The sequence below is a fragment of the Camellia sinensis genome, chromosome 7, assembly GCF_055761805.1.
Source record: "Camellia sinensis isolate YWXY chromosome 7, ASM5576180v1, whole genome shotgun sequence".
Lineage (NCBI taxonomy): Eukaryota > Viridiplantae > Streptophyta > Magnoliopsida > Ericales > Theaceae > Camellia > Camellia sinensis.
The window spans coordinates 69,182,474-69,254,562 of record NC_138967.1 but is presented as its reverse complement, the minus strand read 5'-3'; the positions used below and the strand labels follow the sequence as shown (position 1 = coordinate 69,254,562).

Sequence of the window (72,089 nt, the reverse complement as noted above, 5' to 3'; positions counted from 1 at the left end):
AGCTTTGTTACCATGAGTCCTCTGGCTTGTCCTACCACATGGCTCAATCTTCTTTGTGATATCAAATAGGTCTCAAAGTGGGACATAGTTCGTTCCAAGGTTGTCTTTTCTTGCTTCTTGGAATTTAAGAAGGCTCTCATGTCTTGGATTGAGAAATCAGAAACCTGGGATGGTTTTGACCCCTTTAGACTCTTTCCTCACGCAACTTCTCTCCTGTATAGAAAGGACTTTACATCATCCAAGCAAGCGTAATCCTCTAATTGATGCCCCTTTTGTTTAGAAGCTGCAGAGACATGCTCCTTAGAGCAGGGTAAACTACTAGCAACATGGCTAGTTTCTCATGCCCTCTACGTCAGCATAGGTCTTTGGATTGCTTCAATGCGATGCTTCTTTCTGTGTTGGTAAGAAAGTTTTTTCCTATGGAGGCATAAGCCTCCCTTAGTTTGTTGTTCATGCGCTGATGGTTGGTTTTGTTCCTCTTTAAGGATCCTAACCTAATCAGCCAGCTCCTTAAGCTGTTGGTTCATAATGTTGATGACTTGATCACGCTGAGCCAACTCTTGCATCCAGTTACTTCCATCAGAGCACTCAGTCGTCGGTAGGTCATGCATATCCCTATCACATTGTGCTTGTGACATTTCAACGTCGACTGAGCACTTACATTAAGTCAGGGAGTGTGGACCTTCTTGTTCCTCATCAATTGGGAGATTAACATTTTCTGCTGCCATAGATGAACTGAACTCTTTCACAGGTAGAGCTAGGCTTTTCGTTATAGAATTCCTGTAGACAACGCTAAATTGTGGTGGACAAATATTGTACCACCAAGTTGCGGTGGCGTTCTGGTGGCTATTGGACACTTCAGACCTGAAATACTCTCATAAAAGAATGAAGGAGATGATGGGAAGCAGTCGGGGGACTCTCCGTTGCCTAAGTTAGTAAACAGGTAGACAAAGGAGTAGAATACGTGAGTATAAGTTCAGGTTAGAGTGTTGGGATGCGTGTACCTTAGTTTTGAATGTTACCTCTATTTATACTCTGCTCTTACTAGCCGTTATGGGTGGTTGCATTTCCTTCCACTCCTCACATCAACCCCTTTTCTCTAGGGATCGTGTACTAGATTGGCGCGATTATCTAAGAGTTTGTTGGGCCACGATTTTAGGAACACACCTTTGACCTAGTTTGCCTTTTGTGGACATGCGCCTCCGTCCTGCTTTCCTAGCTTTTATATGTCTAGACCCTTGGTCCTCAGGACTTGTTGTTTAATTAGTTTGTACCTATTTTTCTGGTCTTTCCCTTCCATATCTCATTTTAACCTCCCACAAGTTTCATTTCATAGCCACCACCAAATTAGATTTAATGTAATGAATTATTACAAATGATAATAATAATAATAATTAAGAATTATTATTCTCATTATTCTTATTCTCGTCGGAATGGTATGAATATTTTTCTCATAATTTAACCATATTCTCATTATTCTTATTTATCAAACTATAGTGTTGAGAGAACTTTCATTGGATCGAGTTGGGTTGAAAAAAAAATTAAGAAATGAATATTTTAGTTCCATAATAATTATATGGAAAATCAAATTTAATGAATGATGCATAATTTAAGAAAAGAATATTGATTTCATTTCATTTTTAGGGACATAATTTAAGGGAGTATCCAAATTTGAAATTTTATTTTGAAAATATAAAATTAATTTATAGACCAATCAGATTTTGACACATATTAATAGAAATTAATAAAAATCAAAAAAATGAAAATAAAATTAATTTATATGGAAGAGTCAAAATTTACAATTATATGGAAGAATAAGATTTAATAAAAATGGAAAAATATAAGGAATTAATATTGATTTCATTTAAATTATAATATAAAATTATATTTTATTCAAACGAAAATGGTATATAGATAGGGAAGAATTAAAATTTATAATAATATGAAAAAATCAGATTCAAATGAGAAATAATTTAATGAATTAATAATGAAGAAAGCATCATTTTAGTAGCATAATTTAAAAGAGTATCTAAATTTATAATTTTATTTTAAAAATATAAAATTAATTTATAAGCCAATCAAATTTCGACACGTAGTAACGAAAATTAATAAAAAAAAATGAGAAAAAAGGTTGGGTGTGTTTAGTTTATGTTTTGAGATAAATTTTTTAAAAAAAATTTAGGGAGAGAATTTTGAAATTTTTTTAGTTTGTTTGGTTGTATATTTTAAAAATTGTTTTAGAGTTTGGGAGTTTGGAATGATTTGATATTTTATTGTAGTTAAGTTGATGTGTGTGAGAGAAAAAATGATTGAGAAAAAGAGATGAAAAAGAAAAAATGATTAATTGATGTGTAAAAGAGAAAAAAGTAAATTTGAATTTTTTTCTTTAAAAATTTAAACCAAATAAAATTGGGAAAATTGGTTTAAGATCTCTCCCCAACTTTTGATAAGAGGAGAGGTCCACAATAATATGTTTTGATGGCTAAGGTCTCTCAACCTTATTTTAGGTTATAAAATACATAGTTCACCCTTCTTTAACATAAGTTTGTTTGGGTTTTGGCAAATTGAATATTCTATTGCTAACTTCACGGTGGAGATTTCATCGGAGATTTCGTAGAGATTTTGCAAGTGTTGCAGTGGACTTGACTTTAAAGATTGTTACAATCGTGTAGGTGTTACAGTGTGTTGATCGTGTAGGTTTTTCAATGGAGTTAAATTAGGTATGTTTTCAATGGAGATTCCACATGGATTTTGATTTTTGTTTTGAATTTTATGTAAGGATTCCGATTTCATATTAGTTTTTCGAGTGTATTTTTGCATTAGGTTTTTGTTTTTAGTTTTGATCAATTTAAAAGAGAGGCTAGCTCAGTAAAGTTGTTTATAACTTTTGGAGTTAATTTTTCATTCTCTGTTATTAGTCAATTTTAGAGAAATGCCAGCTTGATAAAGTTGATTTTTATTTTTGGAATTCATTTTTAATTCTCTGTTTTTTGATCAATTTCAAAGAGTATTGACAGTGTAGTTGATTTTGATGTTTAAAGTTCATTTTTCGTGCTCTGTTTTTCATCAACATGCTGATCAATGATAAGTTTTGTTCTTTATTTTTTCAAAGCAGAGAAATTTTTTTAAACCAGAGAAATTTCATTCTCTACACTTTCGTTGGTATAGTCTAGAGAAAATTGTAAGTTTGTTATTATAATCCAACGAAAATTACAGAGAAAATTATAAGTTCATATGGACATATTATTAGAAGTTTCTAATACAGATAGAATCTTAGAAAGTGAATGTTAGTTCTTAAATTTCTCTGGAATTTTATTTGTAGTTCAGAGAAAATTATAAGTTTGTTATTCACTTTCAGTTTGTAGTTCAAAGAAAATTATAAGTTTGTAGAAAGTGAATATAAGTTTTTATTTTTCTGAGCAAAAGTTATTTTTTGTGGTTTTTCTTTCAGTTTAGATGGACAATGCAGTGTTTTTTGTTATCTTGAAGGTGTATATAAGTTTGTAAATTTCACTAGATTTTGATATGAGTACAATATTGCAGAATGACGCAGAGAAAATTGTAAGCTTGTAGTTCAGTGAAAATCACAGAGAAACTTATAATTTCATAACAGATCTTCTGTGTGATTTTTGTCTATGATTGTGTTTAATAGTTAGTAGTAAATTTTTCTGTGATTCTCTTTGTATTCATTACGTTTTCTGTGATTTTGTTTTTATTATCTTGAAGGTGAATATAAGTTTGTAAATGTCTCTGGACTTTTATTTGAGTCTAGAGAAAATTATAAGCTTGCTATTATAATCCAGAGAAAATTATAATTATTATAAATTTCTTTGGACTTTTATGTTGTTCTTGTGAAGTGTTTTTATGTTGAACAAATTATTTTTCTTGTTTTTTCTTTCAGTTTCGATGGATAGTCCAATGTTGTTGCAGTGCAAATATGGAAATGATACTATTATCATTAATGTTTTATGCGAATTGAATTTTGAGGAATTGGTTGGCATTTTGTGTAAAATATGGAAGAATTTGAAACCTGAGACGATGTGTATTTCATATTCTATTGTAGGTCATCCGAATTGTATGATTCGAAATGATATTGATTTTCTAAATATGTTGAGGGTTATTTGTGCACGTGGTGTTGATATAGTTGATGTTTCAATTACTAGGTGTAGTACTTTTAATCAAGTGGATAAAGTAGGGTCTAATTGGGTAGATGTTGTGCATGGTGAATATGGTAGGCTAGTGGATATTGAAAGGAATTCACCCTCTAAGTTTTGTTCTCACCAAGAAAATGTTTTATTGTCAGCTGGTTGGCGAAATAATATTACGAGTGTTGGACAAAAGTTTGAGGGTGGTGTGGTTGAGTTCCGTACTGTTTTATGCAAGTATGCTATTGAGATTGGTTTTCAGTTTATATATGTTAAAAATGACAAGCTGAGGGTTACGGCAGAATATGCATATAAGAAATCAAGGGGATGTATGTGGCGTGTACATGCTTCCGTTGAAAAAACAAATAGGTTCTTTTACATAAGAACTTTAAACAATGAACATATATGTGGTGTGGCGGTTCGTACTAGTAAACATGCTAGGATGACTTCCAGCGTAGTTTTTGGACTGATACTTGAAGAGGTAAGTGCAAAACCTTTAACTCGTCCAGTGGATGTTGTCAAAGAAATGAAAGACAAGTATGGGGTTTCAATCAGTTATAACTGTGGTTAGTTGGGGCTTGAAAAAGCAAAATGTAGTACATATAAGGATTCTTGTTTGTCATTCGATCAATTACGGTGGTATTTTGATCAGGCATTGAAGAACAATCCAAGTAGTCGTTTTGAGTTAGATTATGAAGATAACAAGCATTTCAAAAGAGTGTTTGTGGCTTTTCATGCATGCATTACTGGTTTTAAATATTGTCGGTCATTGTTGTTTCGTGATAGAACATTTTTTAAAGGACAATACAAAGGAATTATGCTTGCTGCAACGGGGAAAGATAGAAATGAAGGTAATTGTAAATATATCTAATTTTATCTAAGTATGCGAATTTTCTATACCTGTAGGAATTGAGTGAATGTGATTTTTCTCTGACACTTTGAATTTTCTCTGGTTTTGGCCACTGTGTGAATTTTCTCTGGATTTTGGTCAGTGTGTGAATTTTCTTTAGATGTTGTCATTGTGTGAATTTTATCTGTAGTTGGTCACTAAGTGAATTTTCTCTAGATATTGTCACTAAGTGAATTTTCTCTGGATGTTGCCAATGTGTGAATTTTATCTGTAGTTGGTCACTAAGTGAATTTTCTCTGGATATTGTCATTGTGTGAATTTTCTCTGTAGTTGGTCACTAAGTCAATTTTCTCTGGATGTTGCCAATGTGTGAATTTTCTCTAGATGTTGGTAGTGTAAAATTTCTCTGGTTGTTTATTGTTTAAATTTTCTCTGCATGTGTATATCTAATATGTGTGTTCCTATTTGTTTTGTAGGTTTTTTTCCTATAGCTTTTGTTGTTGTTGATGCTGAGAATAAAGACAATTGGTGTTGGTTCTTTGAATATTTATATGAAGTATTGGGATCGGAGAGGGTGGTAAGTTTCATATCAGATCGACATTGTGGTATTGTGAAAGGAATTGCTAGATTTTTCTCTAATTGCTTTCATGGATTTTGTCTTGAACATCTAAAAAGAAATTTGAGGGATAAGTTGTCATGTGGAAACACAAATTTTGTTAGAAAGACGATTGTGTCCAAGTTTTCAGAATGTGCATATGCGCCAATAAAAGGCATCATTTCATTTTAAGTTAAATGAATAAAAAGTGAGGGAGAAGACATTGTGAGTGTTTTCTTGAGAAGTTTACCATATGAAAATTGGAGTGATGCATATTTTGAGGGAAAACGTTATGGTGAGATGTATTCAAATGTTGCTGAGTCATTCAATTCATGGATACGAGAAGCTCATCACTTGCTAATAACAAATTTGGTGGACATGATACGGCTGCAAATCATGAATCATGAATATGAGGTCTGATAGAAGACTGCTCTCTAGTAAATGGAATAAAGTTCTCTGTCCTCGTATAGATAGTGTATTGGAAAAGGCTTTCTTGGATGTAAGGACATAGAATGTGAGTTTATCATCTGATAATGTCTTTGAAGTGCATTATTTTCCTTCGGTTATGGTTGATTTTGGGTTGAGAACTTGTTCATGTCAAAAATGGGAAATAAATGGATATCCATGTCAACATGCTATTGCTGCAATTTTTAGGAGTGGAAAGAATTTGAATTCATTTGTTGAATCATTTTTTCATGCTAATATGTATCGTCAAACATACTCGTTTTCGATCGGCCCATTCCAACTGTTGAAAAACCTCTGTGTAGCATTGATGATGTTATGATTTTACCTCCATTGAGTAAGAGACTAGCTGGAAGGCCAAAGAGGAACAAAATTACTTCTATTGGAGAGTTTAAAAGAGTGATTAAGTGTAGTCGTTGTGAGAGTATTGGTCGCCATAATAAGAGGACATGCAAGAAACCTTTGTTAAATAGTTGAGGATAATACATTTTATTGATTGAATAATATATTTGATGATTACTTTGTGTATTTTGTTTTGTGAAATGTATTTTTTTGATAGTGTATATAATAATACCAATCAAATTCATCCAGAGAAATTTTTCAATTGCTGTGAAAGTGTGCATTGTGTTTGTTAATACATATTATAAGCAGTGTGTTTATAATATCAGTCAAATTCATCTAGAGAAATTTGCCTATAGCATATAAAATTCTTTGTGCATTGTGTTTTGAAACTTCAAATTCATCTAGAGAAATTTGTCAATAGCACAGAAAATTACTGCATGCATTGTGTTTTTTGAATTTGATGATTGTTTTGTACCAACACAGTGCATTACAGATTGCATGATCATATAGGCACCCTCTTTGGCACGATATGAGTTAAATTTCTCTATGAATTTTTGGTAACTTCATACCAGTCAAATTCATCCATAGAAATTTGCCAATAGAAAAGAACTTTACTATGAGCATTGTGTTTGTTGATTTGTGTATTGTGTTTTGTGAGGTCCAATTCATCCAGAGAAATTTGCCAATAGCATTGAAAATTACAGTGTGCATTGTGTTTGTTGAAACATATTATGGGCAGTGTGTTTATAATACCAGTCAATTTCATCTAGAGAAATTTGCCACTAGCAAAGAAAATTATCTGTGTATTGTGTTTTGAAGCTTCAAATTCATCTAGTGAAATTTGCCAATAGCAGAGAAAATTACTATGCGCTTTGTGTTTTTTGAATTTAATGATTGTTTTGTACCAACACATAGCATTACAGATTACATGATCATATAGACATCCCCTTGGCACGATACGAATTAAATTTCTTTGTGAATTTCTGGCAACATCGTATCAGAGAAATTTCTGCAGACAATTTTCTCTGTGTGGATTGTGTTGACAGTCATAATAAAAAAAATATATTTAACCATTGATAGCTATGAAATTTACATTAGTAAAAAATATATATATATATACATATATGTCAAACATCGTCATTCCTTCAATGTATGAAAAAACAAATTGAATGGTTAATCCTAATTACATTATGTACATTGTCTTCCTTTCACTAGTGTGCTTTCACTATTATACTTTTGGTTATTCTTCTGGTGGCATTTGAATTGGTTATGTTCTTGACTGGCCAACTTCGGTCACAAATCTCTCTATGATTTCTGTCTTCATCAACATTACGTCTTGTGTGGACAATTTCGAGCTGATAGGTTTATGGTTACTATATTGTCTCATTATGTACTATACAATGAGGCCACAATCCACGCTGCATACAAATTATAGGTGTAGTTAGCTTTCAGAAACATTCAAATTAGATTATCTTATTTGTAGATGTTGTATGAAACTTACGAATCACTGTCTTGTTGTGGAGCATTGTTGACATATTCAAAGTTGTAATTTGTGTTTTGTGAGTCTATCAATTTGAAAGAGGGTTGTGATTGTGCCTCTCTTTCAAGGCAAGCTTTCAAAAAATTCTCTACATAATCTTGCTGCAAAAAAATAATTTTTAAATAACAGAAAAATTTACATACAAATCAATGGGATTCTATGAAAATTATCATCACATAAATATTATCATGGATCATAGAAATTTGTACTCGTTACTAATTGTTTTACATCTTTGACATATTTGTCTTGTGCATTATCCTTCCTTGGCCTTAGTGAGTTGTAGAACCTCCATAAATTGTCTTGTTTGTCCAAGACTAGCAAGGTCCAGTGATTTCTATCTGTTGACTTCTCATTACCCACAGTATTTATTTGGAAATGAAGGAACCTGTAGTTCCTCCATGCTATTTCAAGATGCTTGTCAAATAATGAGACTCGGAAAGTTTGATTTTTCGTCATCTTGATGAAGTTCTGCGATCAGAGAAAATCAAAAAATAGTTATGTTATGAGAAAGTTGAAATGACAGGAATTTAAGAAATATACACACAGAGAAATTTTAAATGCACACAACTAGCTAGAGAAAATTAGACTAGTAACATAACTGGCTTCAAGAAGTATCTTAACAAGAAAAAGTAGTAAGTAAATTCCAAATAAAATCAAATAAAATAGTAGTAACATATTAAGCTCATGCATGTGAAAAAAAATGAAGTTAGTTGTTGTCCTTTTTTCCTTTGGTCAGCAAATAGAATCTCTCCATAGCCATCAATGACCTGAAAAATATCATTTATAATTGTAACATTGGTTTATAAAGGCTAATGGAATATTGCAGAGAAATTTTGATGAAAGACTTACATTGTTGGCAATTTCTTTTTCCTTTTTTAGGTTTCCAATATCTTCAAAGGTAATGAAATTCAACTCACTTGTCCAGATTAAAACCCTACAAGATGACAAAGAATGGATTTAATAGTTATTAATGCAATATAAGTTAGTAAATTATTGTTTGTTATCTTCTATTTTATTTGTTGTACTTACTCGAGTCCAGACATATTTGATATGTGTTGCAAGATGTCTTTTACATGCTTTTTTATCAATTTTGAAACCGGTAGAGTTTGGGGAAAAACCCAAGATTTTCTGATGCTTGTTGGTTGAGGCAAGACGTATGCATCGGCATCAAGTACTTCTTTGTCTTTGGTGGTTTGCTTTGTTTGCTTTGCAGCTTGCTTTGAACCTGTAGTCACCTTCGCAACTTTAGGATATTGAAATTCTGGATCTTGCTGCTTTTCTTTCATTTCTTTTGCCTTTAAATTCTTTATCATTGATGTAGGATCTTTTTTCACTATAGACAGTGAAAATATCAGTAAAAGTGAAATTTCTCTAAAGTAATAGATGATATTTCAATATGTAAATTTATTTGATTCAATATTTTTCAGTTACCATAGACTTTTGTCTTTTGTTTTGGTTGTTCTTTGTGTGCCACTTGTTCTTGCTGGGTTGTTACTTGTTCTTGCTTGGTTGTTGATTGTTGTTCCACTTCTATTCTAACTATACACAATGAAAATCAAACAAGCCCCAAAAATCAAATGAGCAAATAGATAGAGAAAATTAAATAACCAGTTGAAATCAATATAAATAAGCAGCAGAAACTAATGTGGTCAGAGAAATTTAACTTATAGAGAAAATTACCATTGACAGAGAAAATTATAATAAATAGAAATTTCTCTGAGTTATGTTGACACAAGGACATAACTTTTAGTGGCTCAAGATTTTCACTGATCTTGTGGTTTAACTTGTGTTGGTGTTCGGTAAGGTTATGTTGCTAGTTGGACGGATAGTTCTTGAATTTGTTCATGCAATCTAGCATTTTTAGTTTCAAACTCTGAAATTAAATACCTCAACTGTTGAATTGTTTTTGTATCATCTTCTTTTTGAACCTCCAACATTCATAGTTTCATTTGGCTTGTGCTGTCTCTTTATTAAAGTTCTGAGTTATGTGATGTCAAGGTTTTTATTGCAATCTCCTCTTCTGCAAGTAATTCATTCTAATTTCTCTGTTCTTCTATTTTGGATTTAGAAAGTGCCTTTAGTTTTTGATGTAAATCAACAATTTGAGCATCCTTTGATTCCTCAGATTCTTGAGACTGATGCATTGTTGAGCCACAAATGCTATCATGATGTTGGTCAATCGGCTTATTATGTTCTTCTTCATCACTTTTCTCATTGTTTTCTTCTTGCTCTTTAGACTGAGTGCCTTCATCTTCTTCTTCATTGTCTTCTTCTTTCTGTTCATTTTCTTCTTTGTCTTCTACTTCTATTTCTTCACTTTCTTCTCTGGCTTCCGCTTTTCCACTGCATACTTGATCTTCTTCTCCATTGCTGGCTTCTTGTTCTTCTATGTTGCATTCTCCTTCTTCAGATGAATCTTCTAATGTCTCATTGAATTTGACAATTGCATTTTTTTATTCTTTTTTATTCTTTTTACCAAGACAAAACTCCTCTGATGGGTTTTTAACTAGCTCCTTGTTATCAATCTGTAATAGGAGGCTTTTTTATTAGAGAAATGTTACAAAATTCACTGAGAGAAAAAATTCAAATAAGGAAGATAAAATTCATCTAAATGACACTAATGGGAAACAAACTTCAAAGAAAATTGTATCGGCCAGAGAAAATTACAGACAAGGAGATAATTTTATGAGGCAGAGAAAATTATGAAACAAGCAACATAATTTAGATATCAGAGAAAATCGATCAGGGTATATAAGGTAATGTTACTATAATTGTATCAGAAAAATTTATATTTAAGAGAAAATTCATTACAATGACAGAAATAATCATTACTAATCAAAGAAGCAAGGCACATAAGTTATGGGCTAAAGAAAATTACACACAAGGAGAAACAATTTTATGGGCCAGAGAAAATTATGAAACAACCAACATAATTTAGATATCAGAGAAAATCAATCAGGGCATATAAGTTAATGTGTTACAATTGTGGTCAGAGAAATTTGGATTGCAGAGAAAATTGATTAAATGGCAGAAATAAACCAGTGGTAATCAAAAAAGAAATATAAATTGATAGTTCAGAGAAAATTGATCTCAACCAATCAAGGCACAAGTAGGGAAACAAACCAGTGGTCAGAGAAATTTTAGAATTTCACTAAGATTTCAGTGGCGATAGAAATCTAATCTGTCAAGGTGCAAAAGGGTGGACTGGTGTCTTCTGCAGCTGTTTAGTCAAGCTTTGCAGGTTCCACTTGGCACATCTTGGGAAGTCAGTTGTGTTACTGTCTTCCGAGTCAATGATATTTGCATGTTTACATAGCCAATACTGTGATGGAAATTAAAGTAATTAAATTTTGCTAAACACATAAATTTGTAAGTATGATAACTGCAAATTTGAATGGAAATTATACTTACCAGCAATGCAATGACATACTTGAAGGTGTCGGCTGCTCGCCTTGCCTTAGGATCTCTCAACTTGTTTGTTTTGTGCTTGGTTGTGGACCAAGGACTTGTGGTTTTTGTTTCTGAAGGAAGAGGGTGGCTTGTTGGCCATCCCTACAACCCATCGGCTAAGACATTGTGCCATCGGCCTTGTTTTCTTGCCATTAGCCACAAATGGTGGTCGATCGACACTTTTTTTGGTCGCTCGACCATATTTCTTGGCCGAGACCTTTCCACCTTCTTTTGCAGATATTTTTGTGTTAACTGTGACAGCTGGTGAGCACAAATCTCATCCTCCATACACGTGTATGGAAGGATTGAATCAAGACTCAAGCTTGTTCAACAAGCTTGAGAATTGAATTTCTATAAGAAGGGAGACCTCTCTCCCTTTCCAGGGGTTCTGAAAAGTTGATATACAAAACATATATCACTCTCTCTCTATATTTTACCTCTCTCTCCATATTTACCCTAGTTTGTGCTCAAAAGTGTATTTTCTTCATACTTTTGCACTAAAGCACCTACTAGAACACCATCCTTTTGTTGCTGAGATAATTAAGAACTGGTGTTAGTGTTGTTAGACTGGTTTTGGTCAGAAAAGTGTGCTGGATTTGTGTTCTCGAAGGTGTTCTTCAAGGGTGAGTCAACTAGCCTTTAAACCCTTGTTTTGGTTTAAGCTTTTGGACCTATTTGCGTGTTGATTTAAGCTTAACTTTTTACTATAAAAAGTTCTGACTTTTTATGCTTGTAATGTTTGTTTAAGGTCACTTTTGTATTGGGGGCTGTCTACCCCATCTTAGGCCTTGTTTGGTCTTGTTCTTGTGCCTTCCTTTTAAGCTATTGGGACCACCTTGTTTTGGCCTTCTCACCACTGAAATCCAGAGGATTTTCAGTGGTGGAAATGGTGTTTTGAGGTCCCATATAGGAGAGGGTCATCCCCTCTCTTTATGTCTCATATGCTTGTATTGATGACTCATAAAAGTAACATGTTTATTAAGCTTGTTTTGGCTCCATCCTAGCATGTATTAGACCTTATTTTAGCATGATATACCTCTGTCTAAGGTTGGTTTGACAGCCTTTTCATACACCATGCACTTGTAGTGCAATCCTCTTTATTGCCTTAACATGCATCTTATGTTTGGATCATCATTCTTGCATGTTTTGGCTCAACTCAAAGAAGCTTTCCCTCATGTTTTACCATGCTTGAGCTTTTTTTGATGTTGTTTTAGTCATGCATGCATTGCTTTGTATAGCCATAGTGCATTCTAGCTTGTTAGCTTTGAGTATCCAAGTCACTAGCATGCATTGCTTAGACCATTTTCATAATTTGGTATCATTTCATATGTGATTTCAGTCCATATAGTGTGGTCATGCACTCACATTTGTCTCCTTTTCCATGCATTGGGAGGTTTGTGTTTCAAGTCTTGAATGCGAGCCATTATGCATGTCTTATTGCTTAAGCTTTTGGGATGCCATCTCAGTGGGTTTTTGGGCCTATTTTGACATGCCATAACTCTGATTTTTATTGGTTAAGTCATGCCATGCTTGGTCTTGGTAGGTGTAGTGTAACCCTCTTTATTGGCCTTGCATGCATCATGCCTTATGCCCTTCATGTTGGCTTGTTTTAGCTTTGGCTCATGCATGTTTTAGACTCATTTTGTCATGATCTATGACTTTTTTGGTTGTCCTTGGCCCTTTGGGGTTTGATTCATGTGGCTTTGGTACAAGTTCCTATGCTAGTTTCAAGTTTTGAGCTTTCTTGCATGCCGTACTTGTCTTGCTTTGTTGATTTGGCATCATTCCATACTTAATTTCAGAGCTTATAGTGTTGTTACACTTCCACTTTTGTCACCCTTTGAGTGCCTCTAAGGGTTGTGTTCTTGTTGCCTAGCTTGTGGACCAATATGTGTGCATGCATGTTTTGTCTTTTGGTGCCTTAGTTTTGGTGTTTTGGCCACTGATTTGGGCATGATTGAGGTCTGTCCATTTTAGTTTAAGTCCATTTTTCATGTTGTTGCATGCTTGTCGCATTGCATATTGTTGCATCGCTTGGTACATTGCATGTTTTTGCATGCTTGGTACATTGCATGTTGTTGCATGCTAGTTGCATTACATAACATTGTTACATACTTGTTGCATGCCATGTTGTTTACATTTTTAGGTTGCATTGCATTGTTTGCATGCCATTAGCTTTGTTAAGTTGTGCATGCATTGCATTGTGTTTGGTTTGAGTGTTAAACCAAGCACGAGGAACGAGGGACGTTTCATACTTGAAGTGATGAAACGTGCCTCAATTCTCGGTCACCGACCCTCTTGATCATGCATGATAGAGGTTAAGGCATTTATGTGTATTTTTGTGCATTTTATCCATATTGATTTGTATAACTCGGCCTCTTTGGCCATCATGCATCGAAATGCATAATTAATGGCTTGAGAGTCGAGCACTACACTCATTTGAGCTTCAAACCTGATAAGGAGTGTGGTTGTACAAACATTTTCTTGCAAATGTATTGCCATGTCTCTGTTTGTACTCTGCTGCAGCAAAAGGAGGAGTTTGCAGGAAGAGATGGACGATCGACTATCTAGTGTGCCGATCGGCTGCAAATATTTGGCCGATAGTCTCAAAATTGGTCGATGACCATTATCCACTGGCCGATGGCCACCCCTCTTGGCCGATGACCTCTCAGAATGTCCATAAGGTAGGTCCAAAGCATCACAGAAGTTGGCATAATTTTCAGAAGTGCAAAACAATGCAAACAGAGGCAACATGAGGCATGACAACGGATTTCCGAGCAAAGTCGATCGAGCATGCATATGGCCCTCTTCTCGAGGCTGTTTTAACTGCTTTGTATAGTTAGTTAATTTGTAATTAATTAGTTAATGTGTTAGCTAATTTAATTAATCGTTGTAAATTCTTAATTAGCTTAGCTTAGCTAATATTCAATTTGATTATGTAATAATTAGTCTAATTAGATTATTAGATTAGTTAGAATAGCTTAGCGTAGCTAGCTTGTATTATTCATTCGGACCCTTCGTTGAGAGGGCGAATTTTGTAATAAGTGTGCATGAGTGTGTGAATGTCTTCCAACCCCACGTCTTTCTCCCTTTTACTTAACCACTTACGATGGTTAGTTTTAGGTCATATTTTGATTAGCATCCTTATGCTTGCATGTTTGCATTCATTTATCTGTCTTGCATGCACCGGGCTCGGCGCATCATACAAACTGCATTGTATTTTAATACATTTACTTGAATATGTGTTCAACAGCATGTTATCAAGTTGCATTTCATATGCCATCTTAGAATAGCCGAGCCTATTTTAGTTGCATTTTTGCATGTGTTGCATTAGGCATCTTAACATAGCTAGAATCATGTATTGATTACTAACTAGTTGTTGTTTTGGCTCAGAGTACACAGTAAGTATTTATGCTTTAGCATCCCTGCATGTGTGTTATTGATTGCCATGACAGCATGCTTGCCATGAGGCTATTTGCTTAAATGATATAACTGCCTGAATGCCTATGAGTGAAGGTTGGATTGCTTGAATTAGAACAATTCATTGAAATGCGAGTTTTAAGCCCACTTAAGAGTGGCAAAATCATATTTTCTAAGCCCACTTGAGGGTGGCAAATCCACGTTTTAGTCTACTTGCGAGTAGCACCTTCAAACCATTTTCAAACAAACATGAGATGTTATGTTCCAACTTAGGCGATCTAGTCTATACTTGTATGTTGTGTGCATCACGTAGTAAGCTAAATTAATAAACCGGAATAAGAACACATGTATTTTCAAAAACAAAATATCATGTTAGTAAAGGCCGATCTTTAGATCGGGCGAGCGGGGGTGCTCATTGTATGACCTTCCCCTCTCGTACCCAAGTTCCCGAGCCGAGGAAACTTTGGCGATGACGGACACGTGGCCTTAGGCACGAGTCAGGGTTTCCTAAATTTCCCAAAATAAAACATTTAGGTGGCGACTCTGTATCTAGCAAAGCAGTCTATGTTTGACACTTCTTTATTAAAATCAGTTTTCCAAAACGGTTTGCCAGATTTGGACTCTTTAGTGATTTATCGGCCTTGCATTGCACTTTGCGAGATTAGATTTAGAACCGTGACATTGAGTCCGAACTGTAGTAGCTAATGAACAAAACGGATTTCGCGCTATTCGCGCGCGGAGCCGGGACGTTCAGGCACGTCTACAGCTATGATTGAATCAATAAATGTTGATGTGATTGTTTTTGGCCAATTATACTGTTTCATTGATTCAGGAGGTTCCACATACTTTATAAAAACCCACCCTATTGAATTCCCACTTGTTGCAAAAAATAGGGTGAGACACAAGTACAATGTAACAATGATTACTACATCTTTCAAGTCAGTTGGTTGCTTGCCTTTATTGCTTTGATTGAGGCATTTTTAAGAACAGGATCAGTGAACCTTGTGTCCTTTGGGACTTTTCTCCTTAGGAATGCAGATTTTGGCTTTTTAGAGTATCTTAATGACATGGCTCCTTTACTCCTTGCAAACCAAAAATCAAGGTCATGTCATTGGTTGTAAATGTCAAGTTTTTTTTACCAACTGTGAATGCTTTTATTTTTTCATTGTAACATTGGATTATTGCAACTACATCATCATCAGATTTCCTAGATCTCCTTTGATCCATCATTCCAATGGTTAGAGCTTGGATCAAATACCAGAATGGGGTCTTTTGAAGCTCTACATGTTGGTTTGAATTGAATTTAAGTGTTTGAAAAAAGAAGACAACAGATGGGCGGTTGGATCGGTATTGAATGCTGTAATGAGCTCTCTTTCTTTGGAGTTTGATAGGTTTTTTTTCCCCTTGAGCTTGAGTCTTTTGAAGTTGGGGTATTCATCTTGATGCTAGTTGCTTCATCACCTTGTACTTGTGTGTTTTGGCAAGGAGTTTGTGGTGTTTTGCTACTTTTTTATCTTAGATTATAAGAAGACTGAGAGAGTTTCTGTTTTTTACTCTGTGTTTTTCGGTGTTTTGCTGCTTTTACGTTTTGCCATTTCTAGACAATGATAAAAACATAAAGATGTTAACATTAAATCCCAGAGAAAATTGAACATGCTAGGGAAAATTGGACATATCAGGGCAAATTACACATAAGGAAGAAAACTAAGGTGGCTAGGGAAAAATATAAATTTCAGGGAAAATTAGACACTAAAACTTAAATGTCAGAGTACTAATTGTTTTCCTGTGGAATACATCTAGTCACAGAAAATTTCCATTCCTAGAGAAAATCAACAAAGCAACATCAACATGCCAGATAAATTTTCAATAATTGTTAAAATTATATATAGAAGTAAAATATAGCTAGAGAAAATTCAAAAAAGAAACATATATCTAGCAAGCACAAAAAATTAATGACAGAGAAAAGTAAACATGGCAAGCCAAATAAAATTTCCATTCCATAATTAGCAAAATAAAATAAACAAAGCAACGTAAATATGCTACTGAAAATTACACAACATTGAAACCAAGAACTGAACCAAAAAAACATACTAGAGAAAATTACACATTCTTGAGAAAATTACAAATTCTTGAGAAAATTTCTATTTCATAGAAAATTTCCAGTCCATAATATTCAAATGCCAGAGAAATTTACATACACAACCAGAGAAAATTAAACATGATAAAGACACACAAGGGAGAAAAGTGATATGGCTAGAAAAAATTATAAATGCCAGAGAAACTTAGACACAGACAAGAGCGTAATAGACATTCTAGAGAAAAATAGACATTTCAGAGAAAAATACATATTTTAGAGAAATTTACAAAGTAGAGAAATTCATAGACAAAATCACAGAAACATGTTCAAGAATAAGATCAAAACACAGAAAATTAACTTTTTTCAAAATAAACATGCTAGAGAAAATTCAAAGAAGAAACATACATCAAGCAAAAACCAGAGAAATTCAAATGCCAGAGAAATTTACAGAGCAGAGAAATTTATAGACAAAATCACAGAAACATATTAAAGAATAAAATCAAAACACAGAGAAATAACTTTTTCCAAAATAAACATGCCAGAGAAAATTTAAAGAAGAAACATACATTCCAGTCTATAATATTAAAATGCCAGAGAAATTTACATACACAATCAGAGAAAATTAAACATGATAGAAACACACAAGGGAGAAAAGTGATGTAGCCAGAGAAAGTTATAAAGGCCAGAGAAACTTAGACACAGACAAGAGAGAGTAATAGACATTTCAGAGAAAGATAGACATTCCAGAGAAAAATACATATTCTAGAGAAATTTACAGAGCAAAGAAATTTATAAATAAAATCACAGAAACATGTTCAAGAATAAGATCAAAACACAGAGAAATAACTTTTTTCAAAATAAACATGTCAGAGAAAATTCAAAGAATAAACATACATCAAGCAAAAATCAGAGAATTCAAATGCCATAGAAATTTACAGATAAAATCACACAAACAGGCCCAAGAATAAGTTCAAAACACAGAGAAATAATTTTTTTCAAATTCATATAGTTTTTAATTACGAAATTGAAACCCTAATTAATGGAAGGTTAATATAAAATGCAATTAACTGTGTTTTCAGAGAAAATCTAGTTGGATTGTAGAAAAACTTACCAAAGTTAGGATGAAACTTTAATTACGAATTGATATGCCCTGAGATGAAGATGCGACGTGATAAAAAATGAACTGAGATGACGATAAACAGTGAAAACGGGGTCAAAGAAATTTGTGAGGAACGAATGGGAATGATTTTTGCAGAAAATAATAAAACTCTAATATCGATGGTGAAAAAGATATTAAAATCCTAATTTTGCTGTTCTCTTGCTCGTGAAAATGGTTGGATATTTGGAATAGAACTCAGTCGTCAGAATCCAATTTTGTTTTTGTGTTGATTTGTGAAGGATATTGGGGGTGTTTGTTTCAGCTTTTCAGAGCCAATTTATGGCTTTTAGTTTTAAAAAAGTTATTTTGGACTGTTTGGTTAAACTTATTTCAAACAGCTTCTGATTCTAACCGCTTATTTTAACTCAAAAAAGCTAATTCTGAGAAGACTGATTCTGAGAAGCTGCTCACCCCTTGCTTCTGATTATCAGTTTCTGCTGTGGACATGTTAATTTATGGTTGTACTCTTAAATTTTTTTATTTTTTATTTTTTTAAAAATAGAAAAAGACTCAAATGGACTATAGATTATTATTATTATTTTTTATGAGAAATGTAGACAAACAAAAAATAAAAATTAATTGAAAAAGCTATTTCACAACTTATTTAATAAACACTACTCAGCAACTTAAATTTATAATCCAACAGCTACACCAAACAAATTAACAACTTCTGATTAAAGTCATAATCTATAATCTGTTAAGTTATAATCTATAACCTATTTTAACAATTACACCAAACGAGGCTATTTTGATATACAAAATAATTAAAAATGCACACCCTATAATTGAGAGACATGCTACATCACTCCTTTTTTTTCATTTATCTTCTAAATTACTATGATCAGAGTTCTTAAAAAAAATTTCCCAATGAAATTATAATTTAATTTTTTTCAAAAAATATATAGATCAAAAAGAATTTGTAGCATAAATTCCAATTCCTGCGTAGAAGAAGAATTCCTCTGTATTTGCTCTCTCTCCCTCGCTCCGGAATTCTAGAGAGAGAAACACCAAGCCCTCCCAAACGCCTCTTCTCTCTCACATTGCCATTATTTGAACAACACAAATACAGTTTGATTCGATTTTAGGAGCTCTTCGCAATTTTCGTTCCTCTCTCTCTACCAGAAAGCATCAACGGATCTGGACTTGGGTACCTTCTTGGGTCCAATTCGATCAGGTTTGATATCTTCTTCTCTCTTTTAGATCTGGGTTTGCTTCAATTCCGAATTGTGGTGATTGATCGATTGTTTCAGATCTGGGTTTGATTCTTTCTCGGGTTTTTGGATCTCAATTTTGTTGTTTTAACACAGATTGAGCTCAGAATCTATCCTAAATAGGGTTTTATGTTGTTAGATTGGCTATACTAACCATTTCTGTGATCATTTTCATTCATTGATCGTCTCATTTTTTTGCTTGATATGTTAATATGGGAATTAGATTTGTTAATTACTTGAATACAATCTTTTGTAGTTGTGAAATTCTGATATGGTTCCTAGATCTTGGTTTTGCCTTTGTAGATTTCTAAATGCAATACATTCCTTTATGCCATTTCATTGGATTTTGATGGGCTGGAATAGGTTGCTTTATACTGGAAAGATTGAATTTTTGCATATCATTTTTGAAAGTTTGCTAGTGTCTACTGGTTGTGTGAATGTAGCTGCAAATTGGGAATTTTTGTAGTGATTTTCATTTTTACTGGAAAAGAGATTCTTATGATGATGTTTGCCAGTTTGTATGGTGTAGAATTCAAGTATTATATAATTTCAATGTTGCAATGGCAATAGAATTAGGTGCCCCAAATCCCAGTTTGAAATCCTCAATTCTGTTACATAGTTCTCAATATATTATATTATTGCACTTGTTCTGTGCTGTTACACCATAATGTGATTGCTACCAGATGTCCTTTGTTTTTGGTTGTTCACCGGAAGTGCCTCATAATTGTTATGGATGGTCATTTCTTTCAGCAGGACGCAAAGAAAATTTGAAGTCTCCCTGTTGAAGTGAATTTTTGCATAGTAGAATAAAGCTGCAATGAAGAAGGCCTTTGATCAAACAGTTCGGGACATGTAGGTTTTCTTGGTTTTTGGAAGCTTTTTGCGGAAGTAATCATTATGGATTGCTTAGGAAAGTTTATTATTATTTTGTGATCGATTTTATGATTGTATACATAGTAAATACATGATTGTTTGGGTTTATTGCTTTAAGGATTATCTCATGTTTCGGTCAGTCTGTAACAACCTCCCCAACTCATGGTGTTCTATTATTTCTGTTTTCTTGCAGTAAGAGGGAGGTGAATAAGAAAGTTCTTAAAGTTCCTGGAGTAGAACAGAAGGTAACTTTCTGTATTTATGGTTTTGTTTTTTTTTTATTGGGATGCTTAGCAGTATAGGTGCATGCACACACACACACTAAAACATTATTCAGTAATAATCTAGTAGATGTAAAAAGGGGACTCCAGTGTTGGTACTTGTGAGTCATGGGTGCTGGGATGAGATGAGTAATACCGAATAATCTAGGAATTATGAAGCACGGGTGCGGGTACGGATATTGGTACGGGTATGTTACCGATACGCCGATACGGCAAGACATAAAAAAATAGGATACAGGTATGACTGGGGTACGCCAATAATTTTTTTAATTTTTTAATTTTTAGTTTGAGATTCAATCTACAAATTAAAGTTTAATACCAAAACTAAAAGAAAAAATCACAAAACCAAAAGAGAAATCATAATTCAACAATACCAATACTAAAGCAAAGTTTATAAGCTGTTTTAATGTCATAGGAGAAATTACAAAATAAAGTTTCATTCCAAAAGTAAGCTAAGTAAAGCAAAGCAAATTTGAAAACTTAAAATTTTAATTTTCACTTACATCAACTTCATCATTAAATAATACATCTTTCATCTCTGACACATTAAGTGAAGGATTTGTAATTTCAAGTAAATTAAAATTCTCTAATAAATTAAAAGTATCTCCACCAATGTCTCATAGCTTGGTGTACCCTCAATGTACCCATCTCATATCCATGAAGTATCCAACTGCCAAAGAATGCATAAGAAGTACTTGGTATGCATTTCGAGTATCCGGTATGCATGCAGCCCTATCGGTACGAGTACCATACCTGGTAAGTATTCGGTACGAGTACGGCAAAATTTTTGGAGTACCCGTGCTTAATAGTCTAGGAAAGACATGCATCTTTGCAAAACATTTCCCCAGAGGGATAACTTTGGGGTAGACGAAAAACATTACTGGACTTGAGCTCTTTAATTTTTTTCCCCAAATACAATTGAAGACGGGGCACTGGTTTATATGTGTCGGATTCGAATCATGTGTTACTGTGGCTTTGTGCTTGGTGCATAACTATCTTTTGTGGATAATAGTCATTTATAAACCTATTAGCTGCACATAGTGTAATGCACAATATGATAACTTTGAGAAAAGCTAGTAGGTGTACCATTCAGCTTTCATAGTATGCACTATCTAGACAAGATGCTCTGATTCTAACTGCAGTTATCTGGTTTGTAGCTATAGAAATCAAGCATCACCGGTTATTTTATGTGGAATTATGGCTTTTATCTAACCCCAGCTGTGATATTGTGCTTCAATAATTAATAGGAGTGAATAAAAATTGGAAGACACCAAATGAGTTTTATGTGCTGTCATGCATTGAACCCTACTCTGGACTTGAGCTGTAGCCACTGGCCGTCAATGTTAATGGTGAGCGGTGCATTGCAATGCCATTGAGGAACAAAATTTTGTTTTGTTTTCTCTGAAATGGCAGAAATGTTATGTTTAGCTGGGAATTTCACCTTTTTAATTGAAACACACCAAAACCATTGAAATATACATAAACACACATATATCCCAAGTGTCTTATGAATATTGTTTTCGTTGTCGTAAAATATTTTGTTATCAAGCAAAGAAAAACATATGAAAGTAAAGAGAACATCTTGGATTTTTTAGAAATTTGAGAAAGTAGAATGAGAAGATGAGAGAAATAGAGGAGTATGATTCACTCAGTAGTCGAGAGGATGACTAAAAATTAGATTCTTTTGCATTAAATGCTTTTCTTTTTCTTCCTTGTTTCTCTTAAAAACTAGATTTATTGTTTGGTATCTCGAGTTTCATTCTCTAATCCTAACAAATTATTCACTTTGCTTGGTTAACATTTTCTAAAAACACTTTTCAGAAATTCTTCTTTTTTATTTTCTGTGTTTTTTTGTTTTTACTGAATTTTTTTTAATATTTTAAGCATTTTTTTTTTAAAATTTTTAGACACACCTAACATAAATATACCTAAAAAGTAAAAAAATTGTGAAAAAAACCTTTTAAAAATTCACTAAATACCAAAAATACAAAAAAATACGAGAATTCAATACATTTTTTGTATTTTTATGTATTTATTAATTTTTTAAAATATTTTTTCACAAATTTTTTACTTTATAGATACATGTAAGTAAGGTGCATCTAAAAAGTAATTTTTTTTTAAAAATGTTCACTAAAAACAAAAAAATACGAAAAACCGAAAAACCAAAAAACTCAGTTTTCAAAAAACTTAATCCAAAAAACCCAAACCAAACACTGATTATTTTTTTTTTGTTTATTGGTAATTTTATCATTTTTTATGTTCCACTTTTTGAAAATGGTTTAATACTTATTTTGCCTTTGACTAACCTTCCAGCTTTTGTTTAATAAAGGTGACTCTCTTCCACCTTAAATCCTATTTGAAGTTGTTAGTTATTTTGTTGATCAATAGAAAGATATTTATTAAAACAAAAAAGGGACCAAGGGCTGCCCAACCTGTATACAAAAAAGATCAAACCACACTATATAGAAACTCTTACACCAGCATCTCTACAAAATCCAAAAATTGATTCGATGATGGATTAACCCTCCTGGAAAATTGACTATACATTAAAGAAAAAAAGAGGCTCTTAATTTTCAAAATTCATAGCATCTCTCGCAAAAGCTCTTCTGTTGTGTGCACCCTAAATCAACCACATAATCGCTAGATGGATAATCCTTCAAGCCTTTTTTTGTCCTTTGACCACACTAGCTCCTCCCCATGCCTCGAAAGCTCTCGTTATGAAAAGGCCTAGACAAACATCAAACAAAGAAAGGGCCAAAGATCGAAGCTCCCAAACTACCTCACAATGAATGAGCAAATCGTTCATAGTCTCCTTATCATGCATGCACATACAAAAACAATTACATGCATCTTTTTATTACTTTTATTATTATTACTTTTGATTAGTTTCCATAGCTAGTTTGGTTATGATATTATGCACTTTTAGATCATCAACACTTGTATTAGATAACAACTATGAAGCATAGATATGGATATTGATTTGGTACGAGTCTGTTGATGGAATCTCAATACAACAAATAAAAAAAATTTGGGTATGGCCAGGGTATGTCCATGAAAATATATTTTATAATTTGTTGTAATGCATGATATCTAATAGTTAGAAAATCAAATGCAAAAAGTAGTTAAAGAAGGTACAAATTAGAGAAGAAGAGGCCTGTTAGATGGAGTTGGAAAGGAGAGGAGGCTTATCGAAAGGCGTCGAAGATTTGTGAGACTCTGAGGGGAGTGAGAAAAGAGATGAGATTTGATTCCGATCGAAAGAGAGATGGCTGCTGAAAAAATGAAACCATAGAAGAAGATGAAGATAGGGCGAGTTGGAGTAGGGCGCAGTGATATGCTCCAAGCAGGTCGAGGCGAGACACAGAACAGAAGGTGCACGATAGGCACTGAGGTGCGCGCCTGGGGATGAGGCGCAAGGCAAGGGCCTTATGGGCTTTATGTTGCTTTTTACTCCAGCACTTGATTTAAGTGATTTATTGTGTGCATACCCATAGGGGATTACAACCTTTTAATATAAAATGAACCAATGCGTGAAAAGAGATCAGAAAAGTGATAAAAAAACATAGCAATTAAAATAAGAGATTGACAAACGTGGAAGAGGGAACAATGTGGTCTTCTTCATCAATGATTAACGTCATCTTCTTCTGGTTCTTCTCTTCTCTTCTCTGCTCTTCTCTTCTCTCTTATCTTTTTTCTTCTTTTCCTTCTTCTTTGTTGGTTCTCTGTTTCTTTTTTTTCTCTCTTGCTTTCTTTTGCTGGTCCAACCATAGTTTTTCTTCTTCTTCTTCTTCTTCTTTCTTCTTCTTTTCTACTCCAACCCTTCTTCTTCTTTTTAGAAGTTTGAATGTCACGTTTAAGGATTATTTGAAATGTTGAATGTTTATCTTTCGATTTTTTAGTTGGTGAAACTTGCTTTGTGATTTTCAGAATTCTATATATATTTGTTTATGTTGAAAACTTTGCCTATGTTAAAATTTTGCTTATCTTTTACAACTTGCTCCTCGCTTTGGTGAGGCGCACGCCTCTCCTCGCGCCTTGTGCTTGGGCTATAAGAGACCTTATATCCTCAGTGCGACTAGAGCTTTTTAAAACACTGTATCAAAAGGCAAAGGCGATTGTGGAGGCATCAACATTGAAGTCGACAGGATTTGTGAGTGTGAGACAGAGAGAGGCATATGGCTTTTCTATGAACCAAGAGAGATTTAGAGAGAGAGAAGAGTGAACCCTAAACTTAAATTTTGATTTGGGACATTTGCAAAGACCATTTATTTTTGGAGTTTATAAAAATAGACAATATACTTATTCCGATACCCATACATTTTTTCAAAAATTACATTTTAGCCTTGATATAAAATTACCCTATGAGAAACCCATGTTGTAACCGAGTCATACCCAAAAATAAAAAAATTAACAAAATGAATATGTATTTTGGTACGCGTGTAGTCTTATTGGATATGTACTTGGTACTTGTAGGACATTATTTGTGAAGTATCTATGCTTTATAGGATAACAATGATTTCATGTACGACTTGAGTAACTTTTGGTTTTCATTATCTTAGTTTGATAGTTGTGCCCTTTATTTGAATGGTTATACACCATGTTTTATTGACAGTTAATGTGTTGTAGGTGCAAGTATATGTCCAAGTGTCTAATTCATCTATGTCTCAATTCTAATGGCACGTGGAGAGAGTTCACGTTTCTTAACGTTCTTTTTTTATTTTCTTGGGTAAATTGGTATGCTCATGTCATGTAGAGTATTAAGCTTGACACCACACTCATTTGAAGTAGGATATTACAAATTAACATATTCAAGGGATCTTGAGTGCATTTTATAGTATATGTGAATTTTCAGACGTGCATGTCCAATTAGACATGTATTTCATATTCTTGTCCGAGAAAAGTTCGTCCGACAAGGTTACGCCACCCATTTAGAGTAGTCAATGTTGCATGGGATGGGACATGTAGACGTCAATCATCTTCCGTCTGTCAATTATTTAGCTTATTTGTACATTCACACAGGTTTTAGTATGGGGATTCAAATGTTTCCATTGTGCTTTAAAATGTTCTTTTGCCATCCCTGTGCGATTCCTAGAATTTCCAAAATATTCAGTTTTTGAATGGTCGAAAATACAAGGCCAAGGGGTTGGCTTAGTGGATGAGGAGCTCCCTTATTGTGTGTGATGCTTGGGTTCAAGTCTTGCAAAAAAAAAAAAAATACAAAAAGAAAAGAAAAAGCAAAAGAAAATGAAATCTGCATGTTTTAAATGACTACTTTGGTCTGCAGGCTGATTATATTTTGAAATATTTGACGATTAGAGGGATGGTCTCAAAATGCAATGACAGATTATCTATTAAGATCTTCTAGTATGTAATTATTTTTTACTGATGAAAAACTAAGTACCTTTGCTTCTATTCTATTTCAGGTTCTTGATGCTACTAGCAATGAGCCTTGGGGTCCTCATGGATCTCTTCTTGCTGATATTGCGCAGGCTACTAGAAACTAGTAAGATTAAGTAATTCTTTTGTGAAGTACCTTATGATTTTTATTTTGCTCCGAAGGGATTTATTCTTGTTCATCCATGCAGTAATGAGTACCAGATTATCATGGTGGTAATCTGGAAGCGTATAAATGATACTGGCAAGAATTGGCGGCATGTCTACAAGGTCTGCAATTTTTTGTTATTGTCAGTTGCCTTTTTTTCCTTCTTTCCTTTTCATTTCTTTCTTTTTGAATTATTTTGTTATTCCTGCAAGTTTCCAGTGGTTTTTTGAAGCTGTTATTGTACTCTCTCTGTCTCTCACACACACACACTCAGACACCCACAGCTACACCCCCACCCACCCAACCCATGTACACATTCAGAGCCCTTTGTTCCAGGTGATACAAAATTTTGAAATCATCTTCTTAATGGATATCCTTCTAAATTATATTGCTTTGTCCTACACTTCGTGCCAAGCCTTTATTTTCATTTCAAGTGTATATCTATCTCATGTCCTGTTTTCTTTTTGTAATTCTGCTGAAGCAATGTAGCTGACAAATGCGTTATCTTGTTTCAGGCTTTGACTGTTTTGGAATATTTGGTTGCCCATGGGTCAGATCGTGTCATAGATGAAATCAAGGAACATTCATATCAAATATCGGTAACTGTCAGTTCCTTAAAGCTATTTGGCACCTACACTTTTAATGATTTTTTTCCCCTGCTAATGAGAATGTTGTTATCATGTGATAGACATTGTCCGATTTTCAATATATTGATTCCGGTGGAAGGGACCAGGGAAGCAACGTTAGAAAGAAATCTCAGAGTCTTGTGGTTCTTGCGAATGATAAAGAGAGAATACAAGAAGTGCGACAGAAGGCTGCTGCTAACAGGGACAAGTGAGTCGGCTCCCCAGGGTTGTTAGCTAAAATATTTTCAGGATTATAAATTGTAACTTCGATGGTTTTGCAAATATGCTCAAATTATTGCTGGATCCTTCCAATTTTCATCATCAAGCATCAACAATGCATTTCTTATCTCAGATTCACAACCAGTTGGACTTCAATTGTGAATTTGTGATTCTTGTTTAGCCTTCAGTTTACCAAGAAGCTACTTTGCCATGATGTATGATCATCTCAGAGCCTGATGTGATGCTTCTTTTTCTGTTTCATAGTTTCAAGACACAGTACATCACACTTAAATTGTTGCCTTTGGTTTCTTTCTGCTTGTTGAAAGTGATATCATCCCATAAAGGACGGAAATACTATTTTCTATCTATAGGTTATGAAAATTTTCCAGAAAGTTCCTAATCTTGGCAACATTCTAATTTTGCTACATTTCCGTGTGTCAAATGTTCTCCTTATGGCTGTGTATATCTAAATATGATTCACAGTTTTACAAATATTAACTGTTGCTGGTGCTATCTATTGATGGCATCCTGAAGTTATCATCCTTGTTTATGAGAAGGAAGTGGTAGTCCCCCCCCTCCTAAACAAGGAAAAAAAAAAAATATGAAGAAAACCGTTTGTCTTTCTTTTTTAGGAGGATAGCAACATTGTTTTCTGTGCTTTCTTGAACATCTAGTAAGTTGTAGTTTTTTTTTCATGGCATGTTTTTCTGCTGCTTCTTTTAGATATGAGAAAACTATTAATTGAACAATTTTTTGCCTTCGCATGAAATCTTTCATGGAAGATGTTTTTGACCAGGCTTTGTGACTCAGGTTTCACAACGCATCAATGGGTGGTATGCATAGGCATGGATCATATTCGAGTACAGGAGGATATGATGATGACCACTGCGGAAGCAGAGATGATGACCGCTACGGAAGCAGAGATGATGACCGGAATGGTCATGGGAGAGAAAGAGAATATAGGGATGATGATCGTTATGGTAGGTATGGGGACTCATATGGTCGTGATGGAGAACGCCATAGTAGAGATTCTGATGAACGCTATGGCAGAGATGGTTATAGGGATGATGATTCCCGGGGAAGAAGTCGAAGCATTGATGACTCTCAGTATGGCTCGAGAAGTAGGAGTGCTAACAGAGAGAGGGACTGTACTTATGGAGATGATGGTCAATATTCAGCTAGGTATGGGAATTTTTATATCTTGCTATGGTTTTATTTATTTTACTGGTTAAATTTAGTTATTTATTTGTCATCAAGAATCTAAAGCATGTTCTCCGATTTGTTTAATATTTTGAGAGAGAATTTATTAAAATAGAAATGGAATTAAAAGTATGCAGTAGGTTGCTCATGAAAGACAGGGCTGTAAAAACAAGGAACCAAATATAATGTAGTTTGGCACTTTGTTGAACTCTGCATATCAGAAAGACTGTTTAAACTAGTACAATGCTTGTCCAGAAAGTTTATATCCTTTTTTTGTGTGAAGCATGTTGGTGATGCCATAAATAGGACCTCGATTCTAGAAACCATTTTAACTTGAGCCGTTTCTTATAGCAGAGGCAGTGGTGCTAAGGCTGATGATCATTCTCAAGAAGGAAGGTATTATAGTGAGCCTGTCTTAAAACATTGGCGTTTGTAGATAATTTAGGCCAATGTTTTTAACAAATTTGAGAACTATCTATCTATTCACAATTGTTTGTCTTCATTGTACCAGTTTTTCAGGCAGGCCGCTTGAACGGAAATATTCTGAACAAAATCTTGGTGCCCCTCCTAGTTATGAAGAGGCTGTGAGTGAGGCTCGTAGCCCTGTTCAGGGTGAAAGGTAATAATTTTGCAGCATGGATGTGCGTTGAACCTTGCTTAGTATATTTTGAAGTAGAATTAACCTTACTTTATTATCATCTAAGGGTCGGAGAAACTCCAGCTGCATCTGCTCCCAAAACATCTGTTCCTCCTGTAACCGCTAGTCCCCAAGCAATCCCTGTACCCGACATGTCTGCTTCTTCGGCTCATGCTCTGGATCCTGCTTCCCCTCCTGCTCCTGCTCCTGCTCCTGCTCCTGCTTCTCCTCCTGCTCCTGCTCCTGTAAACCAGCAAGTTAATGGCTTTGACGAATTTGATCCACGCGGTTCATTTTCAGGTACATAACTTTTTGTATAGTGATGCTAATTGTCCCATCTTGCTGTCTCTATTAACAACCCTACCTCATTAGTTTTGCATAATTCAGAGTTTGTTCTACTAGTTGGATTTCAGATTCTATCAATTTTGTTTTGAGTTTACTCTTCTGCATACTCTAATTATCGTTGAAATATGTTAAATCTTTTTTTCTGTATGTCTCTAGTTGCTTCCATTGATTTTATTTGCTGATACCTGCTGCCACATCAGAATGAGGAGTGTATGCAAATGCATATATTATGGATATGCTTCACGGTGTCTATCCATTATATCACTATCATGTTCTGGGCTCTCTTGGTGTTCATACATATGCCTAGCCTAGGCAACTTGTAATTGGTGTGGATATGGTGAGATTCACTAAGGTGTCTAACAAACATCTTAATGGACATAGGCACAATCTGTTGGTGACCTGGATGCTGTCCTAATGTGCTTGTGTTGATATCACTTTTATCTAATATAGATAGATTAGAAAAATGATGAAATGGAAAATGCATCTTTTATTGTTGTCAAGTAGCTTGCACGCTGCAAAAGATGTTTAAGGTCAGTTTTTGTAAATGCATGCATATTTGCATGCGTGTGTGACTATAACGAGTATCTTATTTTTATAAGAAAATTTGTATCAACAAAAATCCCTGTGAAAAATCCAGGGCCAAAAAGTTGTATATTCAATGGCATGTACAAATCTCTTATAAACTGCACAAAAGACAACTGAGAAAGGACTGTCCTCTCTCAATCAAAAAATAGAGAAAGGAGCAGAAACTGTTTCAGAACACAAATAGGTAACTCAACCTCTTTGAACATGTCCTATTGCATTCCCTCCAAATTGTTTGCAAAATACCCAATGTTGCAGTCTGCCACGCCTTTCTTTCAGCCTTAATAGGACAACAAGAACTCTAACTAGTCAGCAGCTTGCTTACTGAAGATGGCATCAGCATTCAGCCACACCACACCACACCACATCAAAAACTGCACATATGAAGCTCTATAGATCACCAGCCATTGGGGAATGCAAAGGAAGGTGGTGGACACCCTCCTACACCTGTTTGCATATACAAAACCTGTAAATAATCACCTTATGCTTCTTCCCAAGGCTGTCAATAGTCAAGATGACTTTGTTAGCAGTTGTCCAAAATGGGAACCACAAGAGGGGGGAGGGGGGGGGGGGGGGGAGGGTACCACATTGGGTAGAAGACGATCCAAAAAGCGAAGGCTCACCCACCTGAAGGAGCTTTGGAAGCTTATCTTATTAAAAGCAAAGAAAACAACTTTGGGAGAAGCTCTATTTCTCTAAATGCCCCTCCAAGTCCCAAAGAGATCACTATAACGTAACAGATCATGGTAAAAGGAGCAGACTGAGAGCACCCAGCTTTTGAAAACCCTCCAAGCCATACAATCGGTGTCTCCTTGATGAATGATAGAATTATAAACCCCAAAGAAAGCCCCATTAACAATCTTGCAATGCGTTACAAAATCAAGGATTCCACACCATGCCACAATTAGAGAGTTGCAACTAGTCCTTAACATCTGAATTAGTGTCATGAGCCAAGCAAAGGAAATTTGGAAAACCTCCCTAAGAATTCTATGATCACACCATGGATCAAGCCAAAACATCACGCTCCCCTCGTCACCCATTTTGAAAATAATTATTTTGGAAAACTCATCCCATACCACGATAAGGCCCAGTTGGCCACTAACACTGCCAATGGACTAATTACCTCAGTGTCTCCCATTCTACCGCTTTACCATCTTCCTTTATAATCTCTTGTCCTCCAAACTGAACTTCCAAGCCACTTACCCGATAGATTTTTGTTGAACACCTCCAATTTGTGCACCTCTTTGCAAAATGGATAATTAGACTTATTCTAATACACTATTTGATTTTTAAAATCCTCTAGACCACCCCAAAGAAAGTCCCTATGCAACCTTTCTAATCTCATTGTAATTGAGCACGAAATAATAATGGACTTAAAGATACGTGGGTAAGGTTGAGATAGTATCTATGAAGTACGGACACCTCTCCGGTGGTTACGTATGAGTGTTCGACACGTGTTGGACATGGACACGCGCCGGACATGTTCTGGACACGTGTTGGACATGCTAGAAAGAGTCGGGCATGTTGGGACACTTGGGACACGCTACGGACATGCTGCAGACATGTAGGGACATGTTGAGGACAAGCTGACGATACGTTAAGGACTAAATGAGGACTATTTTTTAAAAAAATTAAAATTTTTAATTTTTTTACTAAAATAACATACGTAAGTTGATAAATTTGATAAAATTAAATATTTGACATAAAATACATATTAAACATTTAAAAATATGGCATACAATAAATATATAAAATTATATTTTTTGCACGTGTCCCCAAAGTGTCGTGTCCTATGCTTTTTTGAAAATTTACGTGTTCGTGTTGTGTCGTGTCACGTGTTCGTGTCCTTGTTTCTTAGGTCCGGGTCTTTAAAAAAAAAAAAAAAAAAAAACTAGGACGCGTTTTGAAGAGTTTCGGACACGTGTTGGGGAAGTGTCCAAAGAGTGTCGGTGGTGTCTAACATGGACACGACACAGATACGTTACCTTTTTAAAAATGTCTGTGCATCTTAGGTTTCAGAACATCTCAGGCTAGGCGATATAAAACAGGCCTCATAAAGGCACATGAAGTGGCGCTTTGGGCTTAAGCTCAAGGTGCACGACTTGTGTGCTTTTAAAATATTTGTTTATTACAATTACGATTGCACTTAATCTCATTATTTTTTTCTTACATGTTGCTGCAAGGGATTAAACCCTTAAACATACATTGCAACCCAACACTTTTTGAGCCCAAATTATACAAAAATGTTGGTTGGATAGATCTTTTTCTTCGACCAAACTAACAGTTGTCCTTATTCTTTTTCATCATTCCCTTCTTCTCATTTTGTTTTTTTTTTTTTTTTGAAAATCAACAAGAAGTTTTATTTTGTAAAGCATTTTGATTTTGTCCCTATTTTCAAATGTTTACGATTTATGAGTTAGATGATTGTGTGTGTGCACCCTTAAATTATTTGTTTATGATAAGATATTGGTGTTTATGTTTTAAAATATTTAATGTTACATTTTATTTATGTTGAAACTTTATTTTCTTATATTTTTTTATAGGTTTTTTTTATCATCAACATGAGCCTCACTTTGATGAAACCTGTGCCTCGCCTTGCGCCTAGGCCCTAGGAAACCTTGGCATTTTAGTGCACCTATCACCTTTAATAACACTGTTCCATGTCAAAGGAAATGTAATTTCAGATTTGTTTCTATATGTGATAAGTCTAGGTATAAGCATTTGTTAGTCTAGTACCATAACCCTATAGGACTCTAATAAGTGGCTGAATCTTGCTAATTGAATATTTAAATTCGTTAAAAAGGCGAGTATTGGGGTTTGATGAGTACTTTGACAATTGAATTTTCAATTCATTCAATAGATAACCTTGATACTTAGTTTTGGGTTGTTCGTTGTAGATCAATACTAAATTTCAGAAGGCATTATGTGATACAATTGTTTTGACTTATACTCTTTGGATTTTCCCCTTCTTGAGGAAAATTGATTGACTTGCAAAGTATCAGTTGGCGTCTCTAGATTTAATTATGGGACCTTGTTGAGACATTAATACTCAGCCAACTAACTTGGGTTGCTTTTGGCTTGGGGCCATTTTCAACTTGAAATCAATTTAATCATCAGTTTTATGCATAAAAAATATGAAAACCTTATCCTACTTGGTGGTTTTTTTTTGATCGACAACAAAAATGATTTTATTGATAAGACAAAAGGAAGAAATGAGGATAAGGCATCTTCTACAAGTGAAAGCAAATAAAGTAGAAGCAAAAGTACAAAACTGAAAACAAAAGTCAACCCAAAAAAAACATTGTACGTCACACACCGACAGCTAACAAAAACTGAGTAATCCCCCTAAAGATAGGAGTCACCAAAGCCCAAAATGAAGATAAATGCCAAATTTTTTCCCATAAAAAATTCACATTCCGAGCTTTATCTTTGAAAACCCACGCATTCCTTTCCTACTTGGTTGTAAGTGGTCCTTTGTTTTGATAGCCTATTTGTTTTTTTTTTTTTGGGTGGTTTTGAATGAGTAGTTTGAAAATATTCGTCGTTTTATGTTCTTGAGAAACGATTTTTGAAAAATTGAAAACGGCTTTTTAATGTTTTCCAAAAGGGGGTTGTTTTAAAAAATAGTTCACCAAATAAATTGAAAACAGAAAACATTTAAAGCTTTGATTGATATATTTTTAGAGTTATGCATATAATAGTTATGCTTGATTAAAGTAGGGTAAACAAAACGAAAGAAACCGATTGGTACGACCAAATTGGTCAAAATTGGTCTGTTTTGGTTGTTTTTGAATGATATTCAGTTTGATAAGTGTTTTTACTTGAAAGAATTCAATTTCCAATTCCATGCTGGTTCTCTAAACACAAGAAACTGATTTTGATTAAATTTGACTGATTTGATGATTTTTATTTGGTTGAAAATTTTGTTGTTTGTTGAATTCTGTTAAGCATTTTTGTAAAAAGTTACTGGGCTCGTCTTCTGATCTATTTTATGTTAAATTTTTTTGTATTTGTTAAACACTTGTGGAATTGGACTTGAATTTTGTAATAGACTTCTAGTGGGCTTGTTTTTTTGTTAAAAATTCAAGCCCAATAGTCCCCCTCCTTTTTTTTTTTCCCCTTGCAATAAACATTGCTCCAAACCAAATTGTGAAGGCTGAAAGACCCTAAACCGATGCAACCAAATTGACCCCAAGGCCAAGACAAAATGGTTTGGTTTGGTGGTTTCTACCAATTGGTCTTGTTTTGATCTATGAAGCATCCAAAAATTTTGTTGTACGAATATCAAGTACTTACTCGGTATGGGTACGCGTACTAGTACGACTGTACACATATTTGGTATGTGAAATATGTATCTAGTATATGAATGGTGGAGAATGTGGATTTGGAGGCGCTTGTTGTCATGCAATATGTCAGTCATTGTGAATGATAAGGCTGGGGATTCTTGTAGAGCATGTAGGGATCTAATGTAGGGTGATCCTTTATCACAATTTTTGTTTATTCTAGTTGCTGATGTGTTGGGTCGGATTATCGATATAGTTAGGGATAAGGGTGTCATTGAGGGTTTTGTGGTGGGAAGGGATAGGATTGGAGTCCATCATTTACAATTTGCGGATGATATTATATTTTTCTCATCAAATGAGGAAAGTAAGGTGGTGTAGACGTGCCCGAACGTCTCGGGAAAATCCCGTTTTGTTCATTAGCTGCTACAGTTCGGACTCAAAGTCACGGTTCTGAATCTAATCCTGCAAAGTGCAATGCAAGACCGATAAATCAGCAAAGAGGCCAAATCCGGCAAATCGTTTTGGAAAACTGATTTTTGTAAAGAAGTGCCAAGCATGGACTGCTTTGCCAGATACAGAGTCGTCACCTAAATGTTTTATTTTTGGAGAAATTTAGGAAACCTTGACTTGTTGCCTAAGGCCACGTGTCCGTCATCACCAAAGTTACCTCAGCTCGGGAACTTGGGTACGAGAGGGGAAGGTCATGCAATGAGCACCCCCGCTCGCCCGATCAAAGATCGGCCTTTACTAACATGATATCTTATTTTTGAAAACACATGCGTTCTTGTTCCGGTTATTAGCCTAGAATTACTATGTGATGCACACAACACACAATTATAGACTAGATAGCCTAAGTTGGAACAAAACATTTCATGTTTGTTTGAAAATGATTTGAAGGTGCTACTCGCAAGTAGGCTAAGACGTGGATTTGCCACCCTCGAGTGGGCTTAAGAAAACATGATTTTGCCACTCTCAAGTGGGCTTAAAACTCGCATTTCGACGAATTATTCCAATTCAAGTAATCCAACCTTCACCCACAGGCATTTAGGTAGTTTATATCACTTAAGCAGATAGCCTCATGGCAAGCATGCTATCATGGCAACACTCACACTCATGCAAGATGCTAAAGCATAAAAGCTTACCTAGTACTCCGAGCCAAAACAATAGCTAGTTAGAAATCATACATGATCCTAGCTATGTTAAGATGGCTAATGCAACACATGCAAAATGCAACTAAAAATAGGCTCGGCTATTTTAAAATGGCATATGAAATGCAACACTTGATAACATGTATTCAAGTAGGAATTGAAATACGATGCAGTTAATATGATGCGCCGAGCCCGGTGCATGCAATACAAATGGATGTATGCAAATATGCTATCATAAGTATGCTAATTGAAATATGACCTAGAACTAACCATCGAAAGGGAGAAAGACGTGGGGTTGGAAGACATTCACACACTTACGCACACTTATTACAAAATTCGTCCTCTCGACGGAGGGTCCGAATGAATAATACAGGCCAACTAATTAATTAACTACCCTAACTAATTAATTATTACAAAACTCTTAACTAATTAAACAAATTAATTAAGTTACAAAACAGACTAAGTATGAAATTAAAGGGGCTGCCATAGCTCCGCCTTGGAATGATGAATGATGCATGCTCGATCGGCTTCGCTCGGAAATCCGTTGCCATGCCTCTTGTTGCCTCTGTTTGCACTGTCTTGCACCTCTGAAAACCGTGAAAAACTCTGTGATGCTTCTGAACCACCTCATGGTCATGCTGAGAGGCCATCGGCCAAAAGATGAGGCTATCGGCCAGAGAACAATGTCCATTGGCCAAATTTTATGATATCGGCCAAATATTGTTAGCCGATCAGCACTGAAGATAGCCGATCGGCCATCTTTTCCTGCAGATTACTCCTTTTGCTGCAGCAGAGGACAAACAAGGGCATGGCAATATATTTGCAAGAAAATATTGTGCAATTACACCCCTTATCATGTTTGGAACTCAAAGGAGTGTAGTGTGCAACCCTCGGACCATCAATCACGCACTTCGATGCATGATGGCCAAAGAGGCCGAATTGCACAAATCAATATGGAATGAATGCACAAAAACACACAAATGCCTCGCACTCTATCATGATGGATCAAGAGTGTCGGCGACTGGGGATTGAGGTACATTTCATCACTTCAAGTATGAAATGTGCCTCGCCCCTCGTGTTTGGCTTAACACCCAAACCAAACACCATGCAATGCATGCAACATGGAGATGTTATGCAATGCAATATAAGCATACCAAATGCAATGTAACTCAAGCATGCAAAATGCAAGGCCACCTAAAAAAATGCAAACATGCAATGTAATAGGCATGCAGCAACAATACCAACAACAAGCATGCAACAACATGCAATGCAATAAGCATGCAACAACATACAAACCGCATGATCTATGGACTTATACTGAAAATGGATAGACCTCAGCCATACCAAAAACAGTGGGCCAAAATGCTATGGAAATGGAGCATGAAAGCATATACAAACAAGCATGCCAATTGGCCTATCACTTAGGCACAATGACACAACTCTCAAGAGTGCTCAAAGAGTGACAAAAGTGGAAGTGTAACAACACTATAAGCTTTGAAATCATGCATGGAATGATGCCAAATCAACCAAACAATGCAAGTATGGCACGCAAGGAAACTCAAAGCTTGGTGTTAGCATAGGTACTTGTACTAAGGCTATGCAAAACATGAAGCAAATGGCCTAAGCAAACCAAAACAGTCCTAAAGCATACCAAAGTGAGTCTAAAACATGCATGGACCAAAGCCAAAACAAGTCAACATGAAAGGCCTAAGGCATGATGCATGCAAGGCCAATAAAGAGGGTTACACTACACCTACCGGGACCAAGCATGGCATGACTTAACCAATAAAAATAAGAGCTATGGCATGTCAAAACAATACCAAAAATGGGCTAAAACCAAGTCAAAACATGCTAGAACAATAAGCTCACTCATTAGGCATGCAAGGCTATCAAAGAGGACTTACACTACAAGTGTAAGAAGCAAATGGGGGATACTATAACCAAACAAAAACAGAGCTATATCATGGCAAAATAAGACCAAATACACACTTAAATGGTGGCCCCGAAGTCCTAGATATGACGGCATGCACAATAACCCATTCTTGAGGCATTAAACACCAACTCTTCAAAGCATTGAAAAAGTGACAAATATGAAGGGATGGCAATGAAACATGCTCTGAAATTACATAACAAATGATGCCAAATCATTCAAATAGGTCAAGCAATGCATGCTAGTGAACTTGATGCACAAAGCTAACAAGCTAGGATGAACCATAGCTATACAAATCATGGCATGCATGACCAAAACAACAAAAATCAGAGCTTAAGCATGCTAAAACATGACCAAAAGCTTCTTAGAGTTAAGCCAAAATAATGCTAGAATGACATGTTAAAGCATGATACACATTGGGCTAATTCATGGAATTGCACTACAAGTGCATGGAGCAAGCAAAGGCCAACCAAACCAAACCTTAACAGAGGTATGACATGGCAAAACATCACCAAAAACATGCTGAAATAGAATCAAATCATGCTAGAAAGGTATGCTACTTCATGAAGCATATAAGACTAGTTTGTGAGAAATACACTACAAGTGTATAAACCATGCAAGGAGTGAGCCCACCAATCAAAATCAGAGTTATAACATGTCCTAAAAGTCGCAAAAACATGCTTGAAAAGAGCTAATACAAACCACAAAAGCATGCTACTTTGTAAGGCTAGCAAGGCTAGAAAAGAGGATTTACACTACAAGTGCAATAAGCATACAAGAGGTGACCAAGACAGCCAAAAACAGAGTTATGGCAGGTCTGATAAGTCACAAAAATGAGCCTAAACAAAGCCATAAAGAAGTAAAAACACATGTTCATTAGGTTGGCCATCAACACTAGCAAGCAAGACAAGAGGAGAGGGGACCACCCTCTCCTATTTGGGCCCTCAAAACAGGGTTTTTACCACTGAAAATCCTCTGGATTTCAGTGGTTTTGAGGCCAAAAAGAAGTTGTTTCAAAAGCTTAAGGAGTTGGCTCAAAAGGGTTTACAAGCCAAAGAGCATAGGGAGAGACAACCCCCTAACACAAAATAGGCCTAAACCATCACTTTTAGGACTGAAAAACAGAGTTTTCTTTAGTTCAAAACCAAGCCAAAAACAGTTTACAAAGGTGGTAAAACAAGCATGCAAAGCGAAGGTTTAAAGGGGCAAGTGTTTACCCTTGAAGAACCTTGAAGGACAGCAGCAAAACCAGCCAAAATCTGTGCCAAACAACCTTCAATCAGCCCAAAAATAGGTTCCAAGGGACCTCAAGCCAATGGTGATCAACTCTTCTTAAGGGTTGATGGGTTGAAGATGGTTGTATGCAAGCCTTCTAGCACAAATGCTCAAGAGAGGATTGTAGAGAGAGAGGTTCTAGTGTGAGAAGCTCCAAACCTTTTTCCAAAAATGTTCTCTAAATGTTCTAACCCTTGAAAATGAGATATAAGGCTTCATTATATAGCAAAATATCAAGTTTGGTCGAAAATATCTCAATTGGAAATATCTGATGCAGTGTATAACGCTGGAGAAGAAATATCTGTCAATTCTGGGCTTTCTAGACACTTTTGGCCGACCGGCCATTTTTTTTGGCCGATAAGGTTCACTTTTGGCCGACATATAGCTGCTGAGGTCAAATTGTGGCCGATGCACTTCCATAGAGGCCGATGGCAAAAATCAATTCTGGTCCCTGACTTGAAGAAAGCCTAACTCCTTCATCTGGACTCCTTTTCAGGTCATTCTTGAGCCTAAACTGTAGCTCCGGAAATTTTCTTTCCAATTATGCAAGCCTCACATCAAAATTACATGTGTGCTAAGAGATGTCCCTCTTTTAGTGAAGGCTGCTCAGTTTCGGTCCAACTGGAATGATGCCCAACTTCAGCCAATCATATCTCCCCCATCCAGACTCGGCTTTAAGAGATTCTTAAGTGAAAAATGAAGCCCTGGAAGTAAGATTTCCAACGGTGGTGGCCTCATAGCTTAAATCCAAGTGTACAAATGGATATGCTTGATTTAACGAGGACCGCTTGACTCTCTCTCTTAACGGTTCATGGCCAACTCTTTCCTCAACTAGGTTTCTTCCCTCTTCTCCTCTTTTCTTCAACTCCAAACCCCTAAACAAGGTGTTTTGAAAGATTTTTCAAAGATTTCATCTCTCTTTCATTTATTTCCACTTTGTTCTCGCTCGGTTTACCGAAAAGCGCAACATTTAACAAAATGCGAGCCTCAGAGTATCGTAGAAACTTTATTTCAAAAACATTTTGAAAGAAAAGGTTTTAAGGTCTAAAAACCATTCAAAATAGCTCTGGTCCAAAATGGGGTGTAAGGTTAGAATTTGACTCTCTTCTTGCCGAAGAAATCGAACCTTTGCCCTGCACATCTTTCATCACCAAAGAAGCCATTAGTGGTGCCCAAGTCTTAAGGGCGGTAAAAAATGGGGTGTCTATAGGTGGGTAGTTTGCTAAAGATTCTGTGTCGGGCCTTAAGGTCAATCCTAGCAAGAGTGGTGTTGTGGGTATTAATCTGGGAGATAGCTATGTGCAAAGGGTGGCAGATATGTTGGGATGTTTCATTGAATCATTTCCTCTCAAATACTTGGGGCTTCCATTGGGCGGAGATCCTAGATTGACGTCCTTTTGGAAGCCTGTTCTTGTCAAAATTGGGAAAAGATTGGAGGGATGGAAGCGAGCTTTGTTGTCTAGGTGGGAAGATATGCTTTGGTATAGTCTGTATTAGGCTATGTTTCTATTTATTTCTTGTCCCTATTCAAAATTCTGGTTAGCATTGCGAGGAAAATTGAGAAATTAATGAGAGATTTTCTTTGGGAAGGGTGTGAAGAGAGTAAAAGGGTTCATTTGGTCAAGTGGGAGAATTGGGGCCTAGCTATAGGGAATATCATTGCTAGGAATATTGCTCTATTGGGCAAGTGGTTGTGGAGATTCTTTGTTGAAAGTGAATCGTTATGGTGTTCAGTTGTTAAAAGCAAGTATGGAGTTCATCCCAATGGTAGAGATTCTAACGTGGTTAATAGAGGTAATTGTCGTTCACCGTGGAAGTCCACTTCTCGCTTGTATCCACTTGTGTCTAACTTTCTTTCATTGAGAGTGGGGAATAGGGAGAGCATCCGTTTTTGGGAGGATGTTTGGTTAGGGGATATCTCGTTTGATGGAGCTTTTCCTCTTCTTTATCGGTTGGTTTGTTCTCGGAATGTTTCGGTAGCGTCGGTGGCATGTTCTTCTATGGCACCCATCTCTTGGAATTTTGATTTTCTTAAAAACTTAAATGATAGGGAGGCTACTGAGTTGGCATCTTTGTTGGTATTGCTTGATAGGGTTTCTCTTTCTTCCTCTCGTGACATTAGGGTCTGGAATCTTGTTTCTTCAGAGGTCTTTTCCTGTAAGTCTTTTTTTGATAAGCTTATTGATAATACCTCTGTTCCTTTGTTTCCTATTCATTAGAAAATTTGGAAAGCGGTCATCCTTTATAAAGTGAAGTTTTTCATGTAGTCTTTAGCTCAAAAGAGTGTCACAAACAATGATGTTTTCTAAAGAAGGCGGCCAAATCACTTTCTTTGCCCTCAATGGTGTGTGATGTGCAAGAGGAATTCGGAGGTAGCGGATCGTCTATTCCTTAATTGTGCAGTGGCTTTTGGATTATGGCAGCATCTTTTTAGCTTGTGCATTCAAATGATTCTTGTTGGGTTCAAAGGGTTTGGGAACATCAAAAGAGCCAAATCATTGTGGTAATGCATTGTGTTTGCTATTTTTTGGATTCTATGGTTGGAGAGAAATACAAGACTCTTTGATGGCAAGGAATCAAATGAAGAGGCTTTGTGGGATAGGGTGGAATATGTGGCTTCGTTTTGGGCATTTGTATTCCCTCCTTTTAATGGAGTCCCTTTGTTCTTGATCTATAGAGATTGGGCTGCTGTTTACCATCCCTAGTGTTAGGAGCTTTGTGCTTTTGTTTTGTTCTTTCTCCTCCTTTGTATGAGGACTTCTTGTCTCTTTTATTTTAATAAAATTTTGTTGATGCTAAAAAAAAAAAAATGTATATATATATATATGTATCTAGTACGTGAACAGCATGGGTACGGCTCAGGTATTTTGGATATGAGATGAGTATGTTTCAGGTACTTTTGTGGGTACATTGGGGCATAAATGTAATTTTTAAAATATTGGGGTATGATAACAAGGCTATTTTTTTTATATTTTAAATATAGGGTATTTTTGCAATTACAAAAAATATAAAAAGTACTTGTGTTTTTTATTTTTAGTTTTTTGACTTTATATTACCTTAAAAGTGGAATGGGATTGGGATCATAGTACACTACATTCTCTAAAATGTGGTATGATAGGGATAAACTTGTTTAAATTATATTATTAGAATTTAACATACTTCCAAGAGCAATTTTCGTTTAATAATTAGACATCCTATCAAATGTGGCTTTTCATTTTCTTTTTCAAATTAATCATGTTACAACACATTTCATTAAGCATTATGATTCATTTTTTCATGTTTTCTCATACTAGAACTCCACTCTCATTATGTTTTAGTTTATTATATATTATATATATATATATTCCTTCTGAAGTAGCTTTTAAAGTTATATTGAAAAATAATTTTGAGATCGTTTTAGAACACTAAATTCACCGTTTTGAAACGAAAGTTTGGAATGTGCATTCTAAAATATAAATTGCCAGGGTATTAGTGTTTTATGGTAACACTTTTTGACCATTGCAAAAATTTTTAAATTATTTTTTTGCATTTGATTTTTTAATTGCTATAGATCATGTACAACTACAAATTAGAAAAATATTTTTATGGACATACAAGACTGTATGCAAATCCTACTTTTTTTTAGGTTTTGCCGTATTGACCTACCCAGACTTGTGCTTCCTAGGTTTTGATTTGTGCAAAGGCAAAACCGACTAGTTTGGTTTGGTGGTCAATTTTCATTAATCCTCTACCGATCCGAACCGATTACACCCTTATTTTGAAGTATCCGATGGTATGAGATGGTTGTCACTTTTTTTTTTTGATGAAATGAATACCCTGATACCATTTTCTTGCCTTTGTTATATTTGCATTTATATAAGCTGCTTACAGAGCTCCAATTTGAAGTTAAGTATTTTACTTAAAATCTGGTGGATGGAATGGTAGCTTCGTGCTTCTTGACTGTTTAAGCCTTCTTGAGATTTTGTGCTAAGCTTCAGTTGACTGCTTTATGTCGATGTTTTTCTATTCACAAAAGTGGCCAAAGATAATGGCTAACTTATCTTGTCCAAGTTCTGTTAGTGTATTTATTACTGGTATTTTGTTTCATGTGTAGTTTCTTGTGGTGCATGTCAACGAAAGGATTATGATTATCATCATATTTTGTTCATGGTTATTTTGTGCAAAGCCAATTTTGTTTCATGTAGTTTCTTGTGGTGCATGTCAATGAAAGGATTATGATTATCACCATATTTTGTTCATGGTTATTTTGTGCAAAGCCAAACAACTTAACAATTTTTTGCAATCATCCCTCTGTGAATGAATATGTAACTGCTATGATTGGCAACATTTTGGCCTCGGCAGTTATTGTTGGAAAGGATGATGACAAAACTGAAAAGGGAGGGCTAGTCAATCTGCTATTTGCACAACTACTGTATGTGGAAACTCATATTTTGTTTCCTCTCTGAACAGCTGCCCCAACTACCTCAAATGGTGATGAATTTGACCTACTTGGCTCTTTATCAGAGTCATTTTCCTCCAATCCATTGGCCATCATGCCAAATACAGCTGAAGCTAATGCCCCAGCAGACTTCAGCTCTGCACCTACATTTGCAGCCACACCGTCAGCATCCACTGTCACAAATCAGGTATGTTTGATTTTATTAATATAGGAACCTCCTCTAAACTCTTTTTTTGTTGAATTGATTCATGAAGTAACACTAACATGCTAAATTGGCCTTGGAGCCTGTAGAAAATTTAATGTATAAAGAGAAATAGAGAATTGTATTATTGATGGATGTATAATGTTATATTACAATGATTCATGATTCCTATATATAGAAGAGGGTGAGTGTATAGTAGGTGAGGAGTAGGTGGAGAGTAGGTGAAGTAGGTGAGTGTGTAGTAGGTGGTAGTGGTAGGTGTGTAGTAGGTGAATTTTAACAGCCCCCCGCAAACTCAAGGGAGATAGGAACTAACCAACTTGAGTTTGGAGAGAGTTACAAAACAAGAAAATACATAAAAATAAAAGAGGATAGGAGACACTGTATGGTCGTGTCAGACCATTGGTGAAGACACTGGATGGTGGTGTCCTAACGTTGTAGAGGACACTGTATGGGGGTGTCATAACGTTGTAGAGGACACTGTATGGTGGTGTCATAACGATGTAGAAGACAATTTATGGGGTCATGTCGGACCGTTGTAGCAGACAATGTTGTGACAGTTGTTGTGACAGTTTACAGAGTCTTGCTGGACCCTTGTAGAAACTAACCGGAATCAATGTCGGGACAGTTTACAGAGTCTTGTCGGACCCATAAAGGAGCTAACCGGAATCAATGTCGGGACAGTTTACAGAGTCTTGTCGGACCCATGAAGGAGCTAACCGGAATTAATGTCGGGACAGTTTACAGAGTCTTGTCGGACCCATAAAGGAGCTAACCGGAAGTAATGTCGGGACAGTTTACAGAGTCTTGTCGGACCCTTAAAAAATACACTGTATGATGGTGTATATAGGCTGCCCAAATATATATATATATGGATATATATAGTGAGCCCTCAAAAGTCGCGCCCTCAAAAGGCGCGCCCACTTCATCAAAAGGCGTGCCTGACAGAAAGCGTCGAGCCATCAAAAGGTGAGCCGGAGACGCGGCGAGGCACGTGAGCGACAGAGTGGCGTGTCGGCCTCGGCTATTTAACCAAGGTTGAGGCGGAGGCTGTGCAAACTAGTCTGAAACCGCCGAAAATCCTTTGAAAAAACTCTTCCGTTTCTGAGAAAGAGATTCTGGAACACTCTGTTGCCATTCTGTAACCAACCTTTCTCTGAAACACTCAGCAACCCATAACATGGCCTCGTCTTCCCGTTCAGCTACCCAGAATATGGCCTCTTCGTCCCGTGGTCTGCTCACTCTTTTTCCCGACCTCAACGAGTCAACAAGAGAGATAACTGGTGCGGTGGCACTGGAACCTCAACCAAGCGCCCCGGAGTTTGCTCCGTTGAACTTTCCTATGCGGTCTGTGGAGCAAAAAATGGCGGTGCAAACTGATATTGAGGCCAATCAGTATACATTGAAGTCATGTGTGGAAACCATGACTGCGGTTACAAATTTGTCGCACCGGCTGCAGAGCAGGACAAATGAGGTGCAACAGTTAAACTCTCAGCTGGCTCTGCTCCAGCGCATGTATAAGGATGCGCGAGCAGAGATAAGTGTGCTAAAGGCTGAAAATAAGGAGCTGAAGCGGAAGGCCACCGTTATGTTCCGATTTGGAGGTCCGCCATATGCTGGAGTGGAGGAGCAGGGTGGAGTGATCGTGCCCAGTGGAGTGGGAAACACGGAGGCAACACTGTCAAGGACCGCCCAGGACGGAGGCAAGAAGAAAAGACCGGCGGAATAGGCGAAGAAGTGAGGTCGGTGGGTGGCCGTCGGCAGAAAAGAAAACAAATCTTTGGGTGTTTGTGTTTTTTTTTTTTTTTTTTTTTTTTTTTGTGTAAAATTGTGATCGGGGTTGATCCCTGAGATAAATAAAATATGGTTTGGTGTGCAAAGCTATATTTTTTTTGTTTTGTTTTGTGTTTTGTTTTTTTGTTTTTGTTTTTTTTTTGTTTTTTTTTTTTTTTTTTTTATTGTGAAAAATGGAACACAAAAAAAGATAAGATAAATAAATAAAAATTCTATTTTGTGGTGAGGGAGTCGGTGAGGGAGGTGCAAAAGGTGATTAAAAGAAATAAATAAATAAAGAGTGTGATGATGGATATGGGTATAGATGTAATAAAGGAATGAAAAGAAAGAAATAAATAAAGAAAGAAAAGAAGAAAAGAAAATGGGTTTGTGAGTCTGTGCAATATGTTATAATAAACATATATATATATAGATATATATTAAAATAAAAGAAAGTTGAGTGGGTTGATTTAAAAAAAGGATTGTGGGTTTGAAAGTGGAAAATAAAGAAAAGAAAAGAAAGGGGATCATGTGGTGAAAGAAAAAAGGAGCTGTGGGTTTAAAAAAGTAAAGTGAGAGAGAGGAATTTCGATGCAAGTTTTCTGACTCTTCTCAAAAACAACACAGCAGTGTTGACATCCTTGGGCACCACATCAAAGATGAGAGAGAGAGATGAGATGAATCTGTTTGGAACAGCCACAGCCATGTACTTCCCATGGCGATGGAACAGCCACAGCAGCGTTAAACTCCACAAATGCCTTCTCTGGATCTTGATTCCTCAGAAAATTTTTTCCAGATTTCAAATGGGAAATCAATTCATGCTTCCTTGGATCAACAATTACTTCATTTTCTTGTATTCTACCACTAACAGGAGCATAACTCAGAGTGGGGGCATAAGACTCGATCTTTGCTTGCCTTCTTAGTGCTGCATTGATCTGGCGCAACTGCTCATTCAGCCGTTCCAATTCTCCTCTCCTGTGTCTTGCAAGCAGTCCTCCAACTGTGGCCCCTACAAGGGCTACAAATAGCAGTAAGGGCATGTCGAAAACAGATCTATCAGCCTCACATGTTTCTGCCAGAGCTTCAAAAGGCATACGCAACATCAAGGCATTAGTGACAATAAGTGCCACGGCTGGGGATCTTACAGGAACCATCACCTGAGCAACTAAGTCTTCCAGGGTGGTGTCATAATCTACTTGTGTATGGACAGTATCACAAGTTCCTTCTGATACAGAGGTGTTGACATCATTTACTCCTGTAAGCATAGACCGACTGCCTAGCAGTGGCAAAGACATGGAGTTTGAGAGGAATTTGGCCGGAGGAAGATGAGCGGCGGTGAAATACGGCGGCGGAGTGAGGGCGTGTAGAAAACTTTAGCGGAATTTGGTTGAGGTCCGGCGGACGGCTAAGGTGAGGTTGCCGCCCGCCGGTGAAGCGAAAATATTAGGTTCTAAACCTGCTCTGATACCATGTAGAAAATTTAATGTATAAAGAGAAATAGAGAATTGTATTATTGATGGATGTATAATGTTATATTACAATGATTCATGATTCCTATATATAGAAGAGGGTGAGTGTATAGTAGGTGAGGAGTAGGTGAGGAGTAGGTGGAGAGTAGGTGAAGTAGGTGAGTGTGTAGTAGGTGGTAGTGGTAGGTGTGTAGTAGGTGAATTTTAACAGAGCCTTTTCATTTTCTCCGAAAATTGTGAGTTTTTCAAGTATAGTAGTTTGATTATTGCGGTTGTAGTTCTTTTGAGCCTTATATCATACTTGGTATAAAACCATACATTTTGACCCCTGCAAATATAAAATTTTTAGTTGAGGTCCAATTGTACAATTTTATAGGCATGGAGGTGAAGGTGAAGTGATTTAGTGCTAGTTGAGGGCGTCCATGTAATTTACCCTAATTGTTATTCCATCATGGAATTGATTATTCCAGATTTAATTCCCATATTTTTATTTATTTATGTTTTCCCCATCTTATTGTAAGGCTAATTAATCATTTTGATTTTCTTCAATATCATGGATGATAGCTGTAGCCACAGTAGTATATCAATTTAAGTACTAAATCTGATATTTTCCTTGCTCCCCCATGTATACAAGAGTGCTCCTCCCCTCTTTCCACTCCCTCTCTCTCTGAATTTCCTATTCATTTCTAGTTGTGGAATTTTTATATTTTCCGGGATAATTCTGTTATTTGAACGCAGCCTTTTGAAGATCCATTCGGCGACGGTCCATTTAGGGCTCTCCCTTCTACCGATGGTGTCACAGCTCCACCCCCGACCCACAATATTTCTACTACATCTTCATTCGATCCTATTGCCAATCAAAGTTCTGAACTTACCCAACCATTTGGCGACACTTTTCCTGGCATGTCTCCAGATGCTCAACTTCTTTCAAGAAATGCACAATTCTCACCCCCGGAGGTTGATATTTTAGCAGATATTCTCCCCCCGTCGGGACCTTCACAGACAGGTTTTCCCATTCAAGCCAGCCAGCCTGCATCAATGGTGGGTTTTTCAGCTCAAGCTGCCCAAGCTGCACCACAAACAAGTTTTACATCTCAAACTGGCCAACCTCACTTGCATACTAGTTTTTTGGCTCAAGCCCTACCCACATCACAGACTGGTTTTGTCGGCCAGCCTGGACCACTGACAGGTTTTTCGGCTCAACCTGATCCCTTAACAGGTTTTTCAGGTCAAATGAGCTCTGCATCACACACAGGTTTTCCGTGCCCAAGCCCTTCTCAACCTGCACAGCCAGGTGCTAATTTTTATGGGAACTTTCTCCAACAGCCGGGATCTACAGCTCCAGCAGCTCCACACATGGTGGCTTCTCAAACTACTGCTGTCCCAACCGCACAGTACAACACTGCAAACTTCCTTCCCCAAACCAATCCTGCAGTAACTTCACAAATGGCTCCACAAGCTCCAGGTGGACCAGCAGTGCAGCAGCATAACAATGATGTCCTGGGGGGTAACTTCCTTCCACAAGCACAGCCAACTGCTACCGTGACCTCTCAGCCTGCTCTTACACCTTCAACAGGATCGCTTGCTATAGTTCCTCAACAACCAGACAAGAAGTTTGAGCCCAAGTCTTCAGTTTGGGCTGATACCCTGAACCGAGGGCTAGTTAATTTTAATATATCTGGACGTGAGTTCTAATAGTTGTTTTAACTTTTAGTTGTTTCAGGGTCTCTATGTGTTGTTAACAGAAAGATCTAACTTCAAATGTTTTCTCCGTGTGCAGCTAAAACAAATCCACTGGCAGATATCGGAATCGACTTTGAAGCCATGAACCGTAAGGAAAAGAGGATGGAGAAACAGCCTACAACGGCTACCGTGACATCAACTATTACCATGGGTAAAGCTATGGGATCTGGTTCTGGGATAGGTCGCGCTGGTGCAAATGCCCTCAGGCCTTCACCAAATGCCATGGTCGGTTCTGGCATGGGCATGGGTATGGGTGGTGGACCTGGTGCAGGCATGGGTGTGGGTGGTGGTCCTGGTGCAGGTATGGGTATGGGAATGGGTGGTGGTCCAGTTGCAGGTATGGGTGGTGGCCCTGGCCCAGGTATGGGTATGGGAATAGGTGGCAACCCTAGACCGGGCATGGGTCTGGGAATGGGTGGTGGCCTTGGGCCAGGCATGGGTATGGGTATGGGAATGGGAATGGGTGGTGGCCCTGGGCCAGGCATGGGTATGGGAATGGGTGGTGGTGGTGCCGGTCCAGGCATGGGTATGGGAGGCTATGGAGGAATGAATCAACCCATGGGTATGGGGGGCTATGGAGGAATGAACCAACAACCCATGGGGGGTATGGGGATGAATATGGGAATGGGTATAGGTCAAGAAGCCCAAATGCAACCAAGTGGTTTCCCTCCTGCATCTAACATGAACATGCCTGGTGGATATAATCCAATGATGGGTAGGGGTAATTATGGTCCCCAACAACCATATGGTGGTGGCTACCGATGAGATCAAGATCAAGCCACCTTGCTCCTGGGAATGAGATTGGAAAAGGTAATGAGTGATGTTCTTGTTGTGACGTAAAGATTGGATGGACGGTAGACCTGGTGGTAACGCTCTCAAGCTCCTCCCTATATGATACGCACAATGCCCGGTCCTGCGGTTTTGGTGTTAAAAGCTTTATTATTCTTTTTATCATTTGTAATTTTCTTGGGAAGCTGCTTGTGGAAATGTATTATCATTGCGATGAAGTTTTTTTACGCAGTTGCTGTGACATTCTTTTGGGTCAGAAGTTCTACAGAGTTGAGTGAGTGATCTTAGTTGTGAAGTTGTTATACCATAGGGAGGACAACCTCTCTCAGGCGCCTCTTTCATATCCTCCATACATGATTCTTTTTTTATTTTTTCAAAATTTTGTTACTTGGGTCAGAGATTTTGTATTATGGCATGCTTAATTGCTGAGCAATGACATTGATGATTCATTTTTACCCCTCAATATACTTGGCCACTGTTTTATTTGTGATGATTCGTTTTTTAATTTTTTATAAAACGTTTTACTTCATTTCTATCCTTGTTTCAGAGCCCTGCATGTTCTTCAAGTCCTATTCTGCCTCATCAAGAGGTTGATAACGGCTCTGTTTGGTATAACTGTTAAAAAAAATTATAAATTATAGCTTAGCAGATTATAGATTATGACTTTAATCTGAAACTGTTAATCTGTTTGGTGTAACTGTTGGATTATAGATTTAAGTTGTTGATTAGTGTTTGTTAAATAAGTTGTGAAGTAGTTTTTTCAATGAACTTTTATTTTTTGTTATTCATTATTTGTCTACATTTCTCATAAAATAATGATAATAATAATAATTTATAGTCAATTTGGATCTTTTTCTATTTTTAAAAAATAAAAAAATCTAAGAGTATAACCGTAAATTAATATGTCCACAGTGGAAGCTGATAATCAGAAGTAAGGGGTGAACAGTTTTTCAAAATCAACTTTTTTGAGTTAAAATAAGTTGTTAGAATCAGAAACTCTTTAAATTAAGTTTAATCAAACAGTTCAAAATAACTTTTTGAAAGTTAAAAGTTATAAGTTAGGTCAAAAAAGTCTAAACAAACACCTCTAATATATTGAGGTGGTTGGCTTTCAAAGGTGCCTTTTTTTTTTTGTTTTTGGTGGTGGCAAAAAATAGAACTTCAAATGTGTATATATATAAAGCAAAAACAGAAAACAACTGAGAACAATATACATAATTATACATTCACCATGAAAAAGAGAATAAATACACAAAGATGAGGTGGAGGTGGAGGTGAAGGTGCAGGAGGAGAATGGTGGGAGGAGGGTTGGCAAACAAGGGGTGGTGCTTATTTGAGTTCAAAGAAAGATGATGGGAGAATGAAAGTTATTTGAGTTCAAAGACAGACGATGGCAGAATGAAAGAGAGAGATGAGGGCAAAAATGTCTTTAAAATAGAGGTTCCATGACTTTGTAATTAATTTTCAAAATTCCACTCCTAATGTAATTATAAAAAGTTCTCTATTGTTCTGCAATATTTTTTTTTCCTAAATCTTTTTTTTTTTTTGGTTTAATTTTCCTTTTCATTTTTCACTCATACATTTAGGACGGTAAAATGAACCAAATTATTCAAACTAAACTAATATTAGGCTCATTAAATACTCATTTCAGAGTGTCTTATTTACATCAAAATTCACACACATTTTAAAATTTGTTTAACCTGTTTAGTCAATCTTAAATGGCTTGCTACTATGCTCGATAAACATAGAGCATTATAAAAAATTAAATTACTTGAGCACAACTTATGTTTAGCTCGTTAGGTAAATAAGTCAAATTTGAATAATATGTTTTGAATTCGTTGAGTTCTAAAATCAACTTTTAACAACTAATTGGCCCAATTTTTTTGATTTTTATTTATTAAAATATATTTTTTAAAGTTTTAGAAAAAAATGGGGATCCGCTATCGCACTTTAAGCCAACCGTGGAAAATACCATATGTGGATAAGATGGTCAACTCAAAATTAGCTTCATTTTGCACGGTTGGATTGAGCAAAAAGTAGAAATTATATCAACAACTTATTTATTTATTCTTGGTTACCAATTGAAAAATGAGACACAAAGTGATTTCTGAGATCCAAACACAATCTAAGAAAATTGCTTGGAAATGCAATCTTCTCAGCCATCCTTATCCTGATAGAAATCTACATTCTTTGTTTCTCTCCATTTATTATTTATTATTTTTTCTTACGACGCAATAATCAAATCTGGATGTGCATGGATCAAAATTACTTGCATTATTCTTTATAAAAATTCTGTTATGTTTTGCTAATGGCACAACCCACACTCATAATTGCAACTAAAATCTGAACTGCTGATCTATCCATCTACAAGCTTTAAAACTCGATGTGGGTCATCATGCAAATTAGCTTCCAAGCAAAGTTAAAATATCCAGTTCAACCCCCACTTAATCTTGTTAGGGAATTTCTAAAATAAAAATGGATTTATTTATTTTTATTGTTTTAAAAAAACCTTCCTTATTTCTTTATTGCGGCTTGTCCCGTATCGAAAGGATGAGAGAAAGAGATGGGTTAATAAACGAGTCCAGATCCCCTCCTTGAGCCCCCTCCTTCATTCCCTCCTTGTAGGGGCTTCAGGTCCACTTTGAGGCCTAGTTTTGATAATCCGAACTATTCATATTTTTAGATGTATTCAGTATATTATACCTGTAAAAAATCAAGTTAATCGAATATCAGAAAGTATGCGTTCAGAAAATTGGGACTAAAAACTATTTTTTAATAAACAGTTTACCGAACACATACTTTATGATATTCGACCAACTTGATTTTTTACATGTATGATATACTGAATAAATCTAAAAATATGAACGGTTTGGATTATCAAAATTGGGCCTCAAAGTGGACCCAAAGGCCCTACAAAGAGGAAATGAAGGACCAAAATGAAGGGGAGGAACCCAATTCTTAATAAACACCCACATGAAATATTCCTCTTAATAAGTAAATGTGGGAAAGGTGCCAGAGTCTGTGCTCACACACCACAAGGTTGGTGCATTGCACCTTTTGCATTTAATCATTTATTTTGTCACTTCATTATTATTTCAATTTTTAGGTAAAAAAAGAGAAATTTTTATTGATAAATTCTATTTATTAGTGTTCTAACTTAAGAAGTCCATGAATGAATTTTTTAACCCACTTAGTTTTATGTATTTATACTTTTATTCTATAAAGTTATTTTTCTTGATTTACATTATTTTCTTAGACTCTTATGTCCATATATTTAATATTGATATTTAATGTTTGGGGAGGAGAGAGAAGGGAGGCATAGGAAATTTCATATACAAATTAAATAATATTGATGTTATTATTTTATATTATTATATAATGTGAATATTTTTTAATTGACAACACATTAAAAATAATATAAACATTCTCTTTAATCTGATGTTCTTTCTTATCTAATGTAGTGATGTGAACGTTCACAACTTGTGAACCTTCTTATTTTTAATTGACAACACATTAAAAATAACGTTCATTATATTTTTAATTGATAACACATTCTTATTCACAACATGTAGTGATATAAACGTTCACAACATGTGAACATTCTCTCTCATCTAATGTAGTGATGTGAACGTTCATATTTGTATGTTTTAGTATGGATATTCACATCATGTAATTGAAAACACAATGACAAAAATTCATTTCAAATTAATGTGAATATAATGATATGAATATTCATTTTAATTACATGATGTGAATATTCACATCATGTAATTGACAACACAATGACAAAAATTCATTTCAAATTAATATGAATATAATGCCAGTCAACATCCTGATGTATGGAAACTATCAAAATATAATGACAATCAACATTAAATATCAACATTAATAAGAGATTGAGGGTATTTTGATCTTCTTACCTCAAATAGGATCTAATAAAATAGTCAAAAGAATATGAATTAGATGGAATAAAATTCTTAAAAAGAGAATTTACCAAAAAAAATCCCAAAGGGAAATTTAGTTATAAACCTCCTTTACCTTCCTTTCATTGTTAAAAGGACTAAGAAAAAAATTATACTTTCTAAACCCCGTTATAATTATAAAGTCTTGCATAAAAGGACAAAATTTATTATTTAAATATTTTATATGACTATTATACCCTCAACTAATTCTTCCCATTCTCTCCCTTTCTAAATCCACAGACAGCTTCTGCATATATAAGCAGGGAGTGTCAGATTTTTGATCAATTTGCAATCAATTTTTTTTTGGGTAAAGGCTAAGAGATTCGGATTAGAGAGATGATCAGAACCGGTGCTGTTTCGTGGCGGAAGAGATCGTCGGAGATGATCAGAGAAAGCTTCGATGACGACGACGTATCGCCTTCCAATTCTTATGAAGTTCATGTTCTTGCCGTTGATGATAGCCTCGTCGATCGAAAAGTCATTGAATGATTGCTCAAAATCATCTCCTGCAAAGTTACAAATCAATTCTCTCTCTATCTCTCTCTTTTTCCTCCTTCTCTCCCTTCTAGGAGGCGACAAAGGCATGCTTGGTGGAATTGTTTGGTTATACATATTTTTTTTAAACACAGATCTGAGGTTTGAATATATTTGTATGTATATATATATATATATATATGTTTGTGTGTATGAGTGTTGTTGAACACATGTATTTTTTGAAATAAAAGATAGAGAGATATTTGGATGTGTTCTCTGAAATGGCCACCTTAGTCAGATTATGATTATGTTGATATTTGGTTATTTTTGTTTAGTTTTTGATCTGTGTGTTTTGTGGTCATATATCCTTGTAATATAGATTTGTGTTTTTACTGGTTTTTGAATTGATCTGTTCATACTCAACTTGTTCAATGGATGATTTATTCAATTTCTCTCTCATTCTCTCTTTCTAATAAGAATCCCTCTAATAAGAATTTCACACAGAAATTTTATTCTGAATCAGAGTACAATTTTACTCTGGTTAAAAACATATTGATTTGCTTAAAAATATAAAAGTTTACTTTGAATCATAGTAAATTTTACTTTGGTTAAAAATATGTTGATTTGCTTAACAATATAAAGTTTTACTTTGAATCATAGTAATTGTACTCTGAATCAGAGTAAAGTTTACTATGATTCAAAGTAAAACTTTATTCTGAAATTTTACTTTGGTTAAATATATGTTAATTTGCTTAACAATATAAAATTTTATTTTGAATCATAATAAACTTTACTCTGAGTAAAGTTTACTGTGATTCAAAGTAAAATTTTACTCTAAAATACACTATGAAAATGACTTAATAAGAGAGCTGATAGATATGATGATAATATAGTAAAATAAACAAATTTTAAACTATTATGAAATTTTAAAAATACTTATATAATTCTTATCTTTTTAAAAAATAAATTAGATAGTAAGGGGTCTATCACCAAATCTCCCTTAAACAAACACCATCATATATCCTCTACATATTTTATTTTATTTATTTATTTATTTTTTTGTTACAGGGAAATCCTCCCACCCTCCCGCAGGTCCAAGGCAGCGCCCCATGAGGAGATTACCAGGATGTCCTGTTGTTCGTTCCGAATAAGAGACTATAACCTGGAAGCTTGTCCCGAACTCCCAAAGCAAGCTCCGATTAAGTCAGGACTCGCACAGTGGGGGAGCATTAAACCCACACTAAGTATCTGATTAGATATCTTTGAGGTCCAAGCTCCTAACTAACAGTGCTTTGCCCAAGAGATTGGCCCAAGAGAGGAATTGAACTTGTGACCTCGTGGCTTAAACCCCAAGACCTTGCCACAATGCCATAACCCCTGGGTTACCTCTACTTATTACCTTCTTCATCTTGCATTCCTTTTGATGACAATCCACCATCATTATGTTATCCCTTCACCTCCATCATAATTACCCACCATCACCCATGTTACTCCATTCCTTTCCAACGCATCAATCATAATTACCCCCTTCATCTTCTCTTTCTATATATACTAGCCTAGTTGAAGGAAGAATTCACATATTCCATTTCCTTCCACATTCTGCTTCTTTATCTTCACAAAAATTTTGGAGCTAGGGTTTAGAAGGGAGTAGCCATTTTACCAAGGAGGAGCTTCCATACTTAGTCAAGTTTTGTGCAAGTCTTAAGGTAAGATTCTGCAACTATCACCCTCCTTAGATACATGCTTAATTTTGTTTATGGTATGTGTTAGAAATTGGGCGCCCATGTGGCATGACCCTTAGAACCTTTTGAACCTCATCCAAATGGGTTTTGAATTTGAATTCAAACCTATTTGGATAGCCACTCAAGATATATATCTATCATATCATAATATGGATAGATGATATAGATATCAGATATTATCTCATTTAACAAATAGATAAATGAGATAAATAGATTATATATCTGATATATGAGATATGGGTTATTAAGTGAAAAAAAAAAACAACGTATGTTTGTTTTCTTTTCCAAGATACTGACTCTCTCCCAAAATAACGATCAAAGCCATTTACACTGTGGTTTGTGTGGGTGATATTCAATATTGTAATATCACTTCACTGCTGGGTTGATTGACTAGATTCAGGAAGCACGTGATTTATCCACGAGGTTCTATCATCTAAAGGTATGATCTAAACATTTTATTCCGCTGCATGTTTTGTGTTTTGTTTTACATTGGTATCAGAGCCATGGATGGATATTTTCGTGTTTCTTTTTAATCATGTGTATATTTTTACATGTGTATGTTTACATTATATACATGAATGTTTGTAAAGAAAAAAAAAATCTACTTTGATTAGATTAAGAACATAAATATTTTTTTTATGTTCATTAATGTCTTTTTTCATACCATAAACGGTTTTATTTTGAAAAAAGGAGTCCGGCAGTATAAAAATCGGACCAGTCAGTACCCTGGAAGGCGGCGCGTGGTATGCACGCGCCACCACGACGCAACCACGCGCGCCCACGCGCCACCACGCGCCCACACGCGCCAGACGCCCCTGCAGACGCGCCTGCACGCGCCATCACGCGCGCGTCAGCGGCGCTGTCCACGCGCACGCCGTCCGCGCCTCGCACGCGCGCCGCGTGTTGGAGCCAAGCGCCGAGCCGCGCCGAGCCGAGCCGCCCCTTAAGCCGACTCGCGCCGAGTTGCGCTGAGCGGCGCCGAGCCGAGCCGAGCCGTTTTTCCCGCCTGGCTTGGCTCTAAGGCTCTGTTTGTTTGTTTTTTAATTCTGAATTGCGTTAATTGGCCATAATTTATTCGTTATAGCTTTGTTTTAAGCATGGTTGGTACCGTTAGACTCAGAATTAATTTTTATATCTTCTGTGAAATTTTGAAAATTTTACGAAAATAAAAAATATTTTTTCTGTGTTAATAATTCATTTTTTATGCTTTAAAATGATTCTGGTATTGCATAAATAATTTTCTGGGGTTGAAATTTTTATTGTGGACTTCTGAAATGTTTTACTATCTACTGGTAATATTGTCTCAGTTTATCAGTTTCTGGATTTTTTATTTCTAATTTTATGTGTGTTTATTAGTTATTTAAAATTCCAGAATATTTCAGAAAAATTTCAGAAAATTCCAAAATGATGTACACTTTAATTATGGCATAATCTGAATATTGAATACAGCATATTTTTTGGGTTTGTAATATGTTATAATTAGAAGAGCATGATTATTTATTTATTTATTAGAATTCCATTATTAAATAAATATAGCATGAGTTATTTGTAGATTTACATTAAAATGCTATTGTATGGAATTTATCATGCTTTGTATATGCCATAGTCAGTGGGAGGTTATTCGGTTGAGAGAAATCTTTGTAGATTAACTCCCGAAAACTAATATTTTGCGCATAAATTAAACTAAATTTTGGATAATTGTCACTTGTGGCGCAAGAGATGATTACGAGCATAGCGGATTTTCGATCTTGCGACTTGTGTAATATTGTCACTATTTAATTTAGATTTTTGCGGCAAAATTATATTATGCTAATCAAATTAATCCCAATGCGAATTTCTCTCTAAATTGATTTAACTTATGGAAGTTAATTTGATTGACCTAGACTTAGTAGAGATGTTCAAATGTGAACAAACTAATCCCATTCTTTAGATGAGCAAAAGTCTTGGAGACTTTAGGTCAAACCTTAATTGAGCCAAAGTAAGGAAACATGACTCAAAGTCGCCGTGGTTTTGTTGCCTTGTTTGGCACAATAAAAACTAATGTGTGCGCTATGGTTAGCGGCATACTACGTAGTTTTGGTTGGCGAGTTTTGGAGTTATGAAATTAGTAAGCCCTCAATAGATCAGTATATGATCTTGACTAATGAGCTGCGCGGATTGACTTTGTAATTTGATTTGTAAATAATGTTACATCATTGGATGAAGTAACATTCAAGAGTCACGTCATCCTAGAAATGCGAGCTTAAATAAATTAGTCATTAAGTGTAAGACGAGTAGCCAGTATGAGCAGTTTTTTGCTCTCTACCCAATTATTGGGAGTTGGATGGAGCAAAAATTTCATGCACTATAATATTGTGCGTTGAAATATCACGTAAAGTTAAAAGATTAGCACTTAGAAGCTGCAAAATCTATTAACACTAAGTGAAAAGATTAGCGCTTAGTAGCTGCAAAATCTATTAACACTAAGTGAAAAGATTAGCGCTTAGTGGCTGCAAAATCTATTAGCATTGCCAACTTGTCTAAGTCTGGACACTTACTGTTTCCACACTTGAGTGTGAGACATGAGGAGGGGCTTCTTTGTATAATTCCTTAGCTAGGCTAACGTTTTTTTTAATAACGTTTAACACTAAGCGCAAACGTTGCGGCATAGTGATGAAAAGGTCAAGGCCGACAAGGTTGTTATGACTCTAAGAATTTGACGCATCACTTGTGAGAGCATTGTGTTGAATTAGACTCTTTAGCCTAATTCGCGCTTAAGTTACTTTGGAGCTGTCATAGTTGATAGCTTATTCTCTCCTTCTTGTGGATAGTAGAATTAATTGCAAGTAACTATGAAGCGAGAAATAGACATGGCAAGAGGAGTATCGTCATCTTTCAACTAGATGTATTAAAGTGTATGGAGAATAAAATTGACTTGAAGGTGCAGGGGATTAGCACTTACTAGTTAAATTTGCGACTTAGGCGCAGTTGATATCTCCATGTCATCCTTTTATGATCTAGTGAATATGAATTAGTCCTGAGTCATTACCTAGTTGGGCCTAAACCTTTTAAACTTATCTTCGAGAACTCACACATTAAGATGATTGGAATTAGTTTATGACATTGGTCATGAACCAGTGGCTTATTATACTTAATCACATTAATGAGATGATGACACGATGGTTTGAGTAGGCCTTCTCGGGCCCACTCGCTTATGACATCCTGCTCTCATGTAAATGTGTAACTTTGTTCGCAATGGGTGCGCACAAGTAAGTAGGAAAGCCGTAGAAGGTCATTTGTTTTGGCGCATTTAGTCCACTATGATATTTGTGACTAGATATGTGTAAGGGTATAATAGCTAAGTCTCAATCTCGACATATTTATAGATCACGATACGCATCTGAGTCAAGACTATTTGATCTCCCATAAGTCAAAAGTTTTGAGATGATTTTTGACATTGCACATATGAGGTTGAGATCAATTAGATAAGAGCTTTTGTGCTTTTAGTTTTGACCAAGGTGGCGAGTATCTATTTGAGTTATTTTTAGAAAACTCTGTGAAGAGAGATGGGTGCTTAGAAAATTGACTATTCCTAGTACTCAACAACACAATGGTGTAGTAGAGAATAAGGAATTAAATATTGTTAATGTTAGGTGGATAATGGCGCAAAATGTTTCCCAATTGAAAATTGCACTAGTTTGTTGCCTATATCCCTAACTAAGTGCCCTCCATATCAGATTTTACACTCCATTTGAGTAATGGGTTAGCGGAGAGTCATCTATGGGCGATCTGTAACCGTGAAGCAGCTTATCTTTATTTTACTTCTCATAAGATTGCGAAGTTCAAACCTAGGGTTCTATAGCGCATTATTGTATGCTGTCTTGTAAACACAAAGGGTCGTGTGGCGCATTATTGTATGCAGTCATGCAAACCCTCCGGGTCATGTGCATATAGGTAAGCAGCTTTGTGGTGGTGTAACTAAGTCACATAAAGTTTTATTTGTAAAGGTGACGCGAATAGAGTTTTTTGGAACTCTATAAGATAGAGAATTCTAAGCATAGCACTCTATGTAGCCTAGTTGAGAATGGAAAGAAATTTTCAATATCCTAGGGACAGTGGGAGCGATGTGTCTACTAATGGATTACTCCATTAGAGAAGAATATTCTACATTCTTAGTTGCGTGGTAGCAAATGTGAAAATTTTCCACGTCATCACTGGGTGATTGAGAGGGAAACATTCATGATTGCTCCGCAAGATGATAAAGAGCCTAGGATAATGCTTAAGGCTCTAGTCCCCTGTTTTTAGAAAGTGGATCAATGTTGCGCAGTTTAAGACAAAGTCTTTGAGGATTAACCATTTTTTATAATTTGGTTGACTTTCCATTATGACGCAAAACTGTTATAAAGTTATGCGTAATTTGGATAGTCATTGTTGAGGCATAAGGCTCACTAGATACCGAAAAGTCGCACCATTGAGGAAAGTGTAGACCATGAGAAGACTTCCTCCTGGGGAGTGAGGTTATTTTGACTTAGGCTATAATTGACATAAGTTCGGAACATTGATTTGTGGACATTGTGACCCGATTTCTCATTAGAGAATTGGATAAGTAGATCCGTAGGGATTTACCTTCTGCTTTTATGGTGAAAAGTTAGGAGCGCAAAAAGGTTGCTAGTTCCAATAAATCTTTTACAGCCTAAAGCAGTTATCCAAACAGTGGTTCTTAGATTTCGTCAAGCCATGATAGGGCAACGATGATCGATGAAGACCACTGAGGCATGATCAATGGTCCAAAAGAAGTTTTTTCCTTACTTAGTCATTATGAGCCAAGAATTTATAAGGTTGTCGCCACCTAGGGTGGGCAGTCCTCTATTTTAGATATGATGGACATGGGTGATGTAATTTATATGCTCGGATGTACGATCCTTAGGGATTGTTTTAGGAAAATTCTCGGTTTGTCTTCGATGACTTACATAGACAATATCCTAGAATGATTCTAGATGCAAAATTGCAAATCCATTGACTTACCTATCGGTAAAAGCTAGAGCCTTAGCTATTGAGTGAATCCTCGGATTGTCTTTGGGAGGACCTATATTCCTTGATTTTCTTTGTTGTGGGAGCCTAAAGTACGCTATGTGGGCGTATTCGGCATGATAAGTGTTATCTTTGGTAAATGGTCAACTGAGTTGTTTAGATATTGACCTTGCTCATTAGACTGTGGATAAAATGCTTTATTAGAAGCATATTAATTTGCTCCTTGTAAAATTCAATGCGCTAGTTGGGCGCATCTGCGCTAGTTGGGCGCATTAAGAATGAACGCAAATTGGTCACCAAAATATCTTTAGAGAGGTTATTGCGCAAGAGGTAATGATCTTAAATCATTTCATGTGAGGCGCACATGGTGGATTCCGTTGTATATACTTATCGCAAGAGGTGCTGATAAGGCTTATGTTTGGAATCTATAATTGCGCAAGCTGTGGTCAATTTTTTTTAAAATCGATCACTTATTTTGAGATGATGGGATGTTGACATTATTACGGTTTGTGTCATAATGATTAGCAAATGATGATGTCAGCAGGCAAGATTGGCTCACTCACACGAGCAATCGCCCTTGGCGCTTGGGAGCGAGCAAGGATGAGACTGGTGGTTTATTTTTATTTGAAGCCAAGAGAGGCTTAAATCATCCACTATGTATGTCGCCTTGGTTATAACCAAGATGAGGTCGTGTTAAGGACCAAACATGGATGTTAGTACCCACTTTCCATGTTGTGCCTGTTATGATTAGCCAGATACGAGATCTCATTTGGCGCCTAGAAGGCGAGCAAATAGAGAATTCGGGTTAAGCGCTAGAAAGCGACTAGACTAATATCTGTACGGTGTATCGAGTATGACGTCACTCTTTATGGAAGAGTTACTCCACCGTAGCATGTATTCATACTATATGTGCTTGGCGACCGAGTAATGAGGTGAGAGAATGGATCCCTGCTTCCTCACCGTGTGAGTCTTACGTGTCATTATTGATATGACTTTCATTTTTGTACCCTTTTGTGACTTTTGACTATGTCATAAGGTAAGGGGTTGATGTTCTGCTACTTTGGTACGTTGCCTGCGGTCATGCATGATTCGACCTTAAGGGACATCACTGGGAAAGCGGTCAATCCTAAACTAAATGGCATGAGTGCAAAGGGAAGATCATCTAGTATTACACCACTGTTGTATATTCACTGCCGGCAACTCACATCGCTCTGTATGAGAGGCGAATTGAGTGTGAATATATTGCAAGAATTGAGAGGGTCAAACATGCTCTTTTTGAGGGATTAGAGATGTTTTTTGGACCGGTGTAATTAGATGGGTCTGGGGTATATGAGACACTATTTCTTTTCTTTTTGGGTTGATGTCTCTATGCTGGCTCATTTTGAGTTTCTAGTATAAAGCTCCCACATGCAGGTGTTCTCAGCAGTCGCACGGTGCAGTGGCTAGTATGAGATTGTTTATTTTTTGGGGAGATTGAGATTGAGACGTGGCAGTGTCATGCCAACTCATGCCCGAGTGGGAGATGTTAGAAATTGGGCGCCCATGTGGCATGACCCTTAGAGCCTTTTGAACCTCATCCAAATGGGTTTTGAATTTGAATTCAAACCTATTTGGATAGCCACTCAAGATATATATCTATCATATCATGATATGGATAGATGATATAGATATCAGATATTATCTCATTTAACAAATAGATAAATGAGATAAATAGATTATATATCTGATATATGGGATATGGGTTATTAAGTGAAAAAAAAAACAACGTATGTTTGTTTTCTTTTCCAAGATACTGACTCTCTCCCAAAATAACGATCAAAGCCATTTGCACTGTGGTTTGTGTGGGTGATATTCAATATTGTAATAGCACTTCACTGCTGGGTTGATTGACTAGATTCAGGAAGCACGTGATTTATCCACGAGGTTCTATCATCTAAAGGTATGATCTAAACATTTTATTCCGCTGCATGTTTTGTGTTTTGTTTTACAGTATGTATGCTATATGTGAAATTAAGTCTCATTATTTAGTACGACATTACAAGTAAAGCAAAGAAGGTGAAACTAAATGGTGATATTCAGCACGATTTGGATTTTTGATCCATTTGCAAAAGCTTTAATAAATTATAGAAATTTTCTGTGTAAAATATGGAAATACATGAGCTTGTTTAATATGTATTTTACATCTATGAATATTTATAAAACCATTGGAGAGCATTTTACAACCAAAACAATTATTTTTATAAACTATTGCAAACAACCCAGCAGAGACAGCCATTTCAAATGAATGTTATCTTCTCTACAAAATTTATTTTCGTGTAAGACCACTTGGGAAAGTTAGGTTTATGAGTTATTTTTCATTTTCCACTGATTTTACTAAAAACCGATGAGTTTTGAATGAGTAATTTCAGTTTTTCCAAAACGTGACAGATTCTGTCCAATTTTCTTAGAAAAATATTTTCTCCATGTTAAAGAGGTTTTTAGCTTTCAAGTTCTTCTGAAAACGTATTTCTGACTTCAGCATCTAGCAAAAAATATAAATCTCACTTCTTTTTGATGTCATTTAAAGCCTCTTTTCATTTTTCAAACTTGAACTCCCTGCTTTGAAGCTGCTGAAATACCTGTATGAAGATATCATTTTTCTTCTAAAAATTAATTCTCTAGTTTAACTGATTTTTAGTCTTCAAGCTCTTTTGGTAAAATCTTCCTATTCTGTTTATGTAAATGAAGAATCAAGAATCAAGAATCAACCATTTTTGACACCATTTGGTATTTCTTTTGATTTTACAAACCTGGATTACTTGTGCTGAAATTTGCTGAAAATAATTTGGAAGATTATTAAGTGATGAGTGTCATTTTTGTATCTCCATTTTGTCCATTATTTGGGGTATATATATATATATATATATAATTATAGATTTTTTTTACGTGGTTTAAATTTATAAATAATATTGTTCACATTATGCATGGATGTTAACATTTTGAAAGTTGAAATCTGGACAAACTGTGTGGTTGGGTTTTTCTGTGATATGTGATCCTGTGATATGTTCATGTAATATGATTTGGAGATGATAGGTGGATATTGTTAATAGAGTGAGCTCTGTTACGGAATTCTTGTGCAAGTGTGTCGTGTAACCCTAAGATGGCACGTGGTGTATTATGGCCTTTGCGGATTTGATAGTGGAATAAAGGGGGTAGTGAGGGTCTCACACAGAGAAAGTATCTCTAGAAGACTGTGATCCTTAGTGGGCCATTGATGTTCCAGCTTGGGTATAAAATTCAAGGCGTAGGCATCCTTGGCAATGATCCGATGTAGGACCAAGGAGGGGTCCGAATAGCCTCGTGTCCATTGCTTAGTGGTTGGGTAGGAACAACGCTCTACGGAGAGTTACTTAGAACTATTGACTTACTGACAACTAACATGATTATTTAATATATTGAAATGTTTTAGTTTCATCTTCTTTTCTTTACTTGTAATATCATACCAAAACATTTAGCTGTCAGCAAGTCAATAGTTTTAAGAAATGGAATAATGTTTTAGAGCACTAAATTGGAAACTCTAGAGCATCACTAATGATGTGGCATAGTGGTCCCCACTAAAGTGATGTGATGTTTTGGCTTGAGTTTGTTTTTTTTTTTTTTTTAAAGCTCATTAGAGCTATTAGTGGTCCAAAAATTAGTGGAATGAATCACCACTCTTAAGAAATGCAAGATGAAAGGGATAATTATGATTGATGTGTTGCAAAAGAGATAAAGCATGTGGTTGTTGAGGTGGAGATAAGTTGATGTAAGTTGATGATATATAATGTTGTTTGTGTAATGATAGTGGGGTGGTATGTGTATTCCACCATTTGCTTTCTTTATTATTATTATTATTATTATTATTATTATTATTATTTTTTATTATTATAATAATAAAGAAATGAAATGGTGGAAGACACAAACTCACCCCATACTACCCCACCATCATTAAACCAACACTATCATATATCATTAACTTACATCAACTTATCTCCACCTCAACAACCACATGCCTGATCTCCTTTCCAACACGTCAATTATAATTTTCCCCTTCATCTTGCATCTCTTTTGATGACAACCTACCATCATCCATGTTATCCCTTTACATCCATCATAATTACCCACAATCAGCCATGTTATTCCCTTCCTTTACAACGCATCAATCATAATTACCCACTTCATCTTCTCTTCCTATATGTACTAGCCTGGTTGAATGAAGGATTCATATCTTTTATTTCCTTCCACATTCTACTTCTTTTATCTTCACAAAAATGTTAGGAGTTATAATTAGGGGAGAGTTAGCTGCCAGTTTTTTGCGTAAGTTTAAGGTAGGATACTACAACTATCAGCCTCTTTAGAGATATGTTTAATTCTGTTTATGGTATATTCTATATGAGAAATTAAGGGCTTGTTTGGTTTGTTTTTGGGAGGGTTGTTTTTGAAAAAAATTTTGGGGAGAGAGTTTAGAAATTTTTTTGGTTTGTTTGGTTGTATATTTTGAGAGAAATTTTTTTTTTTGGGAGTTTGGGATGATTTGATATTTTGTTGTAATTGAGTAGATGTGTGTGAGAGAAACAGTGATTGAGAAGGAGAGAGGAGAGAGAAAAAGTGATTGAGTGACGTGTAAAAGAGAGAGAGTGATTTTGGAAATTTTTTAAGAAAAATCTCAAACCAAACAATTTTTTTAAATTTTTTTTCCAAAACTCATCTTCAAAACTCAAACCAAACATACCCTAAGTCTTGTTATTTGGTATGATATTTCAAGTAAAGAAAAGAAATGAAACTAAACAATGATTGTCAACACGGTTTGGATCTTTGATCCTTTTGCAAAAGCTTTAATAAATTATAGAAATTTTATGTGCAAAATCTGAAAATACAGGAGCTTGTTTAATATGTATTTTACCTCTATGAATTTTTATAAAACCATCGGAGAGTATTTTACAACCGAAACAATTATTCTTCTAAACTATCACAAACAGCCCCACAGAGGCATCCATTTTCAAAAGAAAGCCATGAGCTTGACAGCCAAATAGAATTTTACAACACGATAATCAACCCATCTTAATAATATAATTATATGCATAGTATTTAACAGAATAATAACGAACATAATTAAATAAATGAGTACAGGACAACCAACACATTTAAAGATAGTAATTAATCATGTTAGCTATCAGCAAGTCAATAGTTTTAAGCAACTCTCTGTAGAGCGCTGTTCCCATCCAACCACTAAGCAATGGACACAAGGCTATTCAGACCCCACCGCGGTTCTACATCGGATCAATACCAAAGATGCCTACGCCTTGAGTCATATACTCGTGCCGTAACATCACGGTCCCGCCAAGGATCACAGCCTTCCAGACATACTCTTTCTATGTGAGACCCTCACTGCCCCCCTTATTCCACCATCAAATCCGCAAAGGCCAAAATACACTACGTGTCATCTTAGGGTAAAGCGACACACTTGCGCAAGAATTTTGGAACATATCTCACTCTGTTAACAATATCCACCAATCACATCCCAAATCATATTATAGGAACATATCACAAGAACACAATTCATATCATAGGATCACATACCTCGCAAAAACCCAACCACCCAGTTAGTCCAAATTTCAACTTCAAAAAATTAATATCCATACATAATGTGAACAATATTATTTATAAATTTAAACCACATAAAATAGATCTATAATAAACGATATACCAAATAATGGACAAAATGGAGATCCACAAAAATAACACACATCACTTAATAATCTTCCAAATTAAAATTTTATCATAGGTGATCCAGGTTTATAAAATCAAAAGAAATACCAAACAGTGTCAAAAATGGTTGATTCTTGATTCTTCATTTAGATAAACAGATTATGAAGATTTTACTAAAAGAGCTTGAACGCTAAAAATCAGTTTAAGCTAGAAAATTAATTTTTGGAAGAAAAATTTTCAAACAGGGTATTCTAGCAGCTTCAAAACAAAGAGTTCAAGTTTGAAAAATGAAAAGAGGTTTCAAACGTCATAAAAAAGAAGTGAGATTTATTGTTTTTGCTAGATACTCAGGTTAGAAATACTTTTTCAGAAGAACTTGAAAGCTAAAAACCTCTTTAACATGGAGAACATTTTTCTAAGAAAATTGGACAGAATCTGTCACGTTTTGGAAAAACTGAAACTACTCATTCGATACTCATCGATGTTCAATGAAATCAGTGACAAATGAAAGATAACTCAAAAACCTAACTTTCCCAACTAGTCTTTCAAGAAAATAAATTTTGTAGATAAAATGGCATTCATTTGAAATAGCTGTCTCTATTGGGTTGTTTGTGGCAGTTTAGAAAAATAATTGTTTCGGTTGTAAAATGTTCTCCGATGGTTTTATAAAACTCAGAGATGTAAAAGAAATGCGAAACAATCTATTTTTAGATTTTACACAAAAAATTTCTAGAATTTATTAAAGCTTTTGTAAACGGATCAAATATCAAAACCGTGTTGAAATCACAGTTTAGTTTCATTTCTTTTCTTTACTCGAAATATCATACCAAATAATAAAACTTAATTTCTCATATAGCACATATACCATAAACATAATTAAACATATATCTAACGAGGATAGTTGTAGTATCCTACCTTAAACTTGCGCAAAAACCTAGCTAAGGATGAAAACTCCTTCCTTTGATAGAATAGCTAACTCTCCCCTAATTCTAACTCTAAAATTTTTGTGAAGATAAAGAAGTCGAATGCGGAAGGAAATAAAATATGTGAATCCTTCATTCAACTAGGCTAGCATATATAGGAAGAGAAGATGAAGTGAGTAATTATGATTGATGTGTTGTAAAAGAAGGGAATAACATGGCTGATGGTGGGTAATTATGATGAAGGTGAAGGGATAAAATGGTTGATGGTGGGTTGTCATCAAATGAAATGCAAGACGAAGGGGATATTTATGATTGATGTGTTGGAAAGAAGATAAAGCATGTGGTTGTTGAGGTGGAGATAAGTTGATGATATATGATGGTGTTGGTTTAATGATGGTGGGGTGGTATGGGGTGAGTTGGTGTCTTCCACCATTTGCTTTCTTTATTATTAATATTTTTTTCTCTTTATTTTTATAATTATTCAAAAGAATAAGGATAGTGGGAAGAACAAAAGTAAAATAAGTACAACATAATTAGAAAAAGTACTTGGTTTTCACCTAAAATAATTTGCTACTAAAATTGAAATAATAATGAGGTGACAAAACAAATGGTTAAAGATAAATAGAGGCATATCATAAATATTCACCCTAAAACTACCATCTTTAAAATTAAATTTTAATATTATGCTCTCATTAAACCTTTTCCTTCTCCTTCTTCTTCTCCAAAAATCTGGGGCATTACAATCTATCTCCTAAAACAAATTTTGTCATCAAAATTCATAATCTCCTATACTCCAATATTTAGTAACAACTAACTTCTTAAATAATATGCTTTCGCTGCACACTCTGATATTAACAATTATTAATTAATTAATTATTTTTTATTTTATTATTGTTGTTAATTTATATATATACATGAATGCAAGGCGCCATGGGCGCTTTCAATTTTGAAATTCGACTCTCTCTCTCTTTCCGTTGATTTCAATTTTTTAATCAAGAATTTTATGTTTTTTGATATTCTGTTTACTGTAGAAAATAGAATATTAGACCCTGATTTTTTGGTTTTCTATTAATTTGAAGGTATTCTGATCTATTGCAAATGCAGACAATAGATCTTTAGATTAGTTTCATTGTATCTTGAAGGCGTATTTGCTAATGACTCGGCGCACACCATCTAGTGGGGGCAAATATTGTCTTTAGGAAAGTGACATTCGTAATACGACTCAAAGTGTAATTTCAAGCTTTCATTTGAAGTGACGTCATCAACATCGTCATTCGAAAGAAGATTTGCACGAACAAATCTAATACCAGTATGAAATTTGTTCATTTGATGTGTTCATTTCGAGCAAAAGGCGATGATGTTGCAGTGGTAAAAAGCACCACTGAGCTTGTAATTTGTTTACTTGATGTGTTTTGTTAGGTTTTATTTCTTGGCAATCCTGTTTGACAAAACTCCTCTGAGTTGTAATTTTATTTGCATTTTTATTTCAGTGAGGCTATGAGTTGTTAGATGCGAATCTAACCCAAATTGTGCCTTTCAGAGAAGTTTGTGATGCTAATGCTTTCAAGATTGCCACTTCGCTGATTATGACGGGGATCGAGCTGCCCGGTCAGCTCGCGGGGGTCGAGGGGGCAGCGCTACGGCGGGGTCGAGGGGCAGCGCCCCCGAAGCAAAATGCAAAAATGCATTCCAAGTTACCTATCCGCTCGAGCGGACATTACCCCGCTCGAGCGGAGAATCCCTGGTTCCAGAAGTTTTAGTCGCCTGTAAAAGTACTGAGCTGTGTGTTTTCGCGCTCGAGCGGGTTCTTTAGCGCTTGAGTGGACCTCTGTTATATCACGCGCATATTTTGCTGAAGCCGCTTGAGCGGATTGTTGGGCGCTAGAGCGGAGATTGCGGGACAAATTCTATAAATTCGCGTGTTGGGTCAGATTTTAAGATTACTACTCCAGATCTTCTTTTTGGGTTCTAGAGTTTATATCTGGGGATACTTTGTGAGTTTTTCTTGATGTTTTGATTGAGTATTTAACTCATGTTTTAAAGAGTATACATCAAAGGTTTTGTTTGTTCTACAAAAGAGAGAGTTGTTTTTCGGTGGATTCTGAAAAATTCGAGCCTGAAGCTTTGGTGGATTCCGGGGTGGCTCATTGTAAAGACAATTCCGAGGTGAAGACGGGTTGGAAGAGGTACATAGAGGTTGGTTCAATTAGGCGTGGATTCGCTAGGTAATTGAGAGTATACCTGTGAAATTTCTTTAAATCTTCTTAGTGGATTGTTTTGTGGTTGTTGCCCGTGGTTTTTTAATCACAGTTGGAGGTGTCCAATTGTGGTTTTTCCACGTTAAAATCGTTGTGTTGATTTGTCTTGATTGTTTGATTGGGGTTGTTATATACTGCTTAAAATTGTTACATAATCACAAATCAATTTCTAGGGGATTTCTAGATTTTTCAATTGGTATCAGAGCAGGTCGTTCTATTTTTTTAAAAAAAATTCTTTTAGAACGAGATCTTGTTTGATTTGTGATAATGGATTCAATTCGTGAGGGAAATTCTATGATTCGACCACCCCTACTTGACGGATCCAATTATTCTTTTTGGAAAGCTCGGATGAGATCGTTTTTAAAATCTATTGATGAAAAAATTTGACAATCTGTCATGAATGGGTGGACCGAACCAACAATTACCGTTGATGGAGTTACAATCCCCAAACCAATTGATAAGTGGGACACAATTGATTACCAAAATAGTAGCTGGAATAGTAAAGCCATCAATTCTCTCTTTTGCGCTGTCACACCTGAAGAATTTAGTTGTATTTGTAATTGTGAAGTCACAAAAGAGGCTTGGGATATCTTACAAACTATTCATGAGGGTACTCCTTCTGTTAAACGCTCAAAACTTCAAAGGCTCACGTCTAATTTCGAAAACCTTTCAATGAAAGATAGTGAGACCTTTGATGAATTTTATGCGAAGTTGAGTGACATTGTAAATTCCAGCTTTAATTTAAGTGAAAAAATTCCAAAATCCAAAGTTGTGGGAAAAATTTTGAGATCCTTGCCTGATCGGTTCCAACCAAAAGTTACGACTATTGAGGAGGCTTAAGATGTTAACAACCTCAAGCTGGATCAGTTGGTTAGAAATCTCTAAACTTATGAGGCACACAGGAATTTCAAAAAGAAACAAAAAGATATTGCTTTTAGTAGTGCTCATAGAGTTTGAGAGGATTTTGATGAGGATTGTGAGATAGATTCTAAGATTACGGCTGCTTTTGTTAAACAATTTAAAAAATCTTTTTTGAAAAAGAATCCTAATCTTTTGGAATCTACTCATACTCATAAATCTAAAGGCAAAGATAAACTCAAAATTAATTCTATAGCCAAGAAGGAGAAAGGAAAGATACAAGGGAACTCTGAAAGACTCCAATGCTATGAATGCCAAGGATTTGGCCATTTTGCTCAAGAATGCCCTACTCGTTTGAGGAAGAAGAAAGCCCTCGCCATCACTTGGGATGATGAATCTGAATCTGATGAAGATGAAAGTGACAATGAAGATCAAGGCGAAGAGGGACATAAACAATTCCTTGCTTTCATAGCGGCTTCCGAAGCTGAAGGACAAACAGATTCTCCAAAGAGGTCAATTGAGAATATCACTGATGATGAATCCTCGGAGAGTGATCATGAAGAGCTTGAGCAAGCTTATGAAAAGTTGTATAAGAAGTCTCTTAACTTATTCAAATTGAATGACAAACTCACAAAGAAACTCAAAGCATGTGAAAGTGAGAATGTCAAACTTAAGGAGGAGATTTCCGAGGCCAGGATTAATGCCATCAAGGTAGCTGATGATCGACAAGTTCTTTGTGCAAAACTGTTGACTTGTGAGACAGAGAGGAATGAGCTGCTGCAAACCCATGCCATGTATGAAGAAAAGATTGAATCTCTCAAGATGTCACAAGTCACTTTGGAAGAACTAATGATCAAGAAAGAGGAAGAGCTCAAGTGTGCTATGACTACCATTGGTCTTTGGAACAAAGGATCAAAGACTTTGGAGGATATCATTGGGTCTTAACAAATGATTTATGGCAAGAGTGACATTGGCTTTGGTGGTAAGAAAGAGCAAAAGCAGAGTGCTTCAACATCTCATGATACAAGAACTTAAGGAAAGGGAAAACAAAAAATTCAACATAAGGATGGACTTCTCAAACTTCCTATAGTTGGTAAGGTAAAAGAAAAGAAGGTACACCTTGGACACCTTGTTTTTATTTGTCATCATTGTGGTATGCATGGTCATATTCGCCCTTATTGTTATAAGTTGCATGAGAGAGTGTCTCAAAAGGGTAAAAATTTGAATACTTTTTGGGTTAGGAGACAACCTTACATGTCCAGGCAGAATACCAAGATTCATGAGGGTGTTACAATGCCACGACATTTACCAAGGCTGCTAGACCTAATTTTGTTAAGATAAAAAAGATTTGGGTGAGGAAACTTGACTTGTGTTAATTTTTTTTATTTGTTTTAGCTTTTGGGTTTTTGTGTGTTGTTTTTAATGGAAAAAAATGAGTGCTTGTTCATTTTTTTTTGAAAAAAAAAAAAAAAATTCCAAAAAGATTTTCTTAGTATGGTTTTGCAAGCTTGAAATTCTTGAGTAGTCCTTAGTGCATATTGGAATTGATGAGAATATCCATTACATGTTAACATATGTGTGTTTTCTGTGGTCATTACTCGTTTTGGAGTGTGTGTTTTTTGATTAGTGTGTCTCATTCTGTACACCCTCTTGGATTAGCAAATTTTGGAGTCTTCCGCTTTAGTGATTATTTTTTTTATGGGCTTCTGGCATTGTATCTTTTACTTTTCTAGAGGAATTGACCTATACTAGCATATCATGGGTGATGTTGAGTCTCTTAACCACCTACCATCTTTTTACATCTCCATGGCTTTCCCCTTAATTCTTTGCAGTCTAGCCATGAGGAAAAAGCTACCTCAGAGTCACCAACTAGGCCATCCTTATTATATCCATGCTTCTCTAGTTCGGTTTCCATACTCTTGAGCGTGTCAGCCACCAATGATTGTGCAAAAGAAAAAGAAAAAGAAAAAGAAAAAGACAAAATATGCAAAAGAAAGAAAAAAATGTGCAAAAGAAAGAAAGAAAAAAAAAGAAAAGATTCATTGATTGAGGGGGAGCCTCCGCCTTTACTCACCAAATACCCATTGATTCCTAGTGGTTTGACTTTCCTTTGTCGTGCTTAAGATTCTCTTGTCGGAGGTCCAACTTTCATATCACTACTAGGATTGAATCTAGTGTTTGTCGAACTCCAAGAGTCACACACACACTTTTATTATGGGATCTATGCTTTTCACATAATGCATCACTCTCTTGTGTGAGGAATTTTCTACAGACTGTGCACATTGTGTTTACTAGTAATTGTACTTCTTGGATAATCTTGTGTGTTTTAAGGTACAAATCTGAAATTCCTTGCTTACTCTACCATATTATTTTTATCGTTTTCTTCTTGTTCATTGTTTTCAGTGTTTGGGTTGGTACGGGGAGTTTGGTTCATCTTGACTTGGGTTGATTTATGATCTTGCTTTTGTTGTTGGTTTATGATCTTGCTTTTGTTGTTTAAGAGTTGTTTTTCATGAGTCTTAGTTTTCA

General features: G+C 35.7%; 1 protein-coding gene and 1 long non-coding RNA gene across 8 annotated transcripts; one reads left to right on the top strand and one right to left on the bottom strand.

The window, feature by feature from the left end:
- The first annotated feature begins 18,784 nt into the window (after window positions 1-18,784).
- On the top strand, window positions 18,785-49,069 carry LOC114312116 (clathrin interactor EPSIN 2). 7 transcript variants are annotated; one of them, XM_082878149.1, is made up of 15 exons: window positions 18,835-19,214; window positions 20,002-20,103; window positions 20,318-20,369; window positions 25,829-25,908; window positions 25,991-26,069; window positions 26,463-26,546; window positions 26,636-26,781; window positions 27,603-27,974; window positions 28,344-28,388; window positions 28,504-28,611; window positions 28,697-28,845; window positions 28,876-28,929; window positions 42,642-42,817; window positions 46,813-47,758; window positions 47,855-49,069. In XM_082878149.1, the coding sequence occupies exons 2-15, from the start codon at window positions 20,069-20,071 to the stop codon at window positions 48,580-48,582; spliced, it is 3,054 nt and encodes a 1,017-aa protein (XP_082734275.1). In that variant the 5' UTR covers window positions 18,835-19,214; window positions 20,002-20,068; the 3' UTR covers window positions 48,583-49,069. The 7 variants fall into 7 exon arrangements, with proteins under 7 accessions (XP_028114103.2, XP_028114104.2, XP_082734275.1 ...); XM_028258302.2 differs by having other exon boundaries at window positions 18,785-19,214; window positions 28,347-28,388; window positions 28,697-28,929; XM_028258300.2 differs by having other exon boundaries at window positions 28,697-28,929.
- Window positions 49,070-64,694: 15,625 nt separating this feature from the next.
- LOC114303446 (uncharacterized) lies at window positions 64,695-66,751 on the bottom strand. Its single transcript, XR_003643748.2, has 2 exons — window positions 66,437-66,751; window positions 64,695-65,392 (listed from the first exon to the last, which is right to left on the bottom strand). It is a non-coding gene; the product is annotated as an uncharacterized LOC114303446 (long non-coding RNA).
- Window positions 66,752-72,089: the final 5,338 nt, after the last annotated feature.

What these genes read in the sequence shown, in the direction of transcription:
- LOC114312116 (XM_028258300.2), top strand. Translation starts at nt 20,069, where the DNA reads ATGAAGAAGGCCTTTGATCAAACAGTTCGGGACAT. An exon ending in GATCATTCTCAAGAAGGAAG is followed by an intron (nt 28,389 to 28,503) that starts GTATTATAGTGA and finishes TCATTGTACCAG; the next exon opens with TTTTTCAGGCAGGCCGCTTG. An exon ending in TAATTTTAATATATCTGGAC is followed by an intron (nt 47,759 to 47,854) that starts GTGAGTTCTAAT and finishes CTCCGTGTGCAG; the next exon opens with CTAAAACAAATCCACTGGCA.